At 36.4% G+C, this 72,089-nt stretch overlaps 2 protein-coding genes across 3 annotated transcripts in view; one reads left to right on the top strand and one right to left on the bottom strand.

Moving 5' to 3' along the window:
• LOC139145549 (uncharacterized) overlaps positions 1-2,637 on the bottom strand; it is a 3,527-nt gene extending 890 nt beyond the window's left edge. Inside the window, exons 1-3 of one of the 2 annotated variants that reach the window (XR_011554947.1) lie at positions 2,497-2,637; positions 1,443-1,796; positions 1-883 (exon numbers count right to left, since the gene is read on the bottom strand). The exon at positions 1-883 is cut by the window's left edge and continues 890 nt beyond it. Coding sequence is in view for 1 of the 2 variants with exons in the window: in XM_070716778.1 (XP_070572879.1) it covers positions 783-790; positions 1,443-1,796; positions 2,497-2,524 (390 nt within the window). In the remaining variant the exon portion in view is untranslated. The remainder of the gene's footprint in view (positions 884-1,442; positions 1,797-2,496) is intronic. The other variant, XM_070716778.1, reaches the window with a different exon arrangement.
• Positions 2,638-10,162: 7,525 nt separating this feature from the next.
• Positions 10,163-40,715, top strand: LOC139145548 (uncharacterized). The gene is made up of 16 exons (XM_070716777.1): positions 10,163-10,338; positions 10,504-10,653; positions 10,903-11,109; positions 11,531-11,851; positions 12,105-12,238; positions 13,043-13,193; positions 13,543-13,617; positions 14,246-14,337; positions 17,576-17,638; positions 26,291-26,356; positions 27,650-27,718; positions 27,838-27,894; positions 32,017-32,082; positions 35,387-35,434; positions 37,886-38,560; positions 39,115-40,715. Exons 1-15 carry the CDS (start codon positions 10,227-10,229, stop codon positions 37,961-37,963), a joined length of 1,689 nt encoding a protein of 562 aa, XP_070572878.1. The 5' UTR covers positions 10,163-10,226; the 3' UTR covers positions 37,964-38,560; positions 39,115-40,715.
• Positions 40,716-72,089: the final 31,374 nt, after the last annotated feature.

A 72,089-nucleotide genomic window follows, 5' to 3' on the forward strand; every position in this document is an offset into this window, starting at 1 on the left:
AAAACTAGTGTGTAACTTGAAAAGAAAAGCAGATGAGCTTACATTTGCAGGTTAAAATGACCTTACTTCACCATCAAATTATCCCAAATTAGTTCCAATCGTGTTATAGAATAACAGAGTCGTCTGTAAACATTTCACTTGATTGAGTAAAACTTGGTTGATTGCCTGTGATTGCATCAGAAAAGGTGGTGATGACGAAACAACTAAAACTAAGCTATTAATAGATGAATAATTACTGATTCAGGAGATATTCAAAGTCTACAATAAGTTGCATTCATAATCAGCGGAACGGGAGTGTTGCCAAGTAAATGCTTGACCAATATGACATCTATTGTAGTACGGCATTGTGTTGTCAAATAACAGTGGGTAAAGGTCTTCTGTTGTCAAATGCAGTAACTCTATAAATATGCGAGTTGTGTAGCGTAACACGCAGCTAATTTCCAATAATGCTTTGTCACATAAATCGGTATTAAAATGCTGTGTATCAGCATATGCATTTTACAAAAACGGTAAAATTGATACACAGTGCAATAGTAAAGGGATTCTTAGGTAAAATATTCACCATCTTTGATTTTTTCCTGTGAAAGCGAGTTGTTTTGAGTAAGTGAACAGCGTCTATCCATTTGTCCTCGCTTCTCGCGTGTGTCTGCTACATTGTTTTGAAAGATTCAGATCACTTAATTTCGACAGTGTTGTAAAGTCCAATGTCATCTGCTGTACTCTCCGTAAATGTATCCTTTGTAAATGACTCTGTGTGTATTTTGTCCTTTTTCACGGCTGTTCTACCTTACTGTTGAGTAAAATAGCAATCCCAAAGTGAGTGTCGGTAATAATGACCACGGCCTATTCATCTGGCTTGAATTCGGTACAACTGTTACCGTAGCTGTGGTAAAACGAATAGCAGTTTTTGGTGAATGGAGAAGCAAAAATAGGCCGTAGAAAAGAACAGAAGAGTACGACCTTGAATGATGTTTCAAAATTGTGGTTGCAACATGAAGACTTAAGTGAAGCAACAAATATGAGGAGGGAGAGACGGATATTGTAACTATGTCAAATATATAGAACACGCAGCAGTATAGGCATGTTGTACATCTGCATGTTGTAGAAGTTGTGCATGCGCTGTGAACGGACTGTTATGAAACGTCAATCAACGTACTGTAATAAAACTGTTCCGTCGACATTGTAAGTCACCCCTTACCCAGATTGATATATAGACATAATTCGTACAAACGGCAGACTGCGTTAATAAGTAGTCTGGTACTTCTTCCTTACAAGAGCCTTCACCCTTGTTCCGGCATGCTTTAAATTTACATCAACTCGCCAACCGTGTATCTCGTCTTATGTGACGAAATAACGTGGCTGGCAAACACTCATTTCCTCTTTCATTTCTATATCTGTGCATAAAAAGAGCGAAATAAATTAACTATAATTGGGTATCTTACCGGAGTCACGTTGTAATTCAATTTGGAGATGAACCTCTCCTCTCCTTTGTACAGGTGTGCATACAATACAGACGTAGCCTCCTGTGTCAGATTCTTTGATATTTGCAATCGACAGTTCTAATGGATTGTCACTTGCAAAATAGTATTTTGTCTTCTCTATGTACTTCTCGACTTCATTTCCTCCTTTTTGAGCAATGAATGCTTTATCTTCTGCTTTCTCCCATCGAACCATTGACTTCTCTTTATTTAGTTCTTCGAGCGTGATCATGGCCGGGCACTTTATAGTTACATCTTCTCCGACTTTTACATCATATTCGATAGTTTCTACAGCTGCTACTAATGTACCCAAAGCAACTGGCAAACAATGAAAGAATTTAAATGCAATAAATGATATTGTAGAATATGTTAGAATGTGCCATACGTATAGCTGACACATTTGAGCATTTTGTAGGTTTTTTGAGTGCTTTTTTCCGGGCTTATTGGTATTTATAATAAGTTAACTCTCCCGAGAATGTCAATATGAAGACATTTTGTTCATGACAGGATCTCGGCAATCTCATTAAAATCAGATGCAGAGTACTTAACTGTACCAGGTTTATGTTATATGACTTCCGCGTTTCGTGCCATCTTTGGAAATCAGATGCGCAGTAGAGAGCGAAAAGGAAGCAACCAAGTGAATCCCACATTTGACTGCATTCAGACTTAGGATCTCAAATCTGCCGAGAAATTCAATATTAAAGTCTCACTCTTCTAAATGGCATTTAAAGCCAGTTTGATGATATAAACTTTGCTTTAACGAAACGAAATTTGACATTAGCACTAGTCTACAAAGTACTACAAACGTCCCTTTCATTCGAAAGAACGATCTAGATATAATCTTACCATTCAGGTACATGTTTGAAACTTGTCCGCAATATTGGATGCTGATAATGGTCTTTGAGCATTAAAGACGTCAATTTCGCAAAGTAAAGGTTTGATTTAGTAAGGAAACGACATTGCTAAATACATTGACTTATGTCGACTATAAATTTATGAAAAGTGTTTGCATACTTACGAGCTATAAAAGTAAAGAACGGTGCCATTTTCAAACTACAACCCTCTTCACCTAAGAGAGCGAGTTCCAGCTGAAGTTATCTTACTACGTGAAGAAATAAAGTTCTTATGAAGATATTTCTTCACATTACGGTTATACTTCATTCAATTTTAGGATTGCATCAGCCGTTTGTACCACGTGCAATAGTTACCGACCATTGGACGAGGGCTTGCATCATCCAACTTGCTAGTGGCTGAAACGTGCTTGGTCTCGAACCCTGCTCTTTTTCTCATTCCTCCACTGCCCTGCAGCCAACAAGAGCGTCAATACTGAAGTAAGTTCACCTTCCGCATGCAAACATGCTTTTTATGATTTTCATTCTCGTCGATTTTTACAGGAGAAAGGTAGAAAAATGTAGAAAATTATCATAAACGAACAAATATTAAGTAGTTCGTTGAATACGGGACGCATTGGAGTGCTCTTGTCGTTCAGAAATCTAAAAATAACATGCCCAAGCACTCGAACATTTAATTAATCTAAAGTTCTTGCCTATTGGCTGACTTGTTACATCACCTAGTAAGGCACACATACTGTATAGAAATGGAGGTATTTCATTTTGGAAGCATTTACTAGAAAGATTAAGTAGAGCCCAGATTTGGTCGCAGACCTGTCCTTTATATTATATCGACTGGAAGGTTTAATGACGAAAATTCAAATTTTGGACGCACATCTTAATCTCTCTCATATGAAGCATTGAGGTTTACCTGTCTACTTTTCTGAGTAGTAAACGTAATGTTGGATGACAGAGCTCGTTGACACTCTTGGATAATGTGTATAATTAGTATAAGCTAGTGAACTTTATACTAGTATCGTACACAGATATATTAGCAAAACACTTTACTGCTTGTGACGTCTGTCAGAGTTACCATCTGAACAATGATATTTGCATACAATGGCTTCTGTTCTACAAAAAAAAACCGTACCACACTAGAAAGCACTCTAAAGTCAAGTGTCTTTTGTTGGTATTTATGTTACGAGATACAGGCCCACTATTCGATCACATATAACTCCACAACACAGTTATGCGATCCCATTTATCAACTGACGTAAACGTTATTATCAGGCTTGCCTTAAGGCAGTCTTAAGTAATACAGGTGGGGGTGAAGCGGGGGCATTTGGAGGGTCACTTTTAGAAAACTGTCAATGGGAAGAGTCATTTCATGGGGGTCACTTTTAATAGAAGCTGATTTTACGACCAAACCTTCGATTTCCCATATAATATTTCCCAATTGGAAATCATCGATTAAATACATTCATTCTTTTAAATACATACATATTATCGACAAGCTTCACAAGCAAAGAAGATGCAGTGGTATCCTACATTAAAGAGACAAAAAGCATATGGAACAGATCGAAAAGAGTATATCAATTATCAAACGTCAATAAATGCACATTTATAGTTAGTAAGTTTTATATCGGAATGAATTGTTCATAGTACTCTCATAGACTACCATGTATAGTGGAATCAACAGTTTGGTGAAATTCCCAAATCAAATTTCTTGCACACACAACCAAAGTCGAATCAAGTACATTTATACGAATAATCAAGAGTACATAAAACACAGATTTGCATAGTTTCGTATTGGAAAAATTATTCAGTTTCCTCATAGGCTACCATGTATAGTGAAACAACATTTCGGTGAAATTCCAAATCCAATTTCTTTTACACATATGCACGTTTTCCTCCCCATTTCAAGCAAAGTACATTTACATATAAATGTACAGATATAGTTTTGTTGTGAGGGAAAATTGTCAATAGTTTGCCTGATAGACTCCAATGTATTATCCTTTGATATTTTTGGAGGGGACATTATGTCAGTCACATCTTTTGTTCTTTTAGTGGTGCAAAATATTGAGAATTCCGATATTGCGATTATTCCCTTTGCCTGTTTGTTTGCGTTGTTTGATTTTTGATCTGGCGAAGATGTAGTCCCGAGGTTTTTATTCGTTCTATACTGTATGTCAGGTCACTCTGGAAATATTGTTCAGACGTTTTAAAATTATTTTGATTGTAATATGGAATATGGTTGCATTAGTTTTATTATCTTCGTTTGAAAGACATAAGTATAACGCTTTATCAAATTTTCCCCTCTAGAGGTGAAGGATGTTTCCCGTCCTGTATGATCCATTTTTATATCACTAAATGCAAATAATCTTTTCCTCTTTTTCATGAAGTTCTCACTGTTGTCGCATGTGCAAACTTAGGTTAGGAAATAGCCTGTGCTAAAGAGCTTAGTGTTATTTGTCGAGTATCAGGACCATGCTGGTAAATAGTATAACGGATGGGTTAATAGTTTGTTTTGGTATAAACTTTTGTCCCGGATACAGAGGAGTTGCGTCTATCCTTTGTGAGTTTCTCTGAGACCCTTAAACCGACGGACAGATGAGGGGAGGAATAAACAAATCACTTACTTTGGTCTACTATGCTAGCACCTAATGGACTAATCGTTAGCCAGTATCGATTTTACGACGTCTCACTGATAGCATCACAATAGCCGTATACGAAGAACGGCGTACTGAGTAAGCCTTACACTTAAACATTTATAGGCGAGCGGCAGACTCACCTATTTTTCACACTTAATGTACCCCCTTACATACGGCCACATAATACGTCATTTGAAAGCTTATTATCTGTACTTCAAGAAAATTGACGATGTGGAGCTACCAAGTAGGACCTACCCCCTTAATTTGCATAATTCACACGGGTATCCGATTTGCATAAATGCGATATAAAATTAGAAATTTCATTGTTAACTACTCTAAACATACTTTTAAACTATGGAGTGATATATCAAATGAAAGGTAAAAGCATGTAGAATACAACTTCGATATCCAAAGAGATATTTAAATTGATTTCACTGAAAATTTCCATATTTATTGTGAAAAAATTGTTTTCCCCTTTTGAATACCAATATTTTAAAAATTTTAATACATACAGCCACATGATACAGCTACATCGTACGTCATTTGAAAGCTTATTATCTGTAATTCAAGAAAATTTACAATATTGAGCCGTCAAGTACGGCCGTAGCTCCTAATTTGCATAATTTAAACGGGTGCCCAATTTGCATAAATGCGATGTAAAATCAGAAATTTACAGTTAACTACTCTAAACATACTTTAAAACTATCGAGTGATATATCAAATAAAAGGTATTTGCATGTAGAATACAACTTTGATATCCAAAGAGATATTTAAATTGATTTCACTGAAATATTTTCATATTTAAATTGAAAAAATATTTTTCCCTTTTGAATAACAATATATTAAAAATTTTAATACATACAGCCACATGATACAGCTACATCGTACGTCATTTGAAAGCTTATTATCTGTAATTTAAGAAAATTTACAATATTGAGCTGTCAAGTACGGCTGTAGCTCCTAATTTGCGTAATTCACATGGGTACGCAAATTACAGAAATGTGACACAACATTAGGAATTTATTAACTTCTCTAAGCATACTTTAAACTATCGAGTGATATATCAAATGAAAGGTATTTGCATGTAGAATACAAAATAGATACCGAAAGAGATATTAAAATGATTTTATTGAAATATTTTCGTAATTATATAGAAAAATATATTTTCCCCTTTTGAATAACGATATTTTAATAATTTAAACACATACAACTACATCATACAGCCACATTATACGGCACTTGAAAGCCTATTACCTCTGCTTCACGAAAATTGACGATATGCAGCTGCAAAATAGAGCCGTAATTCTTTAATTTGCATAATGCACACGGGTACCTAATTTGCATGAGTCTTATATAAAATTATAACAATCCATTGTTATGTCTCTTCACTTGCTTTTAAACTATCGAGTGATGTATCAAATGACAGGTATTGGCATGTAGAAAAGAACTATGAATTCAAAACACGTATCTAAAATATTCTTATTGAATATTTTTATTTAAATCGCGAATACCTTGACTTATTTTTAATATTCATAACATTGTGCTGTAAATATGAATATTGCCCACATTATGCAAAATAAGAAAAAAATATATACAAAATAAGAATAATTCAGCAACACACAGAACAAATATCGCTCAGACTGAGATTCAGAGACAATGTATGATTTTCATTGGAACCAAACACGAGCTCAATAAATTCATATCAAACATAAAAAATGCATCCTACTCTGAAATTTTCGAAAGCTCTTTTCAAATAATCACATCTTTAGACCTCATTATCTGTGAAGGTCATCGATGCAACAAATTAACATTCTCGACTTAAGAACACACACACAAAACCAACAGATACCAGTTTCCAGTTCATGCAATCAAACGGCAACATTTAAGGATTTGTTACAGGCGATACATTACGATACATTAGAACAATTATGCCACAACAATACGATACAAAATACAAGATTTTTTCGAGATAAAAGTAATGAAATAAAAAAATAAGTAAAAGTAATTCTAGATCTTGTTTGATTATTACTATCTTTAGAACAATCGGATGGCATTTAATTGTTATTCGATTTTCATTGAATTGCCTTCGAAACCTTTGAATCGCAAAAACTAAAAAGGAAACCAAAACATTTTCAGGTCCCCTATAGGCAGATCAAAACTTTCAAGTGCTCCTCTACTATCCCTCAAAATTTCGATTCCAGCCCGAATTCCTCCGCCCCTCACCACCATTATTCGTGAACGTAGCCTAATCACAAACATATGAAAGAGAAATATAAGCGTTACACCTATGCCAAACAAAACCTACAACACTATATCTCCGATTCACCTGAGCATCCACAAACACAACCAGACCGAAACGGTAGACATTCTAGCTTCCTAACTTGATCAAACTTAACTTTAGTGAAACAACGTGGTCAAGTAGGGCACACGTTTCACCCACCGAAAACGAATTTTAAGCGACTGATGAAGACAACTCTATTCTCGAAAGGTAGCGTCAAAGGATCGCAGTGTCACAGTAGTCTTTCCACTCCATTGCGGGTTCAGGGCAGGATACGTAGATTAGGGGTACGTCTCGCAATGGCAAATCAACACATTTTACACAAAACAGCCAAACATAACGTAAACAAAATTCAAATAACTATAAGATATGAACGATGTGTGGAGTTTGCTTTCTCTTGTTACATGTCACCTGTTGTGTCTGTTGTCAAATTAATCTTCCAGGCACAAGGTAGCTACAACTGTGGCAACCCTTTTACTCATGACAAAACTGTTTAAGAAGAGGATGATTAATTTGTAGAATTACTAGATGTACTGGAAATAAATGACACTGTAACGCCATGAATGACTTGGATCATGAATCATGCCATAACTTTGACTACAGCTTACTCTCACACATTGTTTCGGCTACATAGTTACTTTTCAACAACTACAATAGTGTCGTTCATGGGGATCTTTTTTATGTTTGGACTTAATAGTAATGGTTGATATTTTCCAACACATCTTTACAAAAAAATGTCCGCATTCAAATCATTGACCATATATGTTAAAAATCAATATATAATATATATATATATATATATATATATATATATATAACATTAAAACATTAAAAGGTTTTCATATGCTGTGAATGGGTATATTGTACTCCATACAAAGGGCATGTTTGGAGAAACACTCTCTGTCCTGTAAAAACTAGACATCGGTTATAGATAATAATGCAGACAAGAAGAGCTATGCATGTGTTTTGAAACATACATTAAACAAACAAAATATTCATTTCCATACCTCATTTCAGCTGTTTTTTCTCCATGTTCTATGCACTTTTTGCACATCATAATGCATGTGGTTGCATTGACACTGCTGTTAAATTTTTTAAAATACCGCTATTCAAAAGGGGAAAATAACTTTTTATACTACAAATATGGAAATATTTCAGTAAAACCACTTTGTATATCTCTTTGGATGTCAATTTTTGTTTTTACATGCAAATACTTTTCATTTGATATATCACTCAACAGTTTAGAAGTATGTTCAGAATAGTTAATGAATTTTCTAATTTTATATTGCATTGATGCAAATTGCTTTCCTGAGTAAATTATGCAAATTTAGGGTTACGGCCTTACTTGATAGTTCAACATTGTCAATATTCTTAAATAAGAGATAATAAGCTTTAAATGACGTATGATTTGGCTGTATATAGTCACTGTATGTGATGAAATATTTATCATATTGCTATTCAAAAGGGGAAAATACTTTTCAATATAAATATGAAATTATTTCTGTGAAACCAATTGAAACATCTCTTTAGATATCCATTTAGTATTCTACATGCAAATACCTTTCATTTGATATTTCACTCGATAGTTTAAAAGCATGTTTAGAGTAGAATCAGTGAATTTGTAATTTTATATTGCATTTATGCAAATTGGATACCCGTGTGAATTATGCAAATTAGGGGCTATGACCCCACTTGACAGTTCAACATAGTCAATGTTCTTGTAGTAGAGATAATAAGCTTTCAAATTATGTATGATGTAGCTGCATGTTGTAGCTGTATGTGTTAAAAGTTTTAAAATATTGTTATTCAAGAGAGGAAAATCTTATTTACAATGTAAATTTAGTACTTACTCGATCGGATTCAACTCATGACGTAAGTCACCATTCAAAACTACTGTGTAAAATGAGGAATGTAGAATTAAGGTGGTACATTAACAGAGCTAAGTTCTTGCACTTTCCACACGCTGCAAAGTTCATGAAGAACTCACTATACCATACATGGGCCACAAAGCATTGAATACATCGCTAAATCTTGCTTCAGGTAACCTCGGCAACAGTTGTGCATTAACAGAACTACCCATCCTGTATTGAAAATTCAGTAAAATAGAGGGATTGATAAAGAGCAAGGCACTCATGGCACTTACATTCTGTATACTATACTGAAATAATAGTTTAAATTATACGTCTCATATCCAGATGTAGAGGTGTAAGGCATAAGCCTACTTTGTTACATACATGTTTGTTCCCTTTTCAGATTATGAGGAATCGAAATATTGTCAATGGCTATCTCTTCCTATTGTGGATGATGTTGACACTTCGTCCTGCAAATGAGGCTTCGGAGAACAAGGAAAAACTTCGTCCTACGAATAAAGCGTCGGAAAATAGGGAAAAAATTAAGTATAACGTTTAAACATCGTAAAACTCTCATTTAATTGATAACTATTGGTTATTGAAATATAACGTTTCCCTCAAATGAATATCAACATTGAAAATTTAGGTGGATTGCAGCTGCTGAAATAGTGTTTTCTGCAAACCATGTTTTTTTATTCAACTCGAATCTTACTTCTTATCGTTTTCCTTTTTAACCTCTTGTTGCCCTCTTCCACCAACATACTGCACTATTAAAATGCTACATATAGTGATTGTTGAATTCACACTTAAAAATACTGCAAACTAAGCGGCGATCACTATATTTAAACCGAAAAGTACCAAATGGAACAAACTGAGTCAATATAACAACACTTTTCAATAAATATTTCTGACAGGATGTATCGACGGCACCCGTCCTGCAAGTTTAACTTTTAAAGGAATACTACAATTTACACCAGTCCTGTACGAAGGACATCTGTATACATGTCCCTCGATTTCCTATTATTACTACAGGGGAAATTTTAATCTCAGCTTGTAATCACTTTGCAGGCAATCGGTTATTTTACCTCGTGCAATTTTAAATTATCACCCTTTTCTCATAAGGGCTTTGTTTTTTCAATATGTTTACAGGAGAGAAAGCATTAAATGACACTGAAGAAGACGCTCCTGCCCCAGATTCACCGTTGTTGGAAAGCGGAAATAAAAAATGTTTAAATCTAACCGACGTGCACGGTACGTACATGACAGTCATTTCATTAATCGAGCGAAGAGCTTCTTACCGACGACGAGGTGTCAGTTAAAAACACTTCACTTTGCTGGCATTACTAATATATTACTTATCATGAAATTTTACAGTCACCTTTTCTCACAATCAATGTTGTTTCGATTTGTCTACAGGAGTGAAGGCATTAACAGACACTGAAATATACGCACCACCGTCAGATAACTTGTACATTTACCTGGAAGAAGGTTCATCATTGTTGTTGGATAGCGGTAGAAAATTTGACAAGAACAATCCAATCTGTGTAAATCTTACAGACGGGCAGGGTATGTACATGACACGTATTTCATCAATCTGATGAATGGTTGACGTTTACACATAAGAAACGGCTTGTTGCCAATGTAGATATCATCATCATGCTAAACACGGTAGCAAGTAACCTCACTTATGGCCTGTTACCGAGGTTGATTTTTGCAAAGCCTATCTTTCATGTCACATATTGAGCTTTTTCTCGTTTACAATCGCGATTGCGTGTACGACTTATGCACTGTACATATGTTTGGTTCTGTCGTCAGGAAACACGTCTACCATTGTATGCACCGATGGAGTGCCACAAATCGAAAATTCAACTGGTTTTGAATTGCTAATAAGTAATAATGAGACGTCTAAATTGACGCTGAAAATACTGAAAGTCAACGCCAGCTACCATGATGAGTCTCATTTCGCCTGGTGGTTAGTTAATAATGATGAAGAGTTTGGTCACACACATGTTTTTGTAAGAGGTGAGAAAGATCTGTCCGTTTTGTATTATTTGGTTTTCCTAAGCAACTGTTCGATATTTTTCTCGACGGCAAATAATTTGGACAAATTATTTCGGTTTTGATAAAAATGGAAAAAGATTTTTGGGAAGCTTTGCTATTTACCCAGGCTTTCTTAATCGAAAAGAATACTCTTATAAAGATTTATGAAATCATACATGTTAAAAATTTGACACAGTTTTCAATGGTAAGCTCTCGTGAAAAACCGGAGCTCAATTTTTCTGAGAAGTATGTATTCCTGAATTTTAATAAATTGTAGACCACAAATGAGCCCGGAAATCTGCTGTTCGAAAGTACACGATTATTAAAAGGAGAACATCGCAAGATGATTTCAAGGAATTGTCTTAATTTAACAATCATGTGTTTCATATTTTCACCTTCACAGAAAAAGGGTCACATCAAAGCAGAGCGATTATAATGCAACACACCAATGTTTCGCTGGTAATGTATATTGCTGATAAAGATATACCAGATGTTGGAATAGAAAATGAAGGAGGCAATCATCTTTTCAACCTTAACATTACTAACGGAACCTTAACAGATTGTAACCAACACACAGATATGACAGTATCTGTGTTTTTTAAAAATAAGCATCTGTCCCTAAATTTCGAGAATGTGACGAAAGAAATGGAAGGAAATTATCCTGTGACGTTAACATTCGGTCTCGGTTACTCGTCTAAGATGACGTTTTATCTAACAGTCACAGGTAAGAGTGATACATCAAGATTGTCAAAATCATTACATCCAATGTCAATAAGATCCAAGGTCCTTATCATCATATCTCGCAACATCTCGCATCTCTTTCCACGAGCTTTGATAACAGTTCAAAACAAACGATTCTTTCAAGCTGTGCGCTTTCGCCGTGGTGAAACAGAACAATATTTGATTTTACAAAATTACATTCACGGGCACTTTCTCCTTATGTCGATAAAATGACCATTCGATTCCATCGGTTGCAGAAATACTGCCGACGTGTAACTGTAGTTTGGATAACAAAGAGTTGGGCACATTAATGGAGTGCAATTGCAAAGATGAAACTCCCTCGACGATATTTAGAGGGAGCAACGTTACGATACAAACAACGACCTCTAAGGTAATAACCCGGCATCCGTCTTCATTTTTGTTTGAAAGAAAAAAATTATTATAAATGCACTGTACTTTATATATATACACAGACACAGACACACACAGACACAGACACACACATATATATATATATATATATATATATATATATATATATATATATATATATATATATATATATATATATATATATATATATATATATATATATATAGTCGTCTGGCTTACCAATGACATTTTCACCCATGTCACCTGCACAAACATCATTCCTCGTGGGAATTTTAAAAGTGAACATCTGTAACGAAAGTGTTTTTTCAACTAGATGAATCGTCCGAACCAAACCTTTAATTACGGAAAAACTTATTATTCTTACATTGCTAGATCTGTCGGAAATCTTGCAAGGTTTAAACCTGTTTAAAGTTTAAGAAAGAAGGGGGAATCTTTATATTTAAATCTGAGCTAAGTTGTAAATCCTCTTTCTAAGTGGTAAAATCTAACTGAACGTCAATCCTTCTGTATCTGTACATGTTTGAGGAAATTCTGACTGATCTGTTGAACGGGGCAACTCGGGAAGTTGCATGCCACAATAATAATTGCTACTTCTACCACTATACGCACATGAAATCTGGAGAATCCAATGCTTGTCGTGGATGCTTCTCACATCTTAACAAATGCTTAACACTGTCTGTCTGTCTGTCTGTCTATCTGTCTGTCTGTCTGTCTGTCTGTCTGTCTCTCTCTCTCTCTCTCTCTCTCTCTCTCTCTCTCTCTCTCTCTCTCTCTCTCTCTCTCTCTTCTCTCTCTCTCTCAGTCAATAATCGTATATCATTTAGGAGAATTAAAATTCAAGAAAAGGAATTGTCCCAAACCTAAGGGCCCTATTCAGTGTTTTTTCTTATACAATGAAAATAATAAAGAGTGTAAAAAGTGTTGCGACGAACGTATCTATCCCAACACTACAGGTGTGTACAATGTAATGCAATATTATCATAAATGTATTATGATCATATACGTTAGGAATGCTGAATGTATTTTCATGTCAGACGTTTGGAATTTTTAGTTTCGACAAAAGACTGAAAGGCAGATCGTGCACACTTTGTTTCAAGACCAAAGTCATGATTTTAGTTTGAACTACATATTTGTCGTTATCTGTATGCGTGCCCACGACATTTCCTTAGTTCGACAATAGTGCTTGGCAGTAATAGTTTTGTTGGACGTTATCCTGACTTATTGTTTCCAAATTTCCATTTCTACAGCTTAAGAAGTAATTAACAATAAATTCTGGCGATAATTTATTTTTTTGCATGTTAGAAACGGAGAAAAATTGTACGACTTTGACAACACCCGTTCCGAAGTCCGATACCAATCCTAATTCTTGTTGGTCAGGTCAGTCATTCACAACATTACTATAATTTTTCTCATGGGATCAAAATTATTGACGAATCATAAACTGTCGTTTCAAATAAAGGTGCAGTGACCAATGAGATTGTGTAGCCTTTTTGCATACAATAGCCCAATTGTTGAAAGTAATATTCTGAATTACACTGTGAAAGATTCGTCATTGTCAGCATCTATATTAATGCCATACTAGTCAAGGTAACATGTGACTCTTTGATATTCGTTGAGATTTATTTAAAAATTTCCGGCCACAGTTCAAATACAACATTTGGTCATCCTTTTTACACCGGTTATTTCACTCACTGACGAAATTATGCGTGTCAAATCTACACAAGGAAACAAATCACATATAAACGTATTATACTAAGAAATTTAAACGCCATGGCCTATCCGTTCCTCAAGACCTTTCATTATTTTGCCAGAACATTGAAAGTTGAGTGCATTTTGATATATTTTCGTAGGATTAGTGTCTTTTAGACGTGGCAGGAGAACTATATGTTGGCTAATTAATGAGATCTGGACTTTACCAGTGTCCCTTGGCATCGTAGATAGGTTACGAAGAACAAGTAAACTTATATTTAATTCTTGCCTTTTACTAACTTGCATTTACCTCCAGGTACCTGCTTTATTGCTGTTGTAGTACTTGAAGGAATAATAATACTCGTCCTTGCCGGTGTCATTGCGTACATGTATTTCCATCGAAAAAAGGTAAATAGCGACGTAAAATAACACATCTAAGCAGGCAAAGTGGTTTATTCGAGCAGGGACCACTCTCATACAGACCTTGCCGAGCCGTGAGCATCGAACGTTGCGTAAAACATAAAACTATGTGATTTTTGTGCAGTTATATTTGAACACTGAGCGGCATACCGATAAACCGATTTGAAATTTCTAAGAAAATTTAGAAAATCTACATATTTCTAATGTTCAACTTTCAATCGATTTCTTCATGTAAGTATTTGAATGAATGAGGAAATAGACACACTGTCGTTAGAGCATAATACTTGACGGTCATTCAAATGTTCGACCCACTTATTATTTGGCAGTTTGAAGTGTTAGTGACATTATGCAAAAGTTTGTGAAATAACAGACTGGGGTGATCAAATTGATTAATTACACAACGATAATGAAAGGAAACATAAAGACGTATAGAAAAGCAAACTAGCGATAATTATTGAGTGGGTACTCCTACATGGTTGCTACAAACAATTTTCGGTTATTTGTGTTTCAATATGAGTTTGGAGGGAATTGCAGGGATTAGTTGCAGCATACGGAATACTAATTCACTTCCGGATTCAGATAGTTGGGGTGAAAAATAGTGCCGACCTTTAAGTTTTGATACCTGCATTGATGCTTGTTTGGTTTGAACTTGAATTTGAAGTGTTTTTGAAAATAAAGTTGCCTGCTTGAATCAAAATGCAGACTGCTGTGAATTATGGCTGTAGCATTCTGTGTTTATATCAGGAGATATAAGGCCAATGAAAATCATAGCAATGAGCATGAATTTCTGCAAAAGCATCACTGCGGGCGTTATTTTCATCATTTTTATCAAAATTTCCATGGCCTTACTCACACGAAAAATTAATCAGTATCAAGCTGACGTTAACCTAACACGTTTCAAGAGGATTCGTGCCGCTTAATGTTTTAAACTAGCGAAATTCAAGTCAACGCTACTATGATGGCCTATGATTTTTCGGGGAAGGGCATGATTTGTAAATCAGCTTATTTTGTCGTTATGGTGCAATGGTGAACTATCAAATTCAGCAGCTTGTGGAAGCCACCTTATATGTAAGAAATAACGCAAAATACTTGTGAAAATGGTATTCTACAGCAAAATCATTATTGTCACAGCAAAATGTCCTTTTCACCTATAGCTGCAAATTATATGATTTTTTTTTTTTATGATTTTATTTTTAAACCAACGTTGGTTAGTGTAAATGTGCTGATTGAAGGACATGTATAGGCGTATCACAGCTGCCTGATTCGACCACGACTTCATATTTTAAGACGTTAATAATAAACGGGTACCGCACCCGTAAAATGGCGCCCCATAGAAAAGTACTAAAATGCATTATTTCGTGCCCATACACATTATAATCATCCAAGAAACTAGCATGATGCCATTTACTTGAATGCACCCACACGAAGGCCGACCGTATGTTGTCGTAATATTTATTTTCTCTGTCACATAATTTGCTTCTGAAAATGGCAGGAAATCTAAAATGATGGTAAAACGTTTGAATTTACATGCCACTTTCGATACTTATGACAGTGTTATAAACCTTTCAGTCTTAATGGGTCTTAGTCAAAGAAAACTCTTGGAAAACTTAGGATATTTTGAGATCGGTTTATTACACATTCACAGCTATAGCAACTTTAAGGCCTTAAAAATCGCCTTTTCTAATATTTCAATATCTTTTTGATAGTTACATGATATTATCTTAAATAAGTTTTTTTCTGCACATCGCTCTAAAATTTGATAATCATAGAGTATGTATTTAAGAAATATCTTATCGACCATAGTTGAGGAGTACGTAAGGTAAATGCGATTTCAGCATATGCGTGTTACTTTGCAATACCAATACGCTTGTTCGCTGCCAGCTAACTTTACGTTCAATTGTCGGCTTTAGAGAACATTGTAATATCTTCTTCCATGTGTTTGAATTATTTCAGAACTTCAGACAATAGTTTGATGCTTTATCAGAATTAGAGGACATTGTTATTCAATTAGTGTGCATAGCAATCTAGAGGAATAAAGGGCAACTGTATATTTCATTGGACTGACACTGGTTTGTTAACGATGCGCTATCGTAGACCCTATTTCAGTGTCACTTAAATTCCTTGCTCGGTAAGACACTTATATTCTGTCGGTAGTTTAGAAAGGCTGAGTCATAGCGGAAGCCTGAGGGGAACTAAAGAAACTATCACTGTCACTTATGTATCCCACTATAATAATTCAGAATTATAATAGAGATTGCTCAATTGTAAAGTACACATTATCATGATTAGAACCTTAAGGTAGCTATATACCTTTTAGACACTTTCAGATTTTTATTTTTTCTCAATTGAGCACGTCCCAAACCCCAATAAAGTATACATTTTCTGAAAGCCCTGATATAGAGCTATCCGACCAAGCACAATACACGGTCATTATTTGCAAAAGAATCACGTGACAAGAGTTTTGCTGAACCTTCCAAGGCTTGTCAATGAAGAAATTCCAACCGGAAATCTTGCACCGTGTTTGCATAAGGCGGGAAAAACCGGTTTTTGGAAGGTTCAGCAAAACGCTTGTCACGTGACTCTTATGCAAATAATGACTGTGTACTGTGCTTGGTCGGATAGCTCTATATCAGGGCTTTCAGAAAATGTATACTTTATTGGGGTTTGGGACGTGTTCAATTGAGAAAAAAATAAAAATCTGAAAGTGTCTAAAAGGTATGTAGCTACCTTAAGTCGGTGTTGGTAGTGGGCATTTCGTTTGTACATTCTCAAGGTATTACTACCCTTTTAAGTAATAGAGCGCGAAGCCACTGCAGTGAACTGCAATAAAACTGCTCACACTAATTAGTTTCAGCTGTAACCAGCTGGCAAAGTCGACAACATTGTATGTCCCATGCAGACAGTTTGTCTGGGGAAGTTGAAATAAAAAAGATTTGTACATGGACCAGTGCATGGTAATGTTACATTGTATCTTAATCTTGAACACAGGGTGCCAATCGTAAACTCTCATTTACAATTCGAGCCTCAGACAGAGCTAGTTTTGCCTTTGTACAAGCAGACTTTTTGGTCTTTATCAAGTAGCCTTGTTCAACACCAAAGTGGCCACGGCTACAGCTGAAACTAATTAGTGTAAGCAGTTTATTGCAGTTCACTGCAGTGGCTTCGCGCTCTTTTACTGAAAATGGTTGTATAAATACGGTTTTAGTCGCAATATTTTCGTAATTAGATTCCTGTTGTTCGTCAAGTGCAGAATCAAAGAGATCCAGAACCCGATATGCCAATGGATATTGTGAGTAAATTCTGTGCTTTTGTATCTCATGGTCAATGGTGTTTAATATTTCTTTGTTGCATATTGTATGCACTCATTTTATATGGACAGAACCTCCCTCAATATGCCAATATTTCTATGAATTCTGTTTGTACAATAACATTTATGACTGCATGAAAACCCAATAATTCAGATAAATTCACATTAATTAGTAGCCTGTATTATAGTAAATACACGTGAATTCACACGAATCCACATGAATACAGCTTGCTGAATACAAAAAATGGATTCTTGTCTGTATTCATCTGTATATGCACTCTTCAGCTATAATACAGGCAATAATCCATGTTAATACAGTAAGTATTATAGGGTTTTTATGCAGTGTTTATGAAAAAGGTCGCATGTTTCTCTACTTTTTGTATTGGCAATTTCCCATCACCACCAACTAATTTTAAGGAGCAGCAACAATAAAGTCAAAACTAAGGAGAAGATATTCAAGGATGTTTTATGGTAAAGATTTAATTTGAGGCAGAATTGAAAAAGTTCTGATACACTTTGTTTATGACTCTGTATCAGTTGAACAAATTCTTGATCACTGGTTTACAAAAGCATCAGATGTATGTTCGAGCGTTGTGGCCGTTTGTAGGTATAAGTATGTGGTTTTCATGGACACTAATCACCAGAAACAACTATTACGGCCTTGTTCGCTTTACTTTTGAAAATCTGACAATCAAAATGAGCATACCATACTGTTTTGTTAGAGTCTGAATTTTATAAAGTTATGATAAAACATTTTAAACGAACGGCACAAGCTAACAAACTGAGCAAGAGGTCTTTTCGATACACAGTATAATGTTAAATATCACAGAGTGTTAGATCTCTTAGAGTTTGAATTATGTTAAGTTATGATATTAAGTTTTGAGCGAAACGGCAACAGCTCACAAACTAAGCAAGAGGTCTGTTCCATACACAGTATCGGGTTATTTATCACAGAGCTTTATTCTTGGTGTTGGCATTGCCTATAAATATGTTACCAGGTCGATTACTCTTATTTGTTTGTCAATTGAATTGATTGAACGAGTATAGGAAGTATATTCTGAATCTGTTCTTTAATATCGAATAAAAAGGGAGATACAGATAAGTTTATGCTTGCTATCTGGAACACTTAAAGTCTTAAAGTGATTAAATAGAGGTGTATGAAACATCATCGCCTCAGAACGAATGAAATTAACTTAAGGGAGCACTGCACCCAACAAGCGTATTTTGCTCAAAAATCAATTTTTCTGCGAATATTCGTTCAATTTTACTTAATCAATAAACCCAAGATTAAATTAAAGCTGCAAGCAGCGTTGTCGGGGCCCAAGCGGTTGCCATGGTTGAAAGTACTTGCACTGATGATACAATGTGCAAATTTTGAGCTTCCATGTGTCTCTAGTGTAGAGAAATCTTTAGACTAGTTGTTAACACATGTGGAAATACATTTAAAAGCTCACGCATCTCAATTCTCATTTAAAATGATTTTGAAAAGTATGCTTGACAGAGAGAGGCGAACAAGAATTTTAAGTACAATTGATGTATACCATCATAGCTCATTCTGGAAATTTACCATGTGTCCTATGTGTTGATAAATCCTTAATTAAACTAGTTGTTATACATGAAAACTTCGTGTCAAAGATCGTTTTCCCCATTTCCCATTTACATGACTTTGAAAAGTGTGTGTCATAGACAAAGGGGACATAGCATTACAATAAGTTTCCACTGATTGTAAGCCATACAGACTGATGTGATGACAAGAAAAATAAAGTTTTTTCTTATCCTTGCGCGTGTCAATTCAGATCTGCTGCGTCCACCTATTTTCTGCTCATGAGGAAATAAATGAAAAAAACTGCAAAAAATACATCACGATAGTGCATGTATAAAACAGAACCGTAAACTAAATAATTGACACTAACATTCCATTCAGAACTGTACACGTATTTCACTCTTATATTACTCTGTGAAAATTTTGCAAATGCTGCACTTAAAGTCAAACCGCTGAACTGTTGCTGTACAAAAATAATAAAGCAACACTGCTGTACATTTATCTCTGCGTGCATTTGTATGTTGTTGTCATTTTTTCCCGCGTTGTTGATTGAAGAATGAAAAATGAAACCTGCGTCACCACATAATTTTTGAAATATGTCTAGGATAAGAAAGAAACATTTTATTTTCTTGGCGTACTAGTTGTGTTGATGACCTGTACACTATGAATTTCAAACTGTTGGGTAGAACCGAAGGTGTTCTTCAAAACCTGAAAAGTCCAAATATTAAACTGCAAAAGTTACTGGCAATAACAAAGTATGGAGTTGTCACTCAGGAAACAAATGCTAAACATCGTGGTAAAAGTTAAAACTACTGTCTGTTTAATAAGATTACAATTTTTTACGGTAAGAAGAGTGGGTCGCTGAACAAATCATAACAGCCTTGAGTACGATTCCTTCTTTTAAGTGTCAAATAATACTTGTCCTGAGCACTGTTTATGTTGAGTGAAATGCTCCCTTAGCTGTAACTTTAAAGGCTAGTTATACTTGTCAAAAGTTAGGCGTATGCGATGCAGCTATATTTAATAGTTACAAACCTGTAATGGCTTTCAATGCAGTACTGTTCATATCGCGCTATAGACAACGGCACGAAACCTGCTTCAGCATGCCAGTTTTTCAAACGAATTTATATATATCCATTCTCATAGCAGTTCAAAAGTAAAATATTCTCAGACTTGAGAAATGTGTGCATTTTAGACTTTCAATACATTTGCTTTACGCTTGAATTTAGCATGGAGCTTTGTAGCTCCATGAATTTGCAAGCGATGCTCGGACAGCGCACAGGGTCAGGGATCATCACCAAAAACGTCAGTGCGTAAGTTCACGGCCAGCTTGAATCATGCCAGGGATCGCGGAAATCACGGATCATAAATCCAAATGTTCATGTCTATTATGTAAAGAGAACCCTAAAATATAAAGCACATTATGATTTGATATGGAGAAACATCTTTTTGTTTCACTGACGGTCAAGTTAAATGCTCAAATATCGCGACAAGACTTGCGCATTTGCACAATATTTAATGCGGAAGTACGTCGACTGTACTCGGCGGACGAGCGAGCGCCTTCTCTGAAAATCTGTTTACAATATCACGTCAGAATACACTGAAAATTTTTGCGAAATTTTTAAGGAAGCCAATTCACACAAGTTCCTAATGTCAGTAAAGATGTTTTCTTGTTTGCAGCAATACACCACCAACATTTTTACCGTTCAGGAGTGCCTTACTCGCTCTACGTTGAAAAAAAGCCGTATGCTTTTGACCATGCCGTTCCTAACTTTACAAATTCCAGTCGACTTTCCTACTCTCATCATAATCTTTCTTTCCATGTCACATCTTTACTTGCGCTTAGAACATGCGTTAGGGGTGGTTTCTCTCCAATATTGGTGGAGCTGCTTAAGTCAAAATCGAAAGTTTGCCGTTTTTGCTTAGTTTCACCGTCACTTCGATCCTTCAGTGTTGACGACGACACTATACTGCACAGTGCACGCAGTAATCTGTAGGCACATTGTGCAAAGTTGTCCAACCCAAAACTTAGTAACATTGTAGTCAAATAGTCATGGTAAACATATTGGTACTTTTGGATTGTGAGCTATTTCGTCACAATTTTATTCATTACTGTATGTATTACAAATTCTATCTTCTGACGCATAAGGTCAGGGATGCACAGAGATAAAGCATGATTACGTCTCAAGTTGAATGCAGGACAGCGCGTGGACAGACAAAGTGATGACGTCATACTGCAATTTTCGATTCGCAAGTTTGGCTAATTTTTGCCTAAATTTTCTCGGCAAACACTACTTTTTTCTCGCATTTGCGATTTTGCGAGCAGGCAGCGGAAACACTGCCTGCGTCATTGCGAACACAGGAAGGGCAACGCGCCTTATTTTCAAGCAGGCGATTTATGTTTGTTTTTCAGATTTCGTCCATTGAAAATCCTACCCGCACGCGAACGGCAAACAAAGAATTAATTGTGTGGCACCTAATGTAGAGTGTTTGGATAAAACACATAAGGAAAGTGCTAAGAGTTGATTGTTGAGACTAAATAGTGACAGTAGTAGTACTTGGAGCAAACGTTTCTAGCATTTTTGTTTCTGAACTTGGTCTCACTCAAGTCCACACACCAATTCGTAAATATTCAAAACCTTGGAATTGAGGAAGTGCATGTTTACTGAGTGTTCCCATTGTAATAAGCTGTGCAATCAAACATTCTGAACAGCTACACTAACAACTGATATGGTCGCACCTATTTAGACCTAGAACAATGGCAAGAGCGTCCAGGTCTGATCATAGACCTTCCATTTTACCTGCAGGCTGTGAGTGACGATTTTTCAAATCGCCGGCATTGAGTCGATAGCCTGTGATTTCAGCAACAATGACGCAATACAGTTTTCTACAATTATTTTACCTCTCACTTTCCGGTTTCAAAATGTTTATGACAAACAGCATATAATGTTTATCCAATAAAACACCCTTACTTCATAATATTGACATTTTAGTTTCAATTAGGAACTTAACGTCTATCTCATCGTCACCACGACTGTGCTCCAGCGAGTTGTTGTCATGGGTATTGTAATGATATATTAATCATCACATGACAAACATCAATAACTGAAAAATGAGCTCGCGACAATTATTTTTTGCTGTAGTATGGACCAGATTTTACAGCGCGATGACAGACTTTACTCTCTGATATGAACGTAAAACACATAACCGATGCATATAGCTTGTTATAAGTTATTATCAATGCTTCTGACCAACGCCTTTTCACACTGCGTAGGGGCTGGGATAGTGGGTCGCATAGAAATGCCAGATCAAGTTGACAGAAGCCAATTCGGTGCAGTCTAACCTGCGCGCCTTATCTCTGTTAAAAAAATACGGCTGCACTCAGACACCTTCACATAAAATTGCCCAAATAGCTTCATTCATGATCCTTGTATTTACCCGCGATTTTTTTACAGAATTTATATCGTCTAATATCGAAGCTGGAGTCAGTCCTTGGAAGTCGGGTTTGACCAGAACTGTGAGGTGGTGAAATCTCCGATATATATCGGACATTAACCCGCGATTTGACAAAATCTAGCTAGTATCGTCTAGTATCGAAGCTAGAGTCAGTACTTTGAAGTCGGGTTTGGCAAAACCTGTAATGTGGTGAAATCTTCGATATATACCAGACATATACCCGCGATTTGACAGAATTTATATCGTCTAGTATCGAAGCTAAAGTCAGTCCTTGGAAGTCGGGTTTGACCAAAACTTGCAAGGTCAGAAGGTGGTGAAATCTCCAATATCGGACATTTCCCCCCAATTTGACAGAATCTATATCGTTCAGTATTAAAGTAAGAGTCAGTCCTTGAGAGTCGGGCTTGACCAGATCTGTAAGGTGGTGTAATTTCCGATATATATCGGATATTTATTGCGATTTGACAGAACCTAGTATTGTCTGATTTGGAAATTAGACTCCCAAAATCGCCGATAACTATATATAGTATCTGGTAAATATCAGTGATTTCACTGACCTTGCGTGCCGAGGAACAGGGCAAGTCATTCTAGTATTGTCTACTATCGATATTAGAGTCCCAAATTGCCGATAAACATCGAGTAAATATCGGCGATTTTACAGATCTGGCGTACCGAAGCACAGGGCAAGTCATTCTACTATCGTCTAGTATTGATATTAGAGTCCCAAAATCGCCGATAAATATCGGGTAAATATCGGAGATTTCACAGATCCGGCGTAAGGAGGCACAGGACAAGTCATTCTAGTATTGTCTGGTATCGATATTAGAGTCCCAAAATCGCTGATAAATATCGGGCAAATTTCGGCGATTTCACAGACCGGGCGTGCAATGGCACAAAGCAATTACAGTGACATTCGATCAAGCTGCAGAACAAAGTGTTGTTTTAATGGATATGTATCAGCAATTTTTACGACATTAAGAGTTTGGCTTGATGTGTTCTTGTTTACATTTTTTATCAGCTACATGCTCTCAGTTACATAAGACACCAGGGCCACTTCATGCATGTCAGATAGAGAAACAAAAACAAATCACCACAGCTTGCAATGTCATGTATCTTTCTTTTTTTACTCGTGACGAACAAGTGAGCATGCATTCAGACACCTACATATAAAATTACCCGAACAGCTTCATTTATGATCCTTGACACTCACATATTAGCTGTGCGTAGACCCCAGTAATTGTGCCCTGGCGGGACCTTGTCCCGCTCTTATTCAGTCAATCACAGCAGTCGGCCACCCCTTAAAGCTAGGAGCACACTCCTCTAAGTACTTCTGTGGCAGTATACTTGACAACGTCACCTGGCGTACAAAACCTGGCATCAATGTAGCCTTACACAAGGGGCCGAGATTAGGGTTCGTGGGACTGCTAGCTGAATTAGACAGCAGGCATTGCAGTCTGTTGTGCCGTCTTTGACTTTCAAGTGTACAATATAACATACATCACTAATCGATCTTCTGACTGACGAGGTTTTAAACTACAGCCTTATGAACATTGGGGCGACTTAACCGATCCAAATGCCTTTCGCAAACTTGAAAGAGCTCGCACTAAGAAAGATATGAGTAAAATTTCAGTTGAATCTGTGTATTGGTTTTTGAGAAGAAGATTTTTAAAGATTAAATTGAGATTTACACAAAATCAAATATGGCGGCTAAATTACCCGACTGATTAAAATGCCTTTCGCAAACTTAAAAGGACTACCACTAAGGAAAATAAGTGTAAAATTTTAGTTCAATCGGTGTATTTGTTCTGGAGGAGAAGATTTTGAAAGATTAAATTGCGATTTCACAAAATTCAATATGGCGGCCAAACCACGTGACCGATCAAAACGCCTTTTGCAAACTTGAAAGAGATCACACTTTAGATGATAGACGTAAAAATTTAGTTCAATCGGTGAATCGGTTCTGGAGAAGAAGATTTTTAAAGATTAAATTGTGATTCTACAAAAACCAATATGGCGGCCAAACCACGTGAATGATCAAAATGATTTTTGCAAACATGAAAGAGATCACTGTTAGGATGACATGAGTGAAATTTCAGCTTAATCGGTGTTTTTGTTCTGGAGGAGAAGATTTTTAAGGATTAAATTACGATTTTTTGCAAAATCCAATATGACGGCCAAACCACGTGACCGATCCTAACGCCTTTTGCAAACTTAAAAGAGATCACACTTCAGATGATATATGTAAAATTTTAGTTCAATCGGTGAATCGGTTCTTGAGAAGAAGATTTTTAAAGATTAAATTGTGATTCCACAAAATCCAATATGGCGGCCAAACCACGTGACCGATCAAAATGATTTTTGCAAGCTTGAATGAGATCACTGTAATGAGTAAAATGAGTAAAATTTGAGCTCAATCGGTGTTTTGATTCTGGAGAAGAAGATTTTTAAAAATTAAATGAGTATTTTAGAATATCCAATATGGCGGCCAAGGTCACGTGACCGCATGCGATTTTACTTGCAAATTCTAAAGACCTTAGGTCATCCTTGCTATACAAAAAATTTCAAATCGACTAGACCCCTATGTCTTCTGGAGAAGCCATCTTTAGGTTTTTGGAAAATCCAATATGGCCGCCAGGTCACGTGACCAATCAAAATTTCAAGGGTCAGGTGCACGAGTACTAATTGGCTCCTATTAGCCCTGCAAGTTTGAGAAGTTTTCGTTCAGCCGTTCGAGAGATCTAGGTGAGCAAAGAAACGGCAGAAGAAGAAGAAGAGGAAGTCAGTAGAACTTGAGCAATAACAATAGGGTCCCAGCCGGTCGGCTTGGGCCCCTAAATATTGGTTGGGTGCAGCTTTTAGCTTGTCAAGCTGTTGTAAGTTGCATAATAAAAAAGTGTTAATTTATGCAAATGTATGCAAATAACCAGATTTCCGGGCTTCTTTTTTCACTCAATTTCAAAATTTTCGAAGAATTGAAATCCACTCTGGCTGGGTCAAATTTTCTGAAATTTTAAGATTACATTCTTTAAGTGCTATTTAACAAAATGGGTTTGTTTGGTATAGGCAATACAGTTCTTACCTTTTTGAATAAGTGGCATTCTAAGTTTGCTAATCATGATTTTCATCACTTTATTGAGCGTCAGTCTTTAAACCCATGCCATTTTGCAATGAGTATAGATAAAGCAAAATTAAAGAGTCATTTTTTCTACATATACTGTTCTTTAAAGTGATATATTACATTTTAGAAAATAATGTCATGTTTTGACTTAAATTGATTTTAATGATTAATACCAAAATTTATATTTTACCCCGAATATACAAATACTTCATTCTTCGAGAAAAATACTGCGACCATACTAAACTTAAGAGACCCTGCTTTTTGAAAATATATAGTATGAAAGGTTTTCCTTGTAATCTTTGATGACATATTGTTTTGAAAAATCTGTGTTGCAACATGCATCGCCACCTTAATACAACTTTGTAATTACACCTGAGACCGTGACGTCCCTCGCATTTTATGTATAACCTGCTTCATACATTTATTTTACTATATTATTCTTATTCTTCGATTAATATGTCAGATTTCAATATTACACACACGAACTAAATTGTCTTGTCAATGATCTTTACCGCAGATTAATCATCAAGATAATCATAGAGAAAATTCTCAAGGCCAAAGTGATTCAGAGAATGCATCTCAGGTGAAATATTATTACCATCCGATAACTAAATACTGTTGATTAGCTTAGGTCTATTGATTGGAGTGTTATGCGTACTAAAATGTGTGCCAAATATTTGTTATGAATCAGCAAAATGTATGTACATGTGCTTACTTTAAATAAAAAACATTCACATGGTTGCTGTTTCTCGAAGAGCGTTTTTATGTATACCCATTTGCCCGGTAATAATGAAAATAAAATGTCATACAGGTGTGAGGCAGAGTTATTTACGTTTCAGGGTTATAGTTTTGCCAACTCAATCTGTACGCAAATTACATCAGACAATTTTACAAAGTGAAATTATTTAACTTAACGGGAGTTATTTCATCAAATTTGTGTAACAAGTAAACAGCTTGACACATAGGGAGGCACAATTTTACGGTGTATAATTCACATTTCTTCCCAGAGTATAATTACATCCATAATCTGGTTTCATTTACTATAATTTCAGTAACAAAATTTAATATGTGAGGCGTTATTCGTCAGGCGGGGGTTTATTTTTAAGAGAGTTCAACGGTAAAAAGTGGTGATCATTGTGTATTAAAAAACCTTCAGTGCAGTATTGCCGTCAGATTTGTTTGCTGAGAGATAGTTAACCTTAACACAGAAGGCGTTACTGTTTCTTCTAGATTTGATTTTACGAGAGTATTGAACGAATCATTGAAGGCAGTGGCAATGTGATAAGTAACAGCCAAATCTTAATTTTCTCAACGTCTGGTGTAACATTGTATTTTGTAACTTTGAGAATACAGCAGGTATAAGACCGGTGTTTGTTTAATATACTTTGAGTTTGAATTTTAGAAAGTTATGATATAACGTTTTAAGCGAACGGCAAAGCTCGCAAATTGAGCAAGAGCGTTGTTTGAACCAGTATCAGGTTATTTATTACTGCGCCTTATTCTTGGTATTAAAATTGTCTACAATATATGTTACCAGATCTGACCGTATTAGTTTGTCGATTGAACTGATTAAACGGAGATAGGAAGCATCTTCTGAATCTTTTATTCGATATCGACTAAAAAGGGAAGTACATGTTTCGGAAACTCAAAATCTGAATGTGATTAAAAAGAGATGTATGAAGCGTCAACACCTCATAACGAAAATAACTTCATACAACTTTGTAATTACATCAAAGACATTGAGTTGTTTCACATTATATTTATAATCTACTTCGTACTTTAATTTTGCTATGTTATTCCGATTCTTTGATTGATTTGTCTGGTTTTATGATTGCAAATACAAAGTAAATTGTCTTGTCAATAACCTTCACCACAGAGTGATCAACAAGATAATAATACAACTGAGCCTACTCAAGGCCCAAGTGATTCCGAGAATGCATCTGAGGTGAGTAATTTTATATTACCTTCCGAATGTTAATTAGGTTATGTCCATGTTTTTCAGTGTCATGCGTCTTATTATTACAAAGAAAAAGTTACTTGACTTTTCAATGATCTTTACCATAGCATGATCAACAAGATAATAATGAAGCAAATAATCAAGATTCCAAGGAAGCATCTGAGGTGAGTATCCGTCCGAGCCGCAGGCGAGGGGTGATACTGTCGCCACATGTGGAATCATGAGTCCGCGATGCAGTCACACAAGTGAGGAAGGCGGTGGATTATATATTTATAACATACATAGACCAAGTTTCCATCAATAAACCTTTCAGGCATGATATCCGAGACTAAGTGCTGGGATAGTATGACACTGACAGGAATAATTTGAAAAAAATCCATGCGTTTGTTTTATTAATTCACAGCTATAGATCACAGCTGACTTGACCGCACTCAGCCTTACATGTCAAGAGATTAAATTCAAGCGCGGCGAAATGGGTCTTATAGGTAAGGCCTAAAAAGTGTTTTGTTTCCCGTCATCACGTCATGTGAAAACCTGCGCGTCACGACTTTTTTTTAAGTTTTGAAAAAAAAGAAACATCATGGAACTAGCAGAAAGATTCCGCCGGCGCGATCGTGCAAGAAACCTCCTTCTGTAAGCTTTCACGATTTTAACGAGCCATATAAGAACCCCCCCCCCCCCCCCCCCAGCTTCAGCCAGGGTAAAAATTTACATCCTTTTGTACATTGAAAATGATTGGTCGGGATTCCATTTTTGGAAGTTGTTTGGCCGATAGTAAATGCTCAAACAAAACTGCTATATCACTGTTATATTTATCATGGCCGTCATTGCGATCGGATGACCTTTTTTCCGTTCGGCTTTTCCAAGCGTAGACAGTCAGTAGCTGTGTAGGTCTATAGCTAGTAAGATAAGAGTGGAAAAAACATTCCTTGTATAACAAGATGACAGACAGAAAGACACCCCGAGAGAGTTCAGAGGAGAAGACTGACAGAAAGAATTATTGCAGTTGGACTGCATTGAAGGTCAGTAAACTTAAACGCATATGTATACATGTCATGTCAGCAGCAAGTTGACTTCGAAAATTTTAGCGGCTCTTGTCGACCACTTATTAACGATATCTAGGACAATCAGCGAGCTGTGTAATGAGACTTTGTAACATGAACAGTATGTTTGAATTAACACAACTACCGAGAGGTATTTCATGTGATCAGGCGACACTAGAGAGCATTTTGTAAATCGACACTAGAGAGCATTTTGTAAATCCAAGTCTGAGGATATAGTAACACAGTCATTTCTGGGAAGTCACTCAAAAGTTTATGTATGATTATTTTGACCAAACTTTTGTGGTGTTTGTGAATTTACATGAAAACTCTGCAGTCGTCCTTATTTCCAGGTACGGTAGTAAATACAGTATTTTTGGGCAGGGGACAGATTTAGTTATCGTTGTTAATGATCAATGCTTTGTCGCACTCTGCTACATAAATGTTAAGTAAGAATCTTTGTGATAGTGTCGGACAAAACTGATACTTTCTACAGCTGATTTCATTAGTTTGGTAATTTATTAATACAAGCTTTGCAGTGTATTTCCCTGTCTCATATTTCCAAGAATTATGACTTGGTAAAGTGTATTTTTACATGATAATGTTGTCTTGTCATGTTATATTGTCTACTAAAATCAGATTTATTTCTTTTTCCAGATAACTCCTGCATGGCATTGGTATGACAGAGACGTGTCATGATATGTGGATGGTGCAAAGGGAGAAGTAAAATTACTTCACAATATACAATGTAGGCTGCAACTCCATCACAAAAGACAGCAGTTACATACCAAAATGAAGAAGAGTGACAACTGCTGCTTTACCCCAGCAGGAGACGGTGCACATTAGTAGATTTGTCTGAAACTTGTGAAAGCTCCAGGCAACATTCTGTAACTTCGGAACCGAAAAAGAATTGTAATATTGATGGCCTTAAATTGCAGTTCTGTTGGATCAGAGAATGACCATAAAAGTGTTATTAAATAAAGTGTTCATTTTTGTTTCTATCATCATTCAGTGTAATTTCGATACAAAATAAGGTGTTGCTTTTGCTGGTACAATGTCACACTTAGCGAATTCCCAGTGAACTAACAAATTACGAAATTTACTAAAACTTTTGATACCAAATTTGTAAATTTACTAAGAATTTTCTGAAGCAAGAGGAAAAGCCAGGAAAAGTTTCTCAGGTTTGTTCCTTTCAGTGGCAGATATTTTACTTTAAGGCAGTCATGTCTGAATTCAATCAAAGAGGTTGGTTGATCAATTTTTCATTTCCAAAAAAAGAAATTCACATGACCGCATCATTTTTAAATCCACCCGAGGACGAGAAAGGTTTTCTTTCTTTTTTTGGCCTAATAGCATCTCTCGTTCAGGTTTTTCTGTGAGAATCAAGCGTAAATAAGAAATTATCAATTGACAAGTATGTTTAATATTTATGAATAAAAATAGCTTGTTTAACTTAATGGACAACGGTTTTCGGCTCTGATTTAAAAATCGGTAAGGCTACACGAACAACGAGTGTCTCGAAGCTCCGACGATGGAAGTTCAAGGTAAAATTTATGAAATGTAATGCACGATATGTACGCATAATGCACAAACTTGAATCTTCAAATTTATTGAAAATCTTCTAAACTATCGTCGCTACTTGAGAATAAAACGGTATTTCTTCTGATATGTCTCAAGTCCGGAGAAGAATCGTTGTTGTTGTCAGAAACGACGAACGCTCGTCGCTTCCTCGGCACGACTCTTTGACTGCCGCGTCAGCGTCGATCGTGATTTTGAACTTGAGACGCGTCAGTGTTGCTTCACAGACATCCTGGCCCTGTAGCTGATCACGGCCAGGGTGTACACTTGTCTTAGATTATCGTTTATGCCCGGGCGTCTATGCTTATGTTGTTGGTTGACACCGACAGCGCTTTTGACGAGGTGGACAACACAAATGTCGGCAACGTAGCACCGTCACTTACTAAAATGTCAGTGGTGAAGAAATTAAACGATTCGACGCAAATTGACGACCGAAAAGTACGAATTAATAGAAATAATACAATTGACGGTATTTGTAGGTTACACTTGTACTTTACTAACCCTTATTTCCCTTTGGTCTCTTACCTTCCAACTCTTGCGTTTCAGGAATTTGAAAATCAGTTCTGAACAGCTGATTTTGTTTGTTTACGTTGAAAGTAGTCCGGCTCAAAAAGTCACAACATGTGGAATATGGATTCGTCGTAGCCGTATACCATAATGTGCTGTCATACTCTAGGGATAACTTGGTCTATGTATGTGATAATGTTGATAAGCTTACAGATCTATTTATTGGAGTATCATGCGTCTTGCTTGAGCGATACCTTTATGTTGATCACCAAAATATACGCACTAAGTCAAGGAAAATACCGGCTTGTTGCTGTTTTCTGTCGAGTGCAATCTAATTTTCTGTCAAGTGGTGTTTCAAGTGGAGCTTCAAGCGTTTGACAGGCACATTTTTATGATATGACTCCAATGAAATAGATGACAAATCTTAATATTCTTTATGCACGCTGGTAGTTTTGCCAACTCCACATAATTACCCATAGAGTGAAGATTTCAACTATTTAGGACCCGATATATACCGTTTTCGTGCCAACTCGTGTTACCTGCTTTTAATGTGAAGTCGTACGATCCGTTTTATCGCCCGGAGATATCGTAGAGAAACCCAGAAATCCGGTTGTTATTGTTGGCATTGTTGCTTATGTCCATATTAGTCGTGTTGTTATTGTTGACGACCAATAAAATTCAACGAACATAACTATTGTGTTGTTGTTGTTGTTGTTGTTGTTGTTGTTGTTGTTGTTTAAAACGTAATGTAGATGTCTAAACGTACACTCTCTTAAGAGTGTACGTTGGGAGAGTTGCATCGGGTCAAATAATGATAGCTTCCTTGTATAGCGTTTCTTAGGACAACTACATTATTTTTGAAACAACAACAACAACATAATAGTCCGTTGAACTTTATTGGTCAACAACAACAACAAAAACAACAAAAAGACTAATATAAGCATAAACAACAATATCAACATCAACAACAACTAGATTTCTTGGTTCCCTATGGAGAAATATGTATATTCTACCCAAACTTTTATTTTACATCATTCTTCTCTGTTATTCTTTGGTCATTAAGTCTTATTTGATTTTATGATTACAAATTTGAAGCTAATTCTTTGATCAGTCTGTGATACTTTTTGACTTGGAATACAATGCAAGTTATGTTTACCGCAGAATGATGAGGATGATAATGAGATTCAAGATGAAACCACGCCATTCATGGGTAACACTAACAGTCTGGTAAGTACGTATCATAGCTCCCTATAATAATCTTTACGGCCCTGATACGGCTTTTGCGGCCCGAGGTCGTACGGCGGAAGGGCCCGAACGTGCGAGGGCCAGTACGCCGTACGACCAAGGGCCGCAAAAGCCGTATCAGGGCCGTAAAGGTTTTATCATATACCTTATGGAATGATAAATATGTAGTTTACATAATATTCAACATTGTTTAAGAGATAAAAATGCGTGCGATATCAAAAATTCATCGCCATTTGTGTCAGTTTTTCATATACGATGGCCGCTTCCCGTCGCGGATTGACATACATACTGACGTCATTTGTTTACCCGCAGAATTCTAGAATGCACAAAGCAACATCCGTACTATTACGTGACCAACAGAGATCAAGGCTGAAATCGAGGTGTAAGAAGGACAAAAGCGTGATGTCAGTTTCTTGCAATTTATACTGAAAAGGCACGCACTTAGAATACACAAGATTTCACTAGAATTTAGAAATAAAAACACATGTCACCAGCGCGGCTCCACAAACGCCACGCGCAACTACGATCTGAGCGAGCAGACGTTTTCCTAATCTCGCGCTGGTTTTGTGTACGAATGGAACGTTTGCGGATAGCAACGCGCGAAGTAACCAGAATCGAGATTAATCTTTACGGCCCTGATACGGCTTTTGCGGCCCGAGGTCGTACGGCGGAAGGGCCCGAGCGTGCGAGGGCCCGTACGCCGTACGACCAAGGGCCGCAAAAGCCGTATCAGGGCCGTAAAGGTTTTATCATATACCTTATGGAATTACAAATATGTAGTTTACATAATATTCAACATAGTTTAGGAGATAAAAATGCGTGCGATATCAAAAATTCATCGCCATTTGTGTCAGTTTTTCATAAATACGATGGCCGCTTCCCGTCGCGGATTGACATACATAATGACGTCATTTGTTTACCTGCAGAATTCTAGAACGCGCAAAGCAATATGCGTACTATTACGTGACTAACAGAGAGCAAGGCTGAAATCGAGGTGTAAGAAGGACAAAAGCGTGATGTCAGTTTCTTGTCATTTATACTGAACAGGCTCGCACTTAGTATACACAGGATTTCACTAGAATTTAGAAATAAAAGCAGATGTTACCGGCGCGGCTCCACTGTCGCCACGCGCAACTACGATCTGAGCGAGCAGACGTTTTCCAAATCTCGCGCTGGCTTTGTGTACGAATGGAACGTTTGCGGATAGCAACGCGCGTAGTAACCAGAATCGAGATAGTGCAGAAATGTACGCGATTGCCCATATATTGGCACCGGGCCGGGGCGTGATACGTAAAAAAAATGCACGGATCTGAGGGCGCTTTCTCCCATAGCTGTACACAGGCACGTGAATGTAGGTATATGATAAAAAAATGATATGGCTTACATCTAGAAGAGATGCGGGTGTTTTGAATAATGTTAATTTAGTTAGGTCTATATATGTTTATGTTAAGTCTTTAATTAAATCGAAAGGCATAATTTTAAGCAATAAAGTAAATTATTAACGTTTAGTATATTGGTTGGCGCTATCTTCCAGTGTTGACTTTGATGTAACATTATTCATTCAAATTTCCTTTCATATGTGTAGTTCAATAATACCTATATGGCCCAGTTCCATCGATTAACGTTTCAGTGAAGAAGTATCACTTAACAACGTAAAGTACACCGTCGGGCAGGATTTTGTCACTGTTACAGAGGGCTACTTTTGTTCGAAGAATAGCGGTCCGCCTGATATCATGACGTATAACTAGATCATAAGAATGTGATTATTGTCTCCGGTAGGTGTTATTTGCTTAGAGGTGTCTACCTCAACGTTCAAGACGTTAAATTTTGCCCCGAGGTAATGCAAATAATATCTCAAGGTGAACTTGAAGCTTTAAGTCGATATCTTATCACAATCGACCAAAGAAGAGGTACATATAATGGAACTTAGATTAAACGAATACTTAACAACTCATTCGATAGCAATATTTGTATCAACAATACTAGGTGCCGGTTTTATAATTTTTGTCAAAGACACACATTAATCTGGCTCATATTCAATAGTTTGGTAGGTAATTCAATGAAAAATTAATAACATTTATATGTCATCGAGTCATCGATTGGTTCTAAAGTCAGTAATAATTAAACGAAATCTAGAACCATTTTGTCGCATTTCATTACCGTAGTATGAATGCCATTGTATTTCCGTAACAAAAGCAAAAAGCAGGCCTGGTAACGGGGCAAAAGCTGCTACTGTTGATGATATTTTTTTAATATTGTCGATGAGGTCACCATGCGTAATCATGTTGAAATGCTTTAAACTCATTCACACTGCCTGAGTATTGATATGCAACAGTCTTATAATATATTGATTTATTGATGTATAGGAAATGCATCTGACAGCAATATAAGTGCAAACAACTCATATTTGTTAATAGGCTAAATACTGAATACTACGCTATTAAATAAGATATAAAACAAGAGATGGGGTTAATACAAAAAGCAAAAATACTGAATAATAATTTAATATAGGTAATATTGTTCGCTTAAGGATGTATGGTCAGAGAAATTGAAGCTATTGTTGTACTTTTGCATTGGGGCTGTTTGAATTCTGGTTTATTAAAATAATTAAATATTACAGACAAAAAGATGGGGTAACCATGCTTGATTTCCTACAACTTACGATGAAAAGTCACAGTTTTTCATGAAACTCACTTCCATATAAAACCATTCAATTCCATGCAGTCAATGAAATGTTCAAATTCTCATTGTACACAATCACAAAAGTAAAATTTTTATTAGTAAAGATAATTTAAATGAAAAGTTTTGATCATACAGAGGGGGGATTTGAAATCTTTTTAGGGTCAGACGAGCTTTTGAAAAAAATAAGACATCGATCACATTCATCCAGCCCGCCCCCATTATGTGAACGCGGCCTTAGTGTGTACAGTGATCAAGTTCTTTACTGTGTTTTGAGGGTGTTACCAAAATGTACATGGAAGTGATTCCTTCTCGGTTACTCTAGATGAGGAACGTGATACAGTATTTTACAGTTTAAATATGGCATTTCGATATCTCATTCTGATATCGTTAAAGACTCTTTTCGGGCAGGCAAAAAAATTGCCAGTTAAAACAAAGTTGAATCCGCTTGATATAGATCCTGCAACGTTTTCAGCCAAACTGTACATGTATGAGTATGATCATGATTTTAAGGAGAGTGGCGTGTGACCATGACGGCAAACATTCGTCTGACGTTCGAACCAGGCGATGACGAAATAAATTCAAGATGTTTTATTTATTTTTGCAGGAACCACAAACTCAAAGCCGAAGCCAAACAGTGCCCAAAGCAAGTCTCGTAAGTCAATATTGAAAAAACTGTTTGAATAACCAAATTCGAGATGTTTTTTTTAGGAAGTAATAATGTCGAACTTAATCGTTAGTGATGTCAGTGATCTTTAAAACAATTTCTATTCTGGAGATCGGTCGAAATCAGGAAATTAAGATATATTTAAGAGAGTTTATCTATGAGAGAACAAATGTGACTTCCTACATTTTAAGGTAGCGGTATTATAGCTGGGGCGACAGTTTAAATTGAGAAAATAATGACATTTTGTTTGCATTTTATATTGATAAAAACTAAATTGATGAAAAAAAAGATAAAGGTCGCAAGGTAAGATTACATGAAAAACTGCACAGAAAGTTTACAAGAAATGCATTATTTTTGCTTTTGCCGGGGAGTCTGAGTGTACACTCTATCAGCCCATAAAGGTCATGATTATTGTTTCTCTGTGGGAGACTTCCTCTCCATGTGTCTCGTGTGACAACTATCAAACACATATTCATGCAAGGACACTCAAAATTCAACAACATGATGAGCTTCAAAGAACTACTTGCCAAAAATTCAGGAAGAAGTTTCTGAGATCGGCAAGTCAACAAGTTTTTTCACTTCTGTGAAACCGGTGCAATGATATTCGATGCGCAGGTGATCACGTGATATGAAAAATAAATGAAATGCGCCTGCATTCTGCTGCAGCATGGAAACGCCGAGTTGCGAAAACTGTGATTAGATCGCCAAGTTTATTTGGTCTGTCATGAAAATGTGATACTCATTGAGCACCCAAACCGATAGTTTTATTCTTGGCTAGCAAGATTTTCAATGTTATTTAACTTTACCCTGCCATAATTGACAATGCGTGGAGGGATCTTGCCTGACAGCATACCGCCGTATGTGTACATTTATAAACCTTGGCGTACTCCAGAATGCGTTTCTTACGTAATGAGGTAATTTACCTCGTAATTAGTTCATGCCATGTTGTATGAAGCCTCCTTTGCGTAAATTCCTCAAAAATTTCGTTGTCAGGGCTTATTGGGGCTAAACTCTCAGTATTATTGATTGTAACATATGGTCCACAGTTTGAATTTAGTACCTCGATTTTCACATCGCCGTGCCAAACTTCATGTACCGATGTTTTGATTTTGCACATCTCCTGTCTAAAGTCAGAGCTTCTGTTAACGCAAAATCCTACGTATTTCATGCAGAATTACTCTGAAGTACGCAAAGTAACTTGACGTCTGCGTAATCCGATACACATTGAAAATAATTCAGTCACGGTAACAAAGACATAAGCACACGTTCCCGTGAATGTGTAGTTATCAATGACTAAAAATTGCATGTGAATGTTTGCTGATAAAAAATGTTCATGATTTTGCAATATTTTTCCTACATCCTGCCAATCACGTCGCGTCAATAGTTTCCTTCAAGGTTGTACCAATAACAATGTAACATGTCAAATAGAGTTCATCTTAATTTCAAAACTGTTCTTTTTTCCGATGTGCCCGACGTGTACTTGTAAACCCTGAAAATCTCCAAGTCAAATGCCAATAATTTAAGCTAATGTTACGCAGACTTAGAAATAATACTTGTAAAACTCACCAAATAAAAAACATTGTCACTGCTGATGTTTATTGAACACTTTATTCATTGACTTTTGATCTAGATGTCGATATCGCGTAACAGCTATTTAATGGGTACTTACATGAAGTTGTATGCATTCTTGATAAAAAAAAACATATTTGGTACAGCCTTACACAGATTTGAAAATCCTAAGCTCCAGCTTACGATATTTCAAACTACTGTGTAGTTTACGCATTTTATGACTTCGGTTCCGCGAAAAATAGATGATTCCTTTCTCGTTCAAAGCTTTCTCTGCGAATCGAGTGCTGCTGACATCATGATGTCCAATATGTCGATAAGGTCTTTGACCCTACAGCATATCGCCATTATCTTTTCAATATCCTTGTTATCCTATTTTGTGCTGACAATTTCTATACTGAATTATCATAAAGCCATCTTGCTATCGCCATAAAGTTTGATATGTGAATTTTTGAGATTTTAATTATATATAGCGAAACATTAGTTGAAATAGAATGTTTTAAACTTTTGCGTTTGTGTGCGTCAACAAATCAAAAGAATTTCCGGGATCTTCCTCATCTGCTTCATATAAGGTAACTTTTATCGATGAATGTGATTATGTTGCCCTTTCTCAGGGCCACAGTCTGATTGGAAGCTGACCCCCTAGACTTTGATTTAGTCAATGTGTAAATTTATGTAAATTACCAAACTCCTTGCTAAGGAAGGTTTTCTGCCTCCCCCCCCCCCCCCCGGCAATTTGGTCAGGCTACTGCTCTGTTTCTGTAGTGATTATTTGAGCAGGCTGTTCTGATTTAGACTGCTTTCGTTGGTTGGTATCTGCTTTAAAATACATCCTGCAGTGGCAAAATCTCTTATCTCGTCTTTATTTCACAGGAATCATTAGATGAGAAAACGAGTGAAGGGAATGCAAGTGATGACGACACAACGCACTGTAAAAATAGCGGACGCTAGACGCGTCTTTACGCGTTCAAAATGTACATGTCGGTGTTCAAATTTGAACGGCTGGTGTTCATATTGTTAACACTAGTGTTCATAATATTAACAATGATGTTCTAAACCTGAACACTATGTGTTAACAACGATCTCCTTCAAGTGTTCAAAAACTCAGCATCATAGAAATTTTACAATACTGTGAAACAATTAACAGTCTTTTGTGTTTTTTTCTTTACAATGGCTATATTAAATTTACTATTGCTTCACTGTCCGGTAAACGTACACGGATTTCGGTGTAACGAATTTCACACTAAGTGAAAAATATTTCCGGCCTGCAATTGCTGAAAGCATGTTTTTTCTAAAAAAGAAAGTATACAAAATAATTTTACACGTTTATTACGGATTGAAAGTTTAAAAATTAGAAAAGAAAATCAGAAAATCACCATGAACGTTTTAATTTTAACATCGGCGTGCAAGAAGCGTTCTATTTCTAAACACTTGGTGTTCAAGTTTGGTGTCTTTTCCTATCCCATGATGCATCCAAACGGAAGTTGCGACATTTTTCTTGTAAGCGCACCCTGAAGTCGTGATCGTGCGGAAGCAAGACCAGAAAGGGTAAGTTTCCTCTCCAAAATAGTGAAAGCTATTAGATTTTTGAAGCATCTATATTATCGTCCTTTGAAATTAATTGTATTGTACCTTGAAATAGCTTAACTACGTGAAGAAACCTTTTTTTCTTTCAGTGGCTGGTATACCAACAACTGGCTGTGAATACGCAGTGGTACTTTTGGCCATGGCCTATCGATCGATCTCACTCGGGTCAAGGGTCATAGCAACACAACTGTAGCGATAACCCTTGACCTGAGCGCGATCGATACGCCTTGCATAGTGCTGCTGCGTAATCACAGCTAACACATGTCTTTTAGTAGACACAATCGCATGTAAAACATCAGGTAAACATCGTAGAGTATACATTGTATTGTTTCAGCATATGAGAGTTTGGCTTTTTTATTTTAATCAGTTGATGACAAGAAGCAGCAAATATTTTGTAACAGTATTGAAGAGAGGCACTGTATATGAAAGTCTCCCCTTTTCCTTAACCTAATAAGTCCCTTGTCTTTCATTTAAAGTTTCATCTCGCCATATTACCTATTGTTGCATTTTTTCAGGATGTAAAAAGTTGGATTTAACTGAAAATGGAAGAGTTGTTACAGAAGCTGGTGATACAGATAATGAAGAAGATGAGTGTACAGGTAGCTGTCTGGAAACAAGTGTGAGAACCTCAGTTCATCTGTAATGTACATTTAAACTTCCAATGGTCAGTAACTGAATTTTGATAAATTTCTCTATTTTTGTTCTGAATTAATCTAAGCCTTGGTAGCATGCTATGATCTTTGAAAGCTTATGCCCTTGAAACATTTAGTTGATCGTAGCCTGCTACCAAACCGTAGATTATTTTGTATTGTAGCTCAACATGTCTCTTGTACTTAGCAACTGGTTTTTAGCTTTGCTGTCAGTTAAATAGGTGGATGTGTAGCATTATCCTCAAATTTGTACATCCAGAGGTTTTTCTTCAAAACAGCCTGTACGAATCCTTTCATATTTGGATTACAGGTCCCAAGGGATTACCCTAATCAGATATGTTCAAATTATGCTGAAATATGCAAATTTATTTCTGAGGCAAATTTGGCTATTTTTTGAAAAATCTTCTTCTCTTTTACTCACGTCTTCAATATTTGGTAAACATGTCCCTAAAAATGTCCTTAGTCAAATTTGTGCTAGTTGTGATGAAATATTCAATTTTTTATATTTACTGGTAAGTTTTGTCATTTTTGGTCAAAAATATCTTTAAAAAATCTTTTTCAAAACTGCTAATCGGACAGCTTTGATATTTAAGACATAAGCTTAGATCTCTACTGATAGTCTTTTTCAGATTGTTCAAATTATGCAGAAATTTGCAATTTTGTATTTTAGGACATTAAAGACATTTCACACATTTTTAAGACATTAGGGATTACCAGAATGTGATATATTCAAGTTATGATAAAATGTACATTTTTTTCAGTTTAAGGGTGATTTTTATCATTTTTGGTAAAAAAAATTGTATAAAAAGTAATAGCAGGGTACACCAGAATTCGAAAGGTCTTTACGAATATGTTTTAAATTTCTGAGAAGTATATTTTTGAAATGTCACCATTTATTTCAGGGTTTATTTAAAGATATTACAAACAAACAAACCTTTTTGTTTATGAAGGACTTTGTTGGACAAGGAAATAGGTTTTACCCTGCCAAGGACTCACTTTCCCCACTTTCTGCATGTTGTGCCTTACTGTGACACTTTGACAACTTAACATGTTGTGTTTACTTTAGTGTAGATATACCATATATACCATATGCTCTAGAGAAGCCTTGACTAACTCCTTTTTTCTTCACAATTTACTATTGTCTATACAAGAGGAAATGTCTTTAAGAATTCAAACCATCTTACAAAAATGGGGTATGCACTTTTCAACACAATAAGTATGCCAAATTTTGAGCTTTTTCAGATGATTTTTGTACATTTTAAACAAGTATGAACATAAAACGTAATCCACAATATGGTGATTTTTATTGCTTATGTTTTTGATAGGAAGGTGTTAACACTGTTGGTTTTTTCCTCTGACAAACTTAACATACAAAGTTGCGATGTTTATTAGCCCATTTTACAGTAAATTATTGTATTCCATTCTAGAAATGTTTCGTGTATTTTTAGAATAAATAATTTTACTGGATATCAATGGTCTGTAATGTTATTTCAAGGCTTGAACACCCCGTGAACGCCCCAAATTAAAGGTGTTCAACAAGCGCGCATCATGTGTTCTAGCCTTTAACACACTTATCGTTGAACGGCGTCCATGCGTTCAAAAAGTGTTACAGCCCTTTGAACGCGTAAAAGCGTTCAATTTTTTGAAGACATTTCCTGTGCAACGTGTGTTCAGATATGGAACACATGGCGTTCAATATAATGTCTGATGAACACGTAGCGTTCAAAATCTGCACACGTGTGTTCAAAAATTGAACGTTGGTTGAACACGTAGTGTTAAATTTCTGAACGTCTACAAGCGTTCAAAAAGTGTTACAAAAAGGCGTTTAATTGGTGTTCTATCCTTTAACACTTAACTTTACAGTGCGGAGTAGTAACAACTTAATACTACCTTCCATCCGTCATAGCTGCAACAATTGTGGCCCATGGGCCGTGCGCCGGCTTTTTCGGTAGTGTTGGTCGTGTAGGCGGCCCGTGAGGCTACAATTCCGGGCCATAGAAAAAGCTAAAATTTTGCTCAGCATACCTGCTGTGCTCAGAAACGGCGGGAGAAACTGTCTCACAGGTGGCGAACTTTCCCTAATCTCATGGAAATTTTTTCATAGTTATGCTTCCTGATCATAAGCAATGATATCTACGCTAAGGAAATGGTCGACAGTGTATATTTTAGACTGGAAAACGACGGTTCAATCATAGACAGTAGTCTCGATTCTGCTGTCTATGATCACATAAGGCGAGATCGAGGCGAGATGCACGATGGCGGCGGACTTGAAGGAAAATCTGCTCAGAGTTGTTAAAACGTCGTTCCCGGTCTAAAATATACACCTTCAACCATTTCCTTGGGTAGATGGCATCGCTTATGATCAGGAAGCAAGAATATGAGGTGAGGGAAATGCAGATGTGACCGTTTCTTTTTAACAGCACAATTGCTGTGCAAAATGTAAGCGTTTTCTAAGAGAAGGAATTGTAGGGCCTGCGTTACATAGCCAACACGAAAGAAAAAGCAGGCCCACGGCCCGTGGGCCACAATTATTGCAGCCACCGTCAGCCGAAGAGAAGATACCGAATTTGGAGACATGACACCAGTGGAAAGACATCTTTATTGCCTTCTAAAGAAGAGCTTATCATACACGAACTAACAATAACAATGCATGGAGTGTGTAAATAGTATGACTGGAATTCAGACCACCCTTGCTTTCCTTGGCAATTTTGTGTATATATACTGTACATAATGTAAATATGGTTTTGTGTACGTGAAAGGTCATATCCTGCTGACTTAGAAGTGTTAATACCTGTAATACGTTGACGAAAGTTTTGTTTACGAGAGTTAGATATCTCATGGCGTTCTGAATTAATTGATTGAAGTACATGTTAAAAAATCCGGCTTTGGGTGACTCTATCGTATATTGGAATAATTTTTATCTTCTTTTAGTGATAGATGTGGTAAACAAGGGCATTCAAGAGTGTGCTAAATGTTAGATCGACGAGGAGTCAATGTGCTTATTGCATGAAACACAGATAGAGTTAGACACAAATAGGCCTAGTTCATGTTGTATATCATCCAACTATTATCCCTTACCATATGTGTGGCAAACTTGCCAAAAGCAGATGCGATTTTAGAGCTCTATTACCCTAGTGTTTGATATAGTTTCCCTTGTGTTTTGGGTATTATGCAGATTCGAGTTCTCTTCCTAACACAATGTCCAAACGCGCCTAATATTTAATAAATTAAAACACTTTTACAAATAACTTTTAGTCAGGAGTTGGATTCAGTGGTCAACAAAGTCAATGCATAATGTACAATATAAATGAGTCCGTGAGGCTAATATTTTGCATCTCATATGCTCTTATTTTCAACGAAAATAATCACAATATTACCAAAATTTGCCGCTTATGTTTTCTCTTTAAAGGAACGAAATTTGTAAATAAGTACTATTCCAGAAGAACACGTTTTTGGGGTTTTCTGTTTAATAAGACTTTCCAATATACCGCCCTCAGCCTAGTCAATATGGTGAATACAGTAATTTCAGTGTTTCTCTTCCTGGGGCATACGGATCCAAACTGGCACACTGGCTGTTACATTTAAATAGAAAATAGTTCAAGACGGAGACCGATACTATGACATATTTTCACGGTGCTTTCAATCAATGATCCACAACCTTTGTTATAGTTTTATTCCATATGATTAGTGCAATAGTAATAAATTTCTGGGTATAGTTTACAATTGATAAGAGCTTGCATTGCTAACGTTATTTCATTGTTAGCGGTCAATGAATAGCTTGACAGCGACTATCCTGAATTGAAATGTTTAATTATATGAATTTATGAACATATTCATCACATATCTTAAAAGTGTGTCGGGAAACATATTTTAAGTTTGCTGACAACTAAATATTTGCACGCTTGCTGGTTTTTAACCCGCTAACCCAAAAAACAACCGGTTTTCCCCATAAAATGTTTTACTTTCATTCTCAAATGTCGCATGATATGCGGGATCAGAAAATTCAAAATGGGAATTGTGTGGCACGAAGAAATTAAAGCATTTCCGCGTTCACAATATCACTAAGTTCGCCTAAAACAACACATGTCTGTATGCTTTCCGTTTATTGTTCATTCAAGTAGTTATACCATTGGTGCTGCGATTGCTGTAAGCCCTACTATACTTACTATTTGTTGAAAGATGTTTAGATCGTTTTTACCGGTAATACCAGTTCTTACTCCGCAATTCTTGCGTCTTCCAGCCCTGCAGAGGCGATAGGGTCTCAGGTCTCTCACGCAACGTGTCACAGCACGGGTAAATTAATTTGTTCAGTTTTTAATTAAAATACCAGCAAAAGCCTTAGGGCACCTGTCAGCCATTCTTTGCTGCTGTTTAGCTCCTCTATACAAGAGTTACGACACTGCGTAAGACGTTAGCATGCAACTACTTTACCAAATAGTTAATGACATTTAATCCTATAGCGAAAGTTGATTCTGGCATTTGTATAAACAGCAATGACTTAGATATGTTTTACAGATCAAAATAACCAGAAACAACCTCAGTAGGAAGTCATGCAGAACGAATCTGGTCACAACGACGTTTGACCGATCGGGACATTAAATGAATCAATCATTGTATTTTTGCGGGGTCAGAAGTGAAACTAGTAGAACATGCGTGCTACGGAAGAATTTTAGATTATCATCCACTACTATTTCCGCTGTAAAACGACAAAGCTTGACTCAGACCATCTGTGGGTTATAGTTGTAGTGGGGATTTCCTGACGCGTTGTCTGTTTTTAACTTGCTGACTTTTGACTTCAATGAGTTTTCACCAAACTGCCAAAGCTATGGACCCACAGCTAGCCTCTGACTGTGGGGTTTTCACATTTTTAAAGTATATCTGTCCCGTGTTGTGATATTTAACGTTTCTTTATTTTTGTGAAACCCATTCCGCTTTCGTTTTCTTCTCACAGCTATTTCAGTTTTATTTATTTATTTATTTATTTATTTATTTTCACTCCTTGAGAGACTTCTCGTGTGTGGAAACTCATACGGAATATTATAGGTTCACACTTGTGCATCGGGCTACGTTCGAAACACCTCAGGTCGAAGAATTGAGGGGTCTTACAAATATTGAGGGTACATCGGGAGAACTTGAATATACTGTGGAACTAAAAGGGGTCGAAAAAATTAGTGCTTCAAATTGGAAATATGAAAATAGAGCAGCATTGGAAAAAAATTCACACATAAAAGTTTTAATGAAATTCGTTTGCGTGTTTTATCACTGTTGTAATCTCCTTTATCTTTTAATGATTATAGACACATTGTCATATGTTTGAAGTCTATCAAACGAAACACATTCAACCATGTCAATCACAGGAAGAGCAATCACATTATTGTACACGTGCAGAATAAGCATTACAATCAATGCTAATGATTATGTAACTGCTTATTATAGTTCCCGATTTACTATATATCTGGTAGTTTACAGGTAGGTAATGAAAACCTTTGATGTTGAAATATATTTGCGCACAAATGAGAATTCCATGCCATATAGACATTTAAATTTAATTATCGTCGTAACCCCTTTTGATTTAATTTTGATGTACTCTCCATTACTTTTCTTCTTTTTTCTGAAATTCAGTTTCTCTACTCGTTCAAAACTATTCAAGTGTAAGGTCTAGTTGTCAACTCAATCGGTAAATTTTTAGATTACTTAATTCTACTCCGACGATGAACTCATTTGCCAGCGATCTGTACACAGTATTTTGTGTTTGCATGGCTGTTATTTGTCTGTCAACAAATTTTATGAAGAACGATAACAAAGTGCACTAATTTTCCAGAAAAAAAATATCAAATTAGAGCCAAACGTTGTCTCCTAGACCAAAGATCGACCCTTACTGCCATTATAAACCCTATTAAGGAGCAACAGTGCGAAAAAATGAGATCATGTACGTAAGGAAGTGGACGTACATGAACAGGAGGGCAAGGGATTTGGTCCTGTTTCTTTTTTGTCCTTGAGGAAAGAAGACATAGACATTATCCTTTCCTTATCGATCAATAAGTATTTTTCGTTCGCGGAGCTTGGTGATCCGTTACATGTCAGTCATTAATTTTGTATTCAATATGTGTTCTGCCTCTTTTTTGATTGTGACTTTCTTACTCTTTGTGAAATTTTCGGTATCAATCACAGTTTCAATCATCTCTTCAATGTCCTTTGCAAGTTTCTTTGTCTACGTTTTGTCTCATTATTAACTTGATCATCTGATTGTAAGACATATTTTTCTTTCATGGCATGTGTGTACCACTCAGCTCAAAGATTAAACTTTTCCATTATCAGAGACTATTGTACACTGTAAAGTTAAGTGTTAAAGGATAGAACACCAATTAAACGCCTTTTTGTAACACTTTTTGAACGCGTCCAGACGTTCAGAAATTTAACACTACGTGTTCAACCAACGTTCAATTTTTGAACACACGTGTGCAGATTTTGAACGCTACGTGTTCATCAGACATGATATTGAACACCATGGTGTTCCATATCTGAACACACGTTGCACATGAAATGTGTTCAAAAAATTGAACGCATTTACGCGTTCAAAGGGCTGTAACACTTTTTGAACGCATGGACGCCGTTCAACGATAAGTGTGTTAAAGGCCAGAACACATGATGCGCGCTTGTTGGACACATTTAATTCGGAGCGTTCAGGGGGTGTTCAAGCCTTGAAATAACATTACAGACCGCTGATATTCAGTAAAATTATTTTATTCTAAAATTACACAAAACATTTTTAGAGTAAAATACAATAATTTACTGTAAAATGGGCAAATAAACATTACCACTTTGTATGTAAAGTTTGTCAGAGGAAATACCAACGGTGTTAACACTCTCCTATCAAATACAGAAGCATAAAAAATCACCATAAACACTGTAGATCGTTTTAAAAAATATGAACAAGGTTACTTAAATATTGTGAATTACTTTTTATGTTCATGCTTGTTTAAAACGTACAAAAAATCTAAAAACGCTCAAAATTTGAAATACTTATTGTGTTGAAAACACGTATTTGTATGAAATGCATACTCCATTTTTGTAAGATGGTTTCTTAAAGACATTTCCTCTTGTATAGACAATTGTAAATTTTGAAGGAAAAAAAGTTAGTCAAGGCTTCTCTAGTGAGTGAACATGGTATATAGTTGTCCACACTAAAGTAAACACAAGATGTCAAGTTGTCAGAGTGTCACAGTAAGGCACAACATGCAGAAAGTGTGGAAAGTGGGTTCTTGGCAGGGTAAAACCTATTTCCTTGTCCAACAAAGTCCTTCATAAACAGAAAGGTTTGTTTGTTTGTAATATCTTTAAATATACCCTGAAATAAATCTGTGACATTTCAAAATCTACTTCTCAGAAATTTAATACATATTGATTCGTAAAGAACTTTCAAATTCTGGCGTACCCTGCTATTAATTTTTTATACAAATTTTTTTACCAAAAATGGTAAAAATCACCCTTAAAATAGAAAAAATGTAGATTTCATCATAACTTGGATATTATGGTAATCCCTAATGTCTTAAAAGTGTCTGAAATGTCTTTAATGTCTTAAAAATACAAAGTTTCAAATTTCTGCATAATTTGAACAATCTGAAAAAGGTTATCAGTAGAGGTCTATGTCCAAAATATCGAAACTGTTCAATTAGCAGTTTTGAAGAAGATTTTTAAAGATTTTTGACCAAAAATGACAAAAATTGCCATGAAATATAAAAATTTGAATATTTCATCACAACTAGCACAAATTTGACTGAGGTCATTCTTAGAGACATGTTTACCAAATATTGAAGACATCAGTAAAAGAGAAGAAGATTTTTGCCAAAAAATAGCAAAATTAGCCTCAAAAATATAAATTTGCATATTTCATCATAATTTGAACATATCTGATTAGGGTATCCCTGGGAACCTGTAATCCAAATATTAAAGGATTCGTACAGGCTGTTTTGAAGAAAAACCTTTGGATGTACAAATTTAAGGACAATGCTACTCATCCACCTATTTAGCTGACAGCAAAGCTAAAAACCAGTTGCTAAGTACAAGAGACGTGTTGAGCTACAATACAAAATAATCTTAGGTTTGGTAGCAGGCTATGATCAACTAAATGTTACAGGGGCATAAGCTTTCAAAGACGTGAAGTCTCCTTCATCAGATACACGATGGAATGAAAAATTGAAGCAGAAAGTGACAGAAAATTCAGAGTGAAAATTTCAGAACATTCAGTAATTCAGAGTGGACATTTTTACTCTGAATTTTCTGTCGCTTTCAGCTTTAATTTTTCATTCCACCCTTGCATCTGATAAGGGAGACTACACATCTGTGAATGCTTATTCTCCGGCAACATTTACTTGATCATAGCATGCTACCAAAGCTTTGATTAATTCAGAACAAAAATACAGAAATTTATCAAAATTCAGTTACTGACCCTTGAAAGTTTAAATCTACATTATAGATGAACTGAGGTTCTCAAACTTGTTTCCAGACAGCTACCTGTACACTCATCTTCTTCATTACCTGTACCACCAACTTCTGTAACAACTCTTCGATTTTCAGTTAAATCCCACTTTTTACATCCTGAAAATAATGCAACAATAGGTAATGGCGAGATGAGACTTTAAATGAAAGACATGGAGCTGATTAGGTTAAGAAAAAGGGGAGACTTTCATATACAGTGCCTCTCTTCAATACTGTTACAAAATATTTGCTGCTTCTTGTCATCAACTGATTAAAATAAAAAAGCCAAACTCTCATCTGCTGAAACAATACATTGTATACTCTACGATGTTTAAGTGATGTTTTAAATGCCATTGTGTCTACTAAAAGACATGTGTTAGCTGTGATTACGCAAGGCATATCGATCGCGCTAAGGTCAAGGGTTATCGCTATAGTTGTGTTCGTTGACCCTTGACCCGAGTGAGATCGATCGATAGGCCATGGCCAAAAGTACCAATGCGTATTCACAGCTAGTTGTTTGTATACCAGCCACTGAAAGAAAAAAGGTTTCTTCACGTAGTAAAGCTATTTCAAGGTACAATACAATTAATTTCGAAGGATAATAATACAGATGCTTCAAAATCTAATACCTTTTACTGTTTTGGAGAGGAAACTTACCCTTTCTGGTCTTGCTTCCGCACGATCACGACTTCAGGGTGCGCTTACAAGAAAAATGTCGCAACTTCCGTTTTGATGCATCATGGGATAGGAAAGGGCACCAAATTTGAACACCAAGTGTTAAGAAGTAGAACGCCCCTTGCACGCCGATGTTAAAATTAAAACGTTCATGGTGGTTTTCTGACTTTCTTTTCAAATTGTGAAAATTTCAACCCGTAATAAACGTGTAAAATTATTTTGTATACTTCCTTTTGTAGAAAAAACATGCTTTCAGCAATTGTAGACCGGAAATATTTTTCAGTTAGTGTGAAATTCGTTACACCAAAATCCGTGTACGTTTGCCGGTCAGCGAGGCAGTAGTAAATTTAATATAGCCATTGTAAAGTAAAAAACACAAAAGATTGTTAATTGTTTCACAGTATTGTAAAATTTCTGTGATGCTGAGTTTTTGAACACTTGAAGGAGATGGTTGTTAACACATCGTGTTCAGGTTTAGAACATCATTTTTAATAATATGAACACTAGTGTTAACAATATGAACACTAGCCGTTCAAATTTGAACACCGACATGTACATTTTGAACGCGTAAAGACGCGTCTAGCGTCCACAATTTTTACAGTGTAGACACGTGTAAATCTGCAATAAATAGAGATTCTCATGAAATTACAACAGTACTGTAAAATGAATTGTGTATGTCTCTTTCGTTTGACCCTATAATAACCTGTCTGTTGATGGTATCCTTACTCCGTAACATGTATATTCTAAGATAGAAAGTATCCAAAGGATTTCTGTTAGAAAACTTCCAGTCATTATTAGGCGGGATGAGGAGGGTCAAATGTGTAAACCTGTCTTTTTGGACGGTCGCATTTTGCAAACTTTGGTAGCCTAGGGGATGGTCAGACTTTACAATTGCCAATTTTAATGAAATACAAACCATTGTGAAGTTGAATTCTATGCACAGCTAATTTGAAATATATATGAACGTGAATAGAGAGGATGTTTGAAAGCGCACGTCTAAGTGTTCAAGAAAATTTCCTAAAGTCCATCTGAAGTCTGTATCCTAACCAGACAAACCTAGCTACCTCTGTCTATAGATCAGTGCATTTTTATATGTTTTAGGTGTATTTGAGTTCAGTATTAATAATTATATTGAAATTTCATCCGACAACATCTGTTCACCATACAAAAGCAGCAATGTAAGTGCATTTATATATGCCTGATTATTGATATGAATGTACTTAATTAGATTACGGTGATTAGAAATGCATATGTACACTCAATATCATAATGGTATTTCACTCAAAAACGTCAAAACCATATATGGCATTGCTATATGTGGAAAAGCAATAACGGTTTTTTCCGATATATAACTAGCCATATATTTGCTTTTATATTTGCTGAATTGTTGATATCAATGTACTAGACTACACTAGGATGGTCAGAAGTGTACATGTGTACATAAAATATATGAGAAAAAAAGTGCCAGCTTACTGCACGTTGGAATTCAAAGGGTGTACATGCACACACATTTGAACAGGTAGCATGTGCTGGGAGAGTGTTACGGATTTTTATGCCTTGGGGTAAGATCATACATTATCGGACGACATTTCAGGGGAGGGTCATCACAGATTTTATAACTGCTGTAATGCAAAATTCCTCGGCCCTCCCCTCCGGCTATTTTCCATCCAGTCCCTAAATCAAGACGTCGACAAAGAGGTGAACTACAATCTCGTGACCAATCCCTATTATATTCCTAAATCCCTCTCATAGTCAGGCCTCATTAGAGCATACTAGCATTCTATAAAAAAGCCAATTTATGAGTAGACAAAGAGTACAGGGTCAAAAGTTTGAAATAAATATTAACGGTTATCTATTCTTAACCTCTTCCAAATCTGTGACTTTAATAATGTTTTGAAACTTATTTGCGAAAATACCTTCTCTTTACAGAAACGGGAAAAATTTCAATTCAACTTGTGAGGTGTTTCCATGAGCCAAAATAATATGTTGAGGCTCTTGGGGGAATATTTAGTATGTAATCTATGCAAATACCAGTATAATACAAAACGCTGAAGATCAAAATTGATTTTTTTCCGTCTGGCAGGAAAGATCAACAAGTGCGAATTCTGTTGATACCCTCGACCTAAAACTACTCCCACACAAACACGTCCTTTAGATATTCCAGCATATTTTAAACACCAACAGTCACCATAGCTAGTCACTGGAACTATTACCATTACTTCTTTTCATATTATAGTTCTTTCTCTCTGTACCTAAACCAAAACAAACCGTGACGTTTTGTTTCTCCCGGCCACTTCTGTCAGCTCGTGTGGTGGTCAACGAAAAGCAAATATCTTACATCTGGTGGTGATAACAAACTCATTATAATTCCCCACTTTTTGCAGGTGAGTTTTCCGTCAGGGAGTTTGTCTTAAAATAAAACACTGAACAATGAACAACAAGTATAATAATAATTTTGATGTGATGTATCGTTAAATGCATTAATATCTCATTTAAAGATCGTAAGAGATCAAAGATTTTTATTGTAGTACAAGTGTTCCAATTTTGTCTCTCAACTTCATCGGATATTAGAATACAAAATTTAATATTCATGATATCTCACCTGACAAAATAGATCAAAACTACTGTATGGCTCTAAGTTAAATTTTAAAGTCGGGTATACATTTGCCGAAATTGGAGTTTTCTAGGTGAATTAAGACAGAAACATTGCCTCTAAGCGAGTTTCTGAACAACATATGAAACTGTGATCCCCTATGTTATAAATGCACAGTACGTGTAGTTGCAGTCTATGTTGATGAAAAAGTGCCATGAAGTCCTGAAACTGCACAGCGATTATTTTGTCCAAAGACAGCAATGCTAGATGAATACTGTTATGTAGGTCATTTCCCCCCACACTCATCATGACCTGAGTTCAATTAGTCTAGAACATTCTCAAGGTCACTGCCCTTAATGACCTCACAACCTTGAATTCAATTAGTCATGTTTGGAATGTTCTGGAAAGTTGATTAGTTGTGTAAGAGAGATAATTTTAGAACAGTAATTAGCATGTCAATAAAAGTTCTAGATTGTTCTTATATGCCTTTATAAAAGGGACGTGCACAGCTTCCAGTCAGACTTTTGGGATCGTGTCTCTTGTGTGTTACTACATGTGTTTGGAAACCCAGCAGTAGTCATTCTCAAGACTTTTCAAGACCTTCACTGCCAACGCTGGATTTACTCTGTGGACTTTGTGCAACTACAAGCCTGCAAGCCGAAGGACTGTTCATTCATCCGACTGACTGTTACAACTCTGAGACTGGAGCTTTGCCGTCCCAGCTGAGATAAGTAGTCTGTACACTTTAAAGCTTGTATTCTATCCCAAACTTAGCAATTAGTTTTATTTTCGTAATAAATTTTGTTTAAACGGAAACTGCTGAGTTCACCCTTTTGTTCGTTTTCTCTGCACGTAACAAAATTGGGGGCTTGTCCGGGATACGAATATTTTGAGCCGTTTGACAACATTTTGCCTACCTTTTCAAAACTACTGTATACTTTGAACTCAGCGAAATTTAATCATGGCGGAATTTAAACCAGAGGAAATGGATGACCTTGATCAGGACACATTTGATTCCCTCAGAAAAGACGACCTCATAACGCTGGCCAATTTCCTTAAAGTAGAAGTCAAAAGATCTATGCGCAAGAGGGAAATACAGTACCGTATTGCCAAACATCTAGTTGATTTAGGCCAATTTGAGGAATCCACCCTGAAAGATTATGAGCCCGAGTCTACCTCTGAACTCAGAAAATTAGAATTAGAAATGCAGACAAGTTTGGAGATCAAGAAACTAGAATTACAAATGGAAAAAGAGACAGGCATTAGGAAAAGAAAAATACAAATGCAATTAGAAATGGAAGAAAGACAGAGAGAGAAAGATAGGCAGGAAAGATTAGAAATGAAACGTTTAGAGCTTGGACAGTCAGGAAAATTCTTCCTTCAGACAAGTTTGACATCACTAAGCATTTCAGGCTAGTTCCCCTTTCCAAGAAAAGGATGTTGATAAATATTTCCTTCATTTTGAGAAAATTGCTCAGAGTCTGAATTGGCCTAAGGAGTCCTGGTCTATGCTTTTGCAGAGTGCTTTGGTGGGTAAAGCCAGAGAAATTTACATTCAATTGTCAGTAGAGCAGGCTTCAGATTATGATTCTGTGAAGGAATTAATTCTCAAGGGCTATGAATTGGTGCCTGAAGCTTACCGTCAGAAATTTAGGGATTGTGAGAAGGTGAAGGATCAAACTTATGTTGAATTTGCTCGAACAAAAGAACAACTGTTTGATCGTTGGTGTTCTTCTGAAAAGGTCAGTCAGAATTATGAAAAATTACGACAGCTTGTTTTGATTAAGGAATTTAAAAGGTGCATCAGAAGTGACGTCAAGACGTTTATCAATGAACAAAAGGCAGATACATTGGAGGTTGCTGCACGTTTGGCCGATGATTATTCATTGACCCACAAATCTTCATTTCTCAGCAAACCATCCAGTCCTTTTCATACAGAAACAATGCAGGTAAATTTAACTCCTCCTTTTCATCCAAGAATTTTTCAAAGGACAGTAGGAAATCAAATGACAACAGTTCACAGAGTTCAAGTAACTCCCACATCATCAGATCCCAAGTCTCAATCTCCTTCTGACAAACAGTTCGGTACACTTTCTTGTAATTATTGTAAGAAGACGGCCATTTATGTCAGAGTGTTTCAAATTGAAAAGAAAACGTGAAGGTCAAAGTGGTCAAAGTGGATCTAAGCCAACCGGCTTTATTTCTTCATCAACTCGATTAGAGTCTAATAATGTGTGCAACACATTTTCTGAGGTTAAACCCCTCTCATCCCCAATTAATGAGGTCAAGGTCAATTCTTCTCAAGATAGCATTATGGGTATTTTCGAACCATTTATTCATGATGGTTTTATATCACTTTCTAGTGATTTTTCTTCCGCTACCCCTGTCAAAATTTTAAGAGATACGGGGCTTCCCAGTCTCTTTTGTTGGCAGATACCCTGCCGTTTTCTGAAAAGTCATTTTCAGGTTCTAAAGTTCTTATTAAGGGGGTAGATTGCAATGACTTTATTCCTGTTCCTCTCCATAATGTCTATTTGTCTTCGGACTTTGTTTCTGGACCTGTGCTTTAGGTATTAGGCCTTTTTTGCCTTTTGAAGGGATTCACCTTCTTCTTGGAAACGACCTTGCTGGGGACAAGGTCATTACTAATCCACTTGTGACTGATAATCCTAGTTTAGATCAGGATCCAGAGCCAATTGAACAAGAGATACCCGATTTATTTCCTTCATGTGCCATTACTCGAGCCATGTCAAAGAAAACTTCCGAGAATCAAAATACTCTCAAAAATAATGTCACAGATGTTGACTTAAATGACACCTTTCTCAGTCAGGTGTTTGACACGGATCATTCCGTTATCCCTCGTGGATTTGAAACTTCCAGTAAAACTTCTGCTGACCAAAGTCAGACATTTTCTAGATCAAATCTCATTGCAGAACAACACAAAGACCCAGATATTTTGTCTTTGTTTGACAGGGTAGATGATGAAGGTAAAACTTCAGATAGCTCTGTTTCCTATTATACAAATCTGGTATTCTCATGCGTAAATGGAGACCTCCAGATGTTTTGGTTGATGACGATTGGGCTATAAAACATCAAATTGTGGTTCCAAAGCCCTACCGTGCTGAAATATTGCGCCTGGCCCATGAAACCCCCTGGGCTGGTCACTTAGGAGTCAGGAAAACTTATCATAAAATTCTCAGTCACTTTATTGGCCTAATCTCAGGCAGGATGTAGCACATTTCTGTAAAACTTGTCACACATGTCAAATGGTAGGAAAGCCAAATCAGACCATTCCAAAGGCCCCTTTACAGCCAATTCCTGCATTTCAAGAACCATTTAGTAGGATACTAATAGACTGTGTTGGGCCCCTACCAAAAACAAGATCAGGAAATGAGTACATGCTGACAATAATGTGTACATCAACTCGGTTCCCAGAAGCCATACCACTGAGAAATATAAAGACAAAGACTATAGTGAAAGCTTTAGTCAAATTTTTCACTTTATTTGGCCTCCCTAAATGTGTCCAGTCCGATCAAGGCTCCAACTTTATGTCTGGAATTTTTCAACAAGTAATGGATCAGCTAGGCATTAAACAGTATAGGTCATCCGCCTATCATCCAGAAAGTCAGGGTGCTCTTGAGCGATTTCATCAAACTTTGAAAAACATGATTAGGACCTACTGTTTTGACACAGGAGAAGCAGTGGGATGAAGGAATTCATTTTCTGCTCTTTGCTGTTAGAGAGTCAATTCAAGAGTCTCTTGGTTTTAGCCCATTTGAGCTTGTATTTGGACATACAGTCCGTGGCCCACTTAAGCTCGTTAAGAGAAATTCCTATCAGACGATGATGATTGTCTGAATATTTTGCAATATGTGTCAGATTTTCGTACGAAACTCTCTAAAGCATGTGAATTAGCCAGAGAAAATCTTGAGTCATCTCAGCAGTCAATGAAAACCAAATATGATAAAAGCACCTCAAAACGGAAGTTTGAACCAGGTCAAAAAGTTCTTGTTCTACTTCCAATTCCTGGCAAACCACTCCATGCTCGTTACTTTGGGCCATACCTAATTGATAAGAAATTAAGTGATTTAAATTACATCATAATAACACCTGACAGGCGAAAACAAAAACAGCTATGTCACATAAATATGCTTAAGCCATATTTGGATAGGGATAATCCTACTATAACTCAGCCTGTCAGTACCGTCAGTTCTGGCCATTATGAAGATAGTGATACTGAAACTGACTTGAGTGAAGATACTCTAAACTCAAAGCTGGGCTCGGTCAAGCTTCAGAACTCAGATATCCTGGAGAAGCTGGAGTCTACAAAGTTGGCACACCTCCAGCCAGAACAACAACAACAGGTGAAAGAACTGCTCCACGAATATAAACACCTGTTTCAAGATGTTCCAACGAGGACAAACGTCATCTATCACGACGTTGATGTTGGGGACAGTACGCCTGTAAAACAATATCCATACAGACTAAATCCAACAAAAGCGAAATATCTCCAGGAAGAAGTCAAATACCTGCTGGACAATGACTTTATTGAACCCAGTAAAAGTAACTGGAGTTCGCCGTGCATACTTGTTCCCAAATCAGATCACAGTTATCGTATGTGCACGGACTTTAGGAAGGTCAACACTTTAACAAAGACAGACACTTTCCCAATCCCGAGGATTGATGACTGCATCGACCGAGTGGGAAAAGCCAAGTATGTGACGAAGTTTGACCTACTGAAGGGATTTTGGCAAGTCCCTCTGACGGATCGTGCTCGTGAAATATCCGCCTTTGTTACACCAGACGGATTGTTCCAGTACAAGGTGATGCCATTCGGAATGAAGAACTCTCCGGCAACGTTCCAACGGATGATCAACGACGTCATATCCGGGCTAGACGGATGTGCAGCTTATGTTGACGACGTCGTCCTGTATAGTGACAACTGGGAGGAACACATCAAGCTCATGCGGAAGTTCTTTGAGAGACTGAGCAAAGCAATGTTGACTGTCAACCTTGCCAAATCTGAGTTTGGTTGGGCGAGGGTGACTTACCTCGAACATACCGTAGGACAGGGTGAGGTAAAACCTGTTGATGCCAAAATCAGTGCCATTTCAAGTTTTCCCATACCAAACTGCAAACGACAACTGATGCGCTTTCTCGGTATGGCTGGTTACTACAGAAAATTCTGTCCAAATTTCTCCACAATTACTGAGCCTTTGACTAACTTACTTAAAAAGAAAGTAAAGTTTGTTTGGTCAGAGCAATGCCAACAGGCATTTGATACACTTAAAGCCATACTGCAAAGTGCTCCAGTGTTGTCTGCACCAGATTTCACTTTGCCATTCAAATTAGCTGTGGATGCTAGTGATACGGCTGCTGGTGCCGTTTTATTGCAAGAGGATAGTCATGGTGTAGATCATCCTGTTTGCTATTTTTCACGCAAATTTAACAAATCCCAGAGAAACTACTCTACAATTGAAAAAGAGTGTTTATCTTTGATATTAGCTTTACAGCATTTTGAAGTTTATGTTACTTCTTCAAATCAACCAATAGTGGTTTATATTGATCACAACCCTCTTGTTTTTCTGCAGAAATTTAAAGGCAAAAATCAGAGATTGCTAAGATGGAGTTTAATGTTACAGGAGTTTAATCTTGACTATAGACATATCAAAGGCAGAGACAATTTAATTGCAGACTGTCTCTCTCGTATTTAGAGTTTATTGTTGTTCACTTTCAAGAAGTTTACTTCAGAGTAAAATAAAAAAAAAAATTTGAGTACTTAAATCTTTTTCAAGATTACATTTGCAAAAGAAAGATTTTTCTTTGAAAAATTTTCTTTTTTTTGAAGAGGGGGTGTGTTATGTAGGTCATTTCCCCCCACACTCATCATGACCTGAGTTCAATTAGTCTAGAACATTCTCAAGGTCACTGCCCTTAATGACCTCACAACCTTGAATTCAATTAGTCATGTTTGGAATGTTCTGGAAAGTTGATTAGTTGTGTAAGAGAGATAATTTTAGAACAGTAATTAGCATGTCAATAAAAGTTCTAGATTGTTCTTATATGCCTTTATAAAAGGGACGTGCACAGCTTCCAGTCAGACTTTTGGGATCGTGTCTCTTGTGTGTTACTACATGTGTTTGGAAACCCAGCAGTAGTCATTCTCAAGACTTTTCAAGACCTTCACTGCCAACGCTGGATTTACTCTGTAGACTTTGTGCAACTACAAGCCTGCAAGCCGAAGGACTGTTCATTCAGCCGACTGACTGTTACAACTCTGAGACTGGAGCTTTGCCGTCCCAGCTGAGATAAGTAGTCTGTACACTTTAAAGCTTGTATTCTATCCCTAACTTAGCAATTAGTTTTATTTTCGTAATAAATTTTGTTTAAACGGAAACTGCTGAGTTCACCCTTTTGTTCGTTTTCTCTGCACGTAACAATACCCTCACTCCCAGAATGGGAAGTTATGAGTTTTTCAAGTTGATTTGCTTCAATACTGACAGTACCTTGGCAGGACATTAACAGTGTTTGGTGGAAAGACAGTGAGTATAGAACAGTGGAGGTGTGTTTGCGCACTTAAAGCGCACTCTAGAGGTGAGTCTCCTTGAACATCATGACAATCCTGAGAGCTGCATGTCACAAAATCTCTTCTGACGATCTTGTTCATCATGCATCGTCAAGAAACTTTAGGATCCTGCTAGTGATGGCCACAGACAAGTACCTCACAGTGGCCTGCGACAAGGAATATATTGAAAGAAAATTCCAACTCTATTTACATATAAAAGGTGAGACCCTTCCATTAGAAAGAATAAGAACTCCATCCAAGCAAAGGCGAGTACTGTAAGAATAATAATGGAACATCGTGATGACGCTAAATATTCAATATTGATGAATTTCTATGTCTATGGTGTGTATCAGCCGTAAATAATGATAGATGTGAACAACAAACAAGACGGTCAAAGTTGCTGTGAAGAAACCGGGTAGCTCTGCTTCGGTCTAATCAGATGCATTTGCCAGGAAACTGGCCGTGTCTTCAGTCATCATAGGAACTGACTTCGCCTTGATGTGGATACATCGTTTTGGTAGGAGCAATTTCAGTTATCTTAAGGAGGGACAGCCTCCTATTTCATCCAATGTGCAGCCGCTCGGAGGTTATAGCCGATTAGCGGACTGTAAGAACTCACAACAACTTACGGAGTATGAAATTCAAAGTAAAGCTATCGTAAAACTTACTGATTGTTTTGAGATGGTTGACGAATGGTCATTGATATCCAACCAATCCCCAAGCTACAAGCTTCCAAGATGCTGCACATTGCCAGAACTGTTGACAAGACTGTCGTTGATTAATATTCGTATATACCCATGGCTCGGTCTCGATAATCTCAATTTTTAGAAATCCAAGTAAGGAGTATAGCAACAAGCATATGACATAGGTGCTTACATGGCCTATACCAGCAAAACAATAATACCGTTCAAAGTGGTGTCAAGATTGACAGGTGATAATTCATATACTAAAATAAAAAATTTCAGTTGGTGTATCGTATGCCGTGTACATCAGCTATATCATATAACTATCTGCACTGAAATTTATATGGAGAGAAACTTCCACACGCCAGGCGCAATACATTCTAGAGTGGGAAAACAAAATGAGTGACGTCTTTCGTCTTCCATTTTAAGTCCTACTACCAAACTGTGTCTAACGTGTAAATCAAGTTGAGGCAGAAACTACTGTCCATGATGTAGTTGTCGTCTAACTTTGGCGACATAAGGCAGCGCCAGAGCAGTACAAGGAAACGTAAACCACCAAAAAACAGACGGCAACGACGTACGATTTGCGATGACACATGTGGCAATATGATGAACGCTCCACTGGCGAGCTGAGCAACGTAACCGAAACTTTCAGTATCGTTCGTCGCTATTAAAACACTGCCCATGAATCGTTATTGGTGAGGGCGCAATTATCAATGGCCTCTGAGAGTCCACCTTACTCAGTTTTGGTATTTTCGTCACGGTTGTGTTTGACAACCCTTCAATATATACGTTTATTTAATTTTTCAACATATTTGGCATTTCAGAATTTTTTTTTTATTTCGAGTTCTGCCCGTTTTACAACAGATGACTTAGATGAAAAGAAAAGAAAAAAAAAGAGAATACATACACATACATTATGCTTCTACTTCTGACAAAGGAGTCATACTTCAAAATTCGACCATTTGTCTAAAAACTTTCTGTATCTCTCATTTCTTTTTGCAATGTAGAGTTCAGTGTGCTTTAAAGTTCTAATCTTTAACTTAACTAATCTTAAAGAAGGGATAATCTTCTTAATTTACAGTCAAAAATTGTTTTCTTTACTATCAATAACAAATAATTTAGAAGATCAGAAGAAGAGGTGTCACCCAGCAAAATTTGTTTAGCGGATAGCTTCTGTGGGGCTTCAGTCGAAGCACCCCATAACAAAACAAAACCATTCCAAATACACTGGATACTTTCACATTCAACAAAAAGATGCATCAAGGTCTCTTCTACTCGTTCACAAAAGGTGCAAAGACTACTCTTTGTACGAGGAGGGTTCATTCTGTACAGTCTTCTGTTTGTATAAATCAAATTGTGTACTAACTTCCAATGAAAGTCTTGTAACTTGGATTCTAGAGACACTTTAAAGGGTAACAAAAATATTTCTGGCCATTCCTCTGTATCAATGGTATACAAATGTGAGAAATAAAATTTACATTTTGCTGGTATGAAATATTTGGATGACAAATGCTTTCTAATATCTCTTACTTTGCAGCTAGATAAGCAAACAAACTTTGTTTTGAGAAAGATTCCGATTGGCAATACTGGTCTTACTAGCACAGAGTCACATTTTTTCCACTTCAACGGAATGACATCGAGAATACCCAACCAAAACATAAAATGGTTTAAATTACAACCAAGAGCTTTAAAATCAGCTTGATTTTTGAATTTAGAATTGTTCCCAAAAATATCTGATAAATAAATAATACCTTTTTTGTACAGATATGGATGAAAAACAGATTTGTTATCAATAAGAATATTTGCATTATTCCATGTAACCTGCTCCACTGGAGGAGTGGAGGAAAACGGATTGATTTCCTGCCAACAGTACAGCATACTTTCATAGAACTTTGGAAGCCAAATGGGCAACACTTTAACATCATAGTTACAATGGAAAATTAACTCATTTCCAATATCTTTTGTAAAGTAAGAAAAGAAAAGCTTCCACGGATATTGACAGAGTCAGATAGATAACGTTGAATCCATGAAATTCTATATGCCTTATACAATGAAAAAATATCAATCATGTTGATGCCACCTTCCCCTATGTTACCAATTAAAGTATTCCTACTCACCCTATCTGGACCATTCCACAAAAAATAATGAATAATACCATTAATTAACTTCAGATCACTAGTTTTAATATTTATCATATTGAAGACATAAAGGAATTTGGGAATAACAACGGTTTTAATAATTTGCACTTTGCCAATCAATGTAAGTCCTCTCATTTTCCACAAATTAATCAACGAAATTATCGACTTCAAAGGGGCTGTAATATTTTCCTTATAAGCTTTATCCGTGTCATAGGAAAAATGGATTCCCACAATCTTAAGTGGTTGTTTTGGCCAGGAGATACCGAAGGGATGATCAGACCGGTTCCTCCACTTTCCTAACCACAATGCCTCCGTTTTGCTAAAATTAACTTGAAGACCTGAGGCAAACTGAAACTTTTTAAGAATAGAGAGAAGATTTAAGGTAGAATTCTCATCAGCTAAGAAACATGTAAGGTCATCTGCAAATGCAGAATTCTTTATGGTCTCGCCTAACACACTTATCCCTTTAATATTAGAGTCTTGATTTATACCAACAAGAAGCGCTTCCAAACTAAGGACAAAAAGCGCGGGTGAGAGAGGGTCACCCTGTCGTACACCTCTTTGAATACTGAAAAGACCTGTACTAATACCACGATTTAGGACACAGCTGGAGGGATTTGAATGGAATGTCTTGACCCGGTTTATAACAGAAGAACCAAAATTAAAAGTACGTAGAGATTCAAACATGAATTCCCACTCTAGGCTGTCAAAGGCTTTTTCGAAATCTATGGCTAAAAGAATACCCGGAAGATCACACTGTTTTGTGTACTCCATGACACCTTCAATAACCCGAATACATTCACCTATGGAGCGACCTTTTGTAAAGGCAGACTGGGTTTTATTAGTAATACTTGGTAAAACTTTCTCTAAACGTTTGGCAATGCATTTTGCACCAATTTTATAATCAAGATTTAACAATGTAATTGGACGCCAATTTTTGATTTGACGCTTGTCTTTACCTTTTTTTCTATAAGTGTTATCACTCCTTGCTTTTGAGAGGAAGACAATTCTCCCTTAGAATAAGCAAAGTTCAAAGAATTTACCACACGAGTACCAATAAGCGGCCAAAACATAAGATAAAAGTCTTTAGTAAGACCATCGTTTCCTGGCGTTTTATTTTTTGGCATGCTCTTCAGAGTCGCTAAGGCCTCGTCAAGAGAATCAGTCCCTCACAGCACTTCTTGTCTGAATGACTGAGCTTAGGTAAAGTAACGTTGTGTAAGAACTCTTTACAGGAAGAATGGTCAGTTTGTTGAGACTTATATAGCTGTACATAAAAGTCTTTTATCTCATTCATAATGATTTTAGAGTCTGTAATTATGTCCCCTCTTTTATTTAGTAACTGAATAATCTGAGATTTTTTTGCATTGGCCTTCTCTAATCCAATAAAATACTTAAATTTTTTTCCCCAAACTCATACCAATTTGCCCTAGATCTGATAATACTTCCCTCAACCTGATAGTAAAGCTCAAATTGCAGCTCTCTTTTGACTTCTTCTATCTCCATTAAAGTGTCTGTAGAGTTATTAATAACAAAAAGACCTTCCAATGTTTTCAAATTGGACTCCAGCGATTGAATTTTGTCCCGTCTGTTCCTGGCTTTCTTTTTTCCATAGGGAGATTATACTCAAGAAAGTCCAAGAGAGAGCATGCATCATGGGAGTTGTGCTGACTTATCCACTTGGGAAAATGTATATTGACCAGATTAACAAATCTTCTTCATATAAAAAACTATTATTGAACTTCCACTAGGATCTTCCTAATTTAACCCGACTATCTCCCAACTGAATCATAATGGCAGAGTGGTCAGAAAGGACTAAAGGAATTATATCAGCCTTGTAGACTATCTGTTGGAGGGAGCTACTCACTAAAAGTAATCGAGACGACTCTGGATTTAAAAAGGGCGCATCCTACGCCACGTATACTGCCGTAAAATAGGATTGCGCACACGCCAGATATTTAGTAAATCAAAGTTTAAGGAGGCTTACGACAACAAAGAGGCAGAACTTTCCAGACAGTGGGATTTCCTCCACTTCTATTCAGGTCAATATCAGGAGCCAAATTAAAATCACCACTCCAAATTATTTCCCTATCAGGTTCAATATCCAGCTCATTTATCATATTAACCAAAGAGTTAAGAACAGACACATGGTCTTTCTCAACATCTGGTGCATAAAGATTAATTAAGAGATAGGGTTTCCCATAAAGATCAACAGAAACCAAGATAATTCTACCCCCTGTGTCTTTACTAACTTTGTTCACTGAGAAGTCTATATCTCGAAAAAGAATAGCTACTCCTCGACTATTTGAAGAACCGTGAGAGAAAATGTAATGGCCAGAAAATTGGCGAGGCCAAATGGGCTCATCCTTTGGACTGCTATGGGTTTCTTGAAGGAAGACTTATGTTTGGTTTGTTTCTTATTAACCAAAGAAAGAGGCTTTTCCTTTTCCTAAATCTCCCTAAACCCCTAGCATTAAAGGAGATAATCTCAATATTCTCTGTCATATAAGTGCATGTTTTACTCTAAAATGTAATGCATCTGACAGTAACAGTACCGAAAAAAAACAGAAGCATATAAAAAACAAAAAAAAAACCGGGAGAACTCGAAATTTTGAAAGCAAAGAAAATAAAAACAAAAAACAAAACAAGACCAGACGGAACCACACAACCCAAAGGCCGGCATCAAAAGGCCCAGGGGAACAAGAGCAACAACAGCAAGGCACCTGAACAACGCCTACAACAGAGAAGTCCAAAACGCAAAAGTTAAAAGTTCAGAAAAGCTATTTTGAGCACATTTGGCTTGTTGTCATCTAAGATATCACTTGTATGCTTTATAAACAAGGAGCAGCCATCTTGGTAGACCGTCCCATGTTTGCAGTAGCGCTCTCTCTCTCTCTCTCTCTCTCTCTCTCTCTCTCTCTCTCTCTCTCTCTCTCTCTCTCTCTCTCTATATATATATATATATATATATATATATATATATATATATATATATATATATATATATATATATATATACATATATATATATATATATATTATATATAAGTGTAGGTAAACATCATTATAGAAACAAAACTACTACATGAAATAATAAATCTCATATTTGTATATAATAATAAAGATCTCTGAAAAAAATGTTCATGACCAATGTTTGACATACTATTGCGTGGGTGTTACATTTGCTTAAGCAATAAAATTGTTTCATGTTTTCAGCAATTGTATAAATGCTACCTTTTTCCACAATTTGCCGTTGTTGGAAATATCGATGCATTTTCTTTTGGGGAATACATTCTTTACTGAGATTTCAAGATACAATTTGTTATTTCGACTGGACCTAGTACCTATCCAATTGTTTGGTAGAAGACTGTTTCCCGTAGTATTTTGTCTAATTTATTATAAGTTTTCACTCAACGCTTTTTAAAATAAAGCTGAATCTGCAGCAGGAGAGGTTACATTTGACGTGAATTGCTCAAGCCCATTCGATTAAAACTTTCTGATGTTTAGATTAACATCTCCAGCCATGATACAGGTTTCTGACCAAAATATTCGAAAATCTGTCGATGACTCTCTGCTATCACCAAGCCAGTCTGCAGAACCACGATATTGGAGTAGAGCTAAAACACGCCCTCCAGGGCTGCCAGCCGTAGACTTTCTCAGTAGATGAGAGAGCTACCGCCGACAGCTGCCTGTTAGTCTCTTGGCTTTCTATGTCATTGAGATAAAAGTCATAAACCGAGATAAGTACTTGAGTATTTGTCATTTTTATTTTCAAGGTTCACAAGGATTGTTCTGCTCAGTGTGTACCAAAGTGGCTCCGAAGCACGGTCTGCCAAACTCCTACAAAATGTTTTCTCGAGGACTAAGCATTGGTAGATTCAGGCTTTACGGTACATTCAATTATATATTTGCCATTTCTCAGAGCTCATGATTATCTTGTAATTTCATGAACCGGGGAAAAACGTTTCGGAAAAAATCCGTCATTTTCACGTGGCGTAATAAAAATGTTAACGTGAACGGAAAGTTTAATGTTTTGGTTAAGGACATGTGAGAGGTTGAGACGAATGGGAGAAAATTGCTGACAAAAACGGTAATAAATTTATCAGTTATATTGACTGAAGTTAATCCTAACAAAAAGTAAAATTGTAAGTCTGGCGATGACAGGAACATCAGGAGGATGTCACAAATGCCCTAATAACCGTTAATTTGGGGCAAGCGCCCTCTGTTGGTGAACATGCACTCGGGACAGACACAGACGTTTCTTGTTTGCCACAATTCTTACAATTGAACTCAACTTGCCCGACTCGGAAACTACAATATAGATTGTTAGGTTCAGAAACCTTGTCGAACTACATCTACTTAGGGAGAAGCATGGTATTAGAGGATTGGCGGGCTGTATTTATGGACAAACACTGCACCAGGAATTCGAAAAAGAAACGTAAATGAGCTCCAAGATTTCAGTTATTTAATTTAATCTGCCATACCTGAGTTAGATTTTTCACTGCTAGTTCAAAGAGACTCCTGTCTCTACGTAATCGTGCATATATTTTTTACAGCCCCCCCCCCCAACATCAGCAAAAATTTTAGTGGCCCCCATCACCGACAACAAAATTTTTGTGGGCCCCCTCCCCAAAAAAAGAAAGATTACTTTGGTACAAAGTTGTACACATATATATAATCCTTATAACTTTTAACATATGCTTTAGTGGAAACAACATTCTTGCATTCTTGAAATAAATAATAAACAAATAAATATATAAATAATAAACAAACAAAATAACATATGTTTCAGCTTTACTACTTGTTACACCTACAGCTACTTTTCAGTATTGTGTTGTGCTATTTTAATCTCAAAGAATGATGAAATTACCAAATACCTTATAAACAATCTACAAGTTCATTCAGTGCTGTTATAGTTGTTATAGTTGAAGCATTGATTTATACATGAATTATTTTTAATGATGACAGTGTTCACTGCACATCTCCACGTTAGTCTAACAAGCCCAAGTCAATTTTCAATAATAATATTGCTCATTTTACACATAACAACTGCATTGTGAGGTTTAAGACTTGGTATTTCATCATGCTGCAAGAAGTTTTACAAGGAACTCCAGCTTCAACAGGGAACAAAAATGCTGAAAAATATTCTCTGTCTGTCATGGTGTAAAACATTTTGGTGGCCCACCCCTTACCTTCCCTGGAATTTTCATGGCCCACCCCAAGAACACTCTTTTTTTTTCGTGCCCCCTCCCATTTTCTCTTCCGGCCCCCTGCCGTTAATTGTGCTCGGTCCCTAAGAAGTAAGATGCAAAGCACAGAGGAAAAGTGGCAAATCCAGGCGCTGAAATTTGTGGAAATCCGAAAATTGATCAGTTCCAATATTCTGCTCATGTGTTCATCGTTGTATGGGTCAAAAGTCAATGTGGGCAAAAAAACTTAGACTTTCAAAAGCAGCCTTGGTTATACTTTGATTTCGTTGATTTGACTTATCCGCTACGCTCAATGGTTCTGAAAACTTCTTCTAATATTCTGTACTGACAGAAAAATATAACAACTGATGCAAAATCAGTATAAATATTGAGCAAATAATTATTTTAATGATAATTACCTTAGCAACGTCCCCAATCTCGATCTATCTATCTATCTAGAAAATTTGTATAGCGCCTAAAATCAAAAGTTAAACAATGCTCAGTGGCGCTTAGAGTTACAATGAAAATGCTTTCTGGAAGATGTAAGTTTTTAAGCGTCTTTTGAAAATGTTGACATTAGGAGAGGTTTTTATGTCCAGGGGCAAAGAGTTCCAAAGGACAGGAGCTGCTACAGAGAAGGAGCGGCGACCATAGGTAGTCAGATTCCATCTAGGTGTGTGCAGAAGGCATTTATCAGATGAACGAAGAACACGTGACCAAATAAATGTGTTTCACAGCGTTCGCTGGCATTTAAGTACTAGTCTAAGTATTCTTTGTTCTTACGTCCACCAACTTATACCAATTATATATATATATATATATATATATATATATATATATATATATATATATATATATATATATATATATATATATATATATATATATATATATATGTGTGGGGGGGGGGGGGGTGTGTGTTGCCAAGTCTTTAAAAACTTTTCATGGAACTTCAGCAAAAATCATTAAAACGATAATTTAGAGAAAGGCATCAGAAAATTAGAATTTGAAGTGTACACATGGAGAGAGGTCATCTGCGCATTTCATTAAACTTGCACTTGTAAAAAACATTCGTTATCCTTAATTCACATACGTTAACGTCATGTATAATAAGGAATTTCGTCAGTAGTTCAGAAATATTAAGATCCACAAGCAATTACTACCCATAACACGAAGCGGAGCGTTTCCACTGTTTGCAACAGTCGTTTCTTTTGTAAGCAGTGAGTGTAAAAGTATCAACGTTTGGTTGTTTTGACGTTAGCGCAAAGCCATTGATACGCATATTATAACATTTTACACCGCGCTTTGCTTTCAATCAAGTCGTTTCTCACCAACTCTCCAATGAAAATTCAGTCATTCGATTTGACCGCCCTACATATCGTCATAGTCGAGGCAACTGTTATCTCTCTAGCTGCTGTTTCATGGCTTTGTATGTGATTGACGGGCCTTCCGTCCATTCTCCAGGAAAGCGCTGTTATAGAAGTTTCCGATGTCGTCTGACTTGTTTCTTCACAGCAGTGAAAGTTTTATTTTCTACATGGCGATCAAAGATCCTTTTTACACTGTACAATGGAAAACTTGAATTTTTTGGCGGTATTCTGAATCACCCCTCTCCGCACGTTACCAGTAAATTTGTCGCTACCATTTTGTCTGATGTAGTTCACAAGGAGGTTTACTAGCTAGATCTTCACTGACAGGTTTCCCTGAACAGTATTCCCTACCCAGCAAATTTACCTGCAATATTCTGTCGGAGTATGTGCAAACGCGACTGCGACTGCAATTTATGATCGTTGCAAACAGTCGAAACGCTCCGCTTTCGTGTTACGGATAGTATTTTAATGATGTCCCTTATTCCCCCCTTTATCGTCTTGCCTCGGTCCCACATGTTTGTTTGTCTCGTCGATCATGGCATAGTAGTTTTTTATGTCTTCTTTAAATTCCTACTCTTGTTCATTTGTAACTGATGAAGCAACATGTACGGCAAAGCCAATGTGATGCACTAGAGAGCGTTGAAATGATTGACACTAGTCCAGTTAAGTGATTTATTCATTGCTTTATTAAAGTTTGTGTGCGATGCTCAATGGCGGCTATGTGAGTATGAGTGCTTCATGAAGTCTACAGCGTATGGAGCGGTCGCAGTCAGAGTAACAACTTACATGTAGCGGTGACTAAACAAAATATACAGAGAAAATTTATTATTCACGTTTTTGTAAAACCCTTCACCATATTTTCCTTGGCTAATAGTGCAGTATGACAATTCCCAATCTCCCAAGAAATATGGAGCTGATAATGACTGAAGCATTGTCCTTTATGGCGTCATGTGTTTTCTCAACCGTTGCTCAGCAAATGATATTCACCGTTAGGCGTTAAGACAAAGCTTAGTTTCTTAGCAAGCTATGATGATATAAAACCGTGATAAATTTATCAAAAGAATTCAAAAACGTTAACACCATTTTCTTTTTTCTAAAAAGGCTTCTTTTCTAAATGGCTCTTACAGGATCTTTTGAACAAGTTAAATATTGCAATAATATGATGGCGTTGTTTTTCATTTCGGCATGTAAGGCATTGGCATTGACCAGCACAGCACGACTAATGTGCAGTTCTCGAGCTGCATTAGTACAAAATTAACGTTTGATAGTTTCTGATTCCTTTAAGTAAACGCCATATAATTAAACAACTGTCATCTACCCCTTAAACAATATTGACGAAGATATAAATTGGGAATTTTTCGTAAATTTTGACAGTTTTCTTGGGTTCGTTGATTATATAATCATGAAAATAACAGGCTCGGCAAGCCCGCCCGTTAATTTTTGGCTTTCCTCTCGTCCTCGCCTATAAATAAACGATAATGGTTAGTGTGTCTTCCTTCATTTATTACAGTAACAATTTGAAAAATTTGCAAGGCAATTAATGCTAATTTGAATTAATGAAATTCGATCCTTGGTCTTGTTATTCCCTTTATGAACACGAAACCCAAGTGATTAACGATTTACTGTTTAGATTCCCACATTACAACAAACAGTGCGTAAAAACTTAAGCAAAATATATTCTAAACCGTAGATACCTATAACGCTGAATCGGTACCAAACGTCGATGACCGGGCAACCGAAAACGATAGAATGGTGTTACAAAAAGTAAGTAAACGTAGCTTGCTGGCTTCTCCAATGCTATGCATAACTGTGATTTGCAAGTGTATTAAACACATGATGATAAGTTTTGTTTTTGTTTTTATGGCAGCAATTGCATCCAATTAATATACGTACCAGTTTTCGTGTGACTTTTTTGATAATAACATAGACTGTAGAGAAACCAGGGTCTATAATAATAATCAATGTCCTAATAACGCAAAACAAAATATCGAAAAAATCTTACATCAGAATTTCTAGGACCCAATTAAATAAATAAATAAATAAATACTGTGATACTGATCTACAATTTAATGTACGCCTAAGGCACAATATACAAATGTGTGTTGCGTTTAATAGGTGCATATAATCGAATATTATATCACATTACAGAATTACATTGGATTGTTTTGTATTTTACAGTATTGCACAATATTATGTCGGACTAAAAAGCTTCACTTTGTTCAGTCATACATCGATTAAATTTATGGCTTTGTAATAGTTGTGATTTTTATTTTTATTTGACGCTTCGTTATTTTCGATTAGTTTTCAGGGCAATAGAAACGAATAGGAAGAACCATGGGGTAAATGTATTCCACAAAACAAATTCATTCAAAGTTTTAGACGTCGATCGACATAGCAGAGTGAGAAATTTTAGAGTAATCATCCTTAATGTGATATTTATGCAATGATAAATTATGACATCATTGCAAATATAATGCAACATGTCCGTGTATACACGCTAGTCGGCGATGAACTTACCAGGCTCTTCAGTTCTAGCCTAAAGGGCCCAGGGCCTGGAAGATTGCTCTAAAAACTCACCACAACCGGGCTTAAAAGCTAGTGGCCGAGCATTACACTGTCACCGCTGGTCTGCAGTCCCTTGGAATTTCATTTGCAAATATGCGTCATACCAACCAGGATTATGGAAGTAGATCTATGAAAGCCAAGTCATACAGGTCGTCTAGAAACGTTCACATGCTATTAAGGGCTATCCTTATGTGAGTAGCTGCCACTGTCGAACGGACATCCAAGCGAGCAAAACTGTTTCATTCCCTGTGACTTGTTCATTCACATGCCAAGGTCTGCAAGTGTAACGATTTCAGATGCAAGTTGTACGATTTCAGAATCGTTGGATGCATTATTTCATTATGGACTGGTTCCTGAAATGTGGACTCGTCTCGAGTAGTCTAAATTTTTGATAAAGCGCCCTTTTTATTATATTTTAATCAATGCGAATTCAAAACTGACCGATTCTTTGTTCTTTTTGTTTTCGAATGATTGGCTTGTTGTAGTGTTCTTTTCTCTATTGAACATTTCCATGTCATTTTCTTCAACATGACAGGAAGTAAACAACAAGCAAAATTGTTTTGTCCTTAAGATAGTTTATTTTGCATTATTACTATCAAGGCTTTTGTCACCTCAAATTATTTTTAACCACTACATTTTCCATTTCTATGTCAAAATGTACGGATGATTTCGATCAAGAATTGCTACCAATACTCAGTTACATGTAAAAATATGAATTTGTGAAAGGTTTGCTACTCTTTAAAATGGTAAAGTGGAGACATGAGAACACGGAAACAGGTACATGACACAATTTTCTGGAAGTCTATTGAATTGTTCCTGTTATTGGAATATAAAGTTTCTTTTTTCGTTGAGAGGATGAACATAAAGTACAGGTACAGAGAGGCCGATGTGTTAGAAAACGATAATGACCCTCCACATATGTTTTTTTATAAAAAGAGTGACACTCGATGTCCATGTTTAAAATAAAGTTGACCCACCCCGTGTGTGATAGTCAAAACATGTAATCGTGCCATGATTTACAAGTTTTTTCACATTCACCTTCTACCTTTCAACGAATATTTTTGAAACTGTGCAAATAGTTACTTGATGCACTGTTTCAATGACCATGAAAAGACATCAGATTTCACTTTGAATACAATTGGCTTTTGAAAGTTATAGACGCAAAGGCAAAAGTGACGCTCATTTGTAGTGTTTTGTTTATAGTTGTACTCCTTGCATTGCCATATTTTGTCAAGAAAGTTAGTATAGCCTAAAAGTCAATATTGAATATATAAAGAATTCGTCTGTCTGATGATTGCAGGATGCATGAAACTTAAGTAACAGATACCATTACTTTGTACTTGAAGTAATTTGTGTTATTATATATATATATATATATATATATATATATATATATATATATATATATATATATATATATATATATATATATATATATATATCACATGATATAATTATGATTAAACGTATGACAAAAATACAGAACCGAATAATTCAAAAATGTCAAAAGTTGCAGATACGTATTCTTCTTAAGCTAACACTTTTTTGTTTTGTACTTCTGTATGTCGCTCTGTGTATATATGTATGTATGTATGTATGTATGTATGTATGTATGTATGTATGTATGTTGTATGTATGTATGCAGGTATATATATGTTATTATATATATATATATATATATATATATATATATATATATATATATATATATATATTTATTCACTCGGACGGAAATAAGTACAACAATGGTGTACAGTACGTCATGCAAATGCAAAGAGCGAATCATTATGTGTTCTCTTCGATGGTATCAGATGATGACGAAGATATGATATCAGCAGGATTAGTTTATAACAATTATCATGTGGCAAAGAATGAACATCATCAAAAGCTCTATAAGTGTTTATCAATTATTTACCAAGGCGACTGTTTCGGGCATTTGAAAATAACACAGTCAACTGCCTTGGCTCCCCAAGCAGTACTGATCTGGTACCACCACACCTTAAGTTATGCGGAGTCTGATGTTATGTATGATGTTTTAGGTGTTGTATTGAATTTTTCAAAAGTATAGGATACTATAATATAGCTTTAGAAACTGTCAGATGATTTCATGTTGTTCTCCTCCTTGATACAGCATGCTGTTGTACAGGCTAGCAACTTTCGGAAGAAAGTCTTCTATTAGAAGTGTTGCATGATCAATGCGGAGATATTCTGACAATAAAAAACTTGAAATCGTCGCGCTTGTCAAAGAGTTTATGGACAAATATTCCATCCACTAAGGATATATCCATTTCAAGAAATGTATCATGTTGCCCGTTATGCTCACATTTCAACTTGAGCTCTGCAGGATAAATTTGCTCATACGATCTACCGAACTCTCCACCATCATTTTGGAGACATATGTCATCGATGAATCGTGCGCATCCATGAAATTTCCGATCACGAGCTGTATCGGTATGGATGAGTTTTTGACATTAATCTATACTCATGTTTGTGTAAGTACATATATATATATATATATATATATATATATATATATATATATATATATATATATATATAATATATATAAGCGACGTAATCT

The sequence above is a fragment of the Ptychodera flava genome, chromosome 12, assembly GCF_041260155.1.
Source record: "Ptychodera flava strain L36383 chromosome 12, AS_Pfla_20210202, whole genome shotgun sequence".
Lineage (NCBI taxonomy): Eukaryota > Metazoa > Hemichordata > Enteropneusta > Ptychoderidae > Ptychodera > Ptychodera flava.

Coding starts and splice junctions, on each gene's coding strand:
- LOC139145548 (XM_070716777.1), top strand. CDS start 10,227: ATGTTTACAGGAGAGAAAGCATTAAATGACACTGAAGAAGACGCTCCT. Junction 27,895..32,016: donor ATTCCAAGGAAGCATCTGAG/GTGAGTATCCGT, acceptor TGTTTACCGCAG/AATGATGAGGATGATAATGA. Junction 32,083..35,386: donor TGGGTAACACTAACAGTCTG/GTAAGTACGTAT, acceptor TTATTTTTGCAG/GAACCACAAACTCAAAGCCG.